This window comes from Pistacia vera, unplaced genomic scaffold, assembly GCF_008641045.1.
Source record: "Pistacia vera cultivar Batoury unplaced genomic scaffold, PisVer_v2 Contig93, whole genome shotgun sequence".
Taxonomy (NCBI): Eukaryota; Viridiplantae; Streptophyta; class Magnoliopsida; order Sapindales; family Anacardiaceae; genus Pistacia; species Pistacia vera.
Window position 1 is genome coordinate 1,729,167 of NW_022196812.1, and position 72,089 is coordinate 1,801,255.

Below are 72,089 nucleotides of genomic sequence, written 5' to 3' on the forward strand. Positions count from 1 at the left end.
TACAAGCATTTATTTCATAAATTTATAATATTTCTTTCGGTTATCTATCTTAATCACAAATAATATATGTGGTGGTTGTTGATTAATGCAAATATATATAAGACCATAGATTATTTTATAAAAAAAGTGAATCAACAATTCACCAATATTTATTAATTTAGTTTTATCTGTCCTCAAATGTTAACTACGGATAACCACTAGTCTTGTAGTCGGATGACAAGACTCTAGCTATCTGGGTTGGTTATTCACAAGTTTTGTGTTTGAGTCCCACAAAATGATCACTTACTACATTTGTGACTTACGACTTACTTAACCCATCGAGTTCGTAGGGTGTTCAATGTAATATACTTTCGTTTCATAATATTTCCTTCGATCATCTATCTTAATCACGAATATAATGAATGATTAATCAATATGGAAATAAATGTGATGTGGTAGGTAAGTACAACCGATGTAACGAAATTTTTATTGGTTAATTCTAAAACTAAACCATGCTGGTGAATCAGAATGATCATGTTCCTTCTTTTCATTTAACTAAAATTGCCACTATACGTTCGATCTCTCCATGCATGGAATATTATCAGTTAAATTACTGTTTTGGAAGCCTCTCTTAATCAATCTCTGTCAGTGCATATGAACCAATGTTGGGTTAACAACAGGGGAGGCCCTGGAAAGTTCGCCATAAATATGAATAAGATGTATACCTTCCAAGAGTTGATAAATACTTCATTTTCCCATTTCTCTCTTAACCTAATTTTTGTTTCTTCAAGAGTATAATGTCTATATAAAAATACGAATAATATTACGTCAATAATTTTTTTTCCAAATTTTTTTTCATAATCCTAACATAATAACCCATAATTAATTAGTAAAATTTATATGAAACTTGTATGAGATCCGTTATCACGTGAGTTATGAAAAGTGATTAATAATGTATAATATTATTCATAAAAATTGCCATGCAAGATTTTGAAAAGACATGGTGTTTATTATTATTTCGGTCTGATGAGTATGTATGTAATATGTAAGACAAAATATATTATGATTTGACAATGCTATGTTATAATTTTTTGACGACAGATTGTGCTGCTAATAATTCATTTCATTATTGTACTCTCTTCGTCTGCAGTAGACCGACCAACCCCCACCCCGGCCAGCTGGCAAAAAATGAATGTTCTTGAAATTAACCAGTAATTTTTTATCTTATTACTTCCACATTTATCATAAATGGTCAGTGTTTAACGTCGACTGAAGATTCTGCAAATTACGTATTGAAGGAGGCATGATTTATGCAGCTTTGGGCGGCGCAAGAAAGCGGCTGCATGGAAATTGAAACGTTTCCAACGTTGTTTTTCCGTCCTGCTTTTTTTGACTCGAAGAACAATATCGTCTCTGGTATTGACACGACAAATTCCGTGTGCGATAAGTATAGCCAGGGTTTCTAGTAACAGGGTAAGGGTGCGTTTGCTTTAATATTTTTATCCGTGTTATTAATCTTATTTTTCAAATATTGTTTGATATATTATTTAAAAAATATCACATTATTTAAGAAATATTAGTGTATTTTTTTTAATTATTTTTAGACTCTTTAAGTTTATTAATTTCATTAAATATCTTTAAAAAAAAGTTTAAAAATTAGTAAAAACACCCCCACCTACCCATATTTGTCAGATTCTAATAACTATCGTCAGTGATAGCTGGAATCTGTCACAACGGCTTACACCACGATCAGAAATCACCAGTTATTCACCGGTCTGTGTCGTAACGCAATTTACTGGCCAGATTCCGATAGTGGTGATCGAAATCTGGCACTGCGGGTGGTGGGGGTGTTTATGTCATTTTACATAATTTTTATATCTTGGGGTGCTTAATTAAATAAGCAAACCTAGGGGTTTTTTTTATAGAAATTTTTAAATTTTACATTGTAATACTCCCTTATTCAACTATCCAATATTATTCCCAAAATCCTATCCAAAATAATAAACCAAACTTACCCATAAGTTAGATAAATTTACAATAAATAATATATCGAAGTAATAAACAAAAAAGAAAAAAAAAAGGTATACTGTATATAATTTCATTTTCTAATTTCAAACCAAATATTAAATTCAACAAAAATCAAACGTTTTATCCAAAATTAACTAAACCATACTCATTCAACATACAATTATGTTAATTACATACATAAAATGATAAAAACAACCTAAGACAACATAGCTCATGATCATTTATCAATTAAGAAATATAGAAGATGAGATTTTTAAACAAAATAACAAAAAATGAACATCATCTTACCTTGTGACCTTCAAATAAGTAGTCTTTCTTGATTAATCCAATCAAAGAAAGAAGAAAGTATGATAAAAGAGGAGAAGAGCTGAGGAAGAGAGAAAAACGTGAAAAAAAAAAATATGGGTATTTTTAAATCCCAACGTCAATAAAATATGAAAATATCTAAATAGGGTCAATAAAATATGGCCAATTTTAGCGGGATCAATGTAAATTTTAGTGTGGTCAAAATTGTTAATTACTATAAAATATATTCCTATTTTTTATAATTTTAGAATTTCAGTGAGGTCAAATGACCCTATTGAGTATATTTTGGCTACGCCCCTGGATACCAGGGATGAATCCAAGACTTAACTTTAAAGAGGACCAATTTAAAATTATATAATATAAACTAGGGAAAAAAAATGAGTAGAGTTAAGCATAGAAATATCAATACAAATATAGCTTCGTAATTATGAGATATTATTATTATTATTATTTCTTTTTTTTTTTGGTATGGTAATTGGTGACCACCCCTTGCCGTTGCTGCAACTTGAACCCAAGACCTTTCGGTCTTTTAATTCCACAATCCATCATTCACTCCATCAAGCCACAAGGGGTGGTTTAATTACCGATATTTATAGGTTCGTAAGTTCGAATTTCATACTAGATAATACTTCTATTTCAACTAAACCATGATCGTAATTAGGGGGTGTTTGTCTAAGCTTATAAGCTGGTCAAACTAGCTTATAAGCTTTAAAATTAATCTGACTTGTTTGTTTATAACTTTTTTGAGTTTATAAGAAAAAAAAAAAAAAAAAAAGATTGTGGGGGGGGTACTTTTTTTTTTTTTTTTTTTTTTTACTTAAGCACTCTGCATATAAGCTAGTTTACCCAGTATATTACCACATTATTCTTGTTTAATTTTAAAATTCTATAGTATACATCTGTTTAATGTAATACAATTTTTAGTTATGTATTATAAGCCACATCTTACCAAACACGTCAACTACTTATCAGTCATTTATAAGTACCTTAACCGAACACGTAATTACTTAAAATTTTAAATGCTTATAAGCTAAAATTAGCTTTTAAACACTTATTGTTTATAAGCTAATTTTTATAAGCTCAGACAAACATCCCTTAATCTATAAAAATGGCCAAATTAATCAAAGTTAACAACTATACTCAACCGCAAGGTTGACAACTTAGAAGCTAGAACATTGATTATCATATATAATTAAATGATTTGCAATCATTTAGTTTAGACTATCATTAATTTTTAATTGGTTTAAGTATAAAGTACTTATAATAAATATGTTCACATTGATAAATTAAATTAAACATATGGTCTGAACACATTACTATTACATTAATTTATCATGTTTCTCACCAAGAATAAGATCCACATTTGTGTTACATAAGGACGAAATTAATCAATCATGCATCAAAAATCTGTTAAACCACCAACAAAAAGTTGATTTAAGAACAAAAGATCTAAATATCATCTGCCATTGTCTTCACTTACAAAGTAGATCGATCTTCATTAATTTGGGAAGAAAAAAAATAAAAATAAAAATAAAAATGGAGAGGACCAGAAAAATAATACGTGTATTCCTATATTCTTGAGACGGCCGTCGGTTTAGAAGATACATCTTTGACAACGATGCAAGTCTAGGTACAAAAAGAAGTTTTAATAAATTTGAAGGACCAGAAAATTAAATGGTTACAGCTACAGTTTTAATTTGGGTGGTCCCTATATATGAATTGCCAAAAATAGTAGATAGCATATATATGCTATCTAACCATATGCAGGAATAATATTTAATACAATTATAATTTTGTCATGTTTTTTTTCTTGGTTATTTCCACAACATATATTAAAGGTTTCTATAGCTTAAAATTAAGTATGTCTAGAAGGGTCTGTGAACAACTGTGTACATTATCCAAATATTTAGTTAATTTCATAATCACCTTTAGGTTTTTCCAAATTATCAATCAGATACCAATTTTAGGGGTATGAGTTGTTGTCTAGGTAAGCCAGAATGTTGCTATGGCGGAGGCCAGTGAACGGAGTCACCTCGAACCGTAGGCACAAGCAAGGGTGTAGCCAAAGTATACTCAGTGGCGTCACTTGACCCCACTAAAATTTGGAAACTATATATATATAGTAATTAACAATATTGACCTCATTAAAATTAGTCATATCTTATTGATCTCGAGATTAAAAAAACCATTGAGGACAATTATAGAGATTAACCATAAATTTTGGTCGGGTGGTAATCGTGTTATTCTAACAAGTGGCATCAGAGTTTGGTCACGGGTTCGTGTAGTGGTTGATGGGTTTCGAAGGAAAAGTGGAATATTTGAATAATTTTGAAATGTGCGGGAGTCTTCTGAACAATAATTTTTGAAAGAGCATAAACATGAGATTAACCATCTAAAAAGCTTGTTCATCTGGCAAGAACCTTGAACTTTGAAGAATTAACTGTGAATAACAATCTGGTTTTTGGTATTCACATTTTCCCGGGAAACAAACAATTCCAGAAACAGATATCTGATTCAATTTATTGGGATTGTTCTCTACAACAATTCTCTCAATTCCTTTTCGATATCCAATAAAGAAGCTATCTTCTTGAGCTCCAAATGTTTCAGAAAGTCCGATTTCCCCACACTTTCAAGCTGCTGATCATCATAGCCCTTGTTCTTGTCATCATCTTCATCATCGTCATTCTTTTCCAAAGAATCAAAATTCGACACGAAAATTTTGTCCTTATCGAAGACATCAATCGAAGATATCAAAGATTTATCATCTTGATCTTCATCATCATCAATCTGCATTGAAGGACTTGACCATTGCCCTGGAATCTCCTGAAGTTTCAGATTCCTCCAGGAAAAATCCTGAAGACCGTTCTTGTCTTCAGCCTGGAATTTTTTAATTGATAACCTCGAATCTGATGCAGCCCCGCCCTCAACCTGAAGCTTCTTGCACAGAATAGTGTTCCAATAGTTCTTGACTTCATTATCAGTCCTACCAGGAAGTCTTCCTGCTATTAATGCCCACCTACCATTTTTGAACAACTTCAGCTAATCAAATTTATCAAACTCAGTATCGTCGGTACATTTTACTTTATTTCGTCTGTTTCATGTATTTCATGAATTTTTCCTTTCTTAATAAATATCAATAAATTCCTCGTTCTGTCGAAATTTAAAAAGAAAGAAAAAACTTGAAAACACAGTAATGGTTTACCTGTTACCGAGAAGACGATGAAGTTTAATAATGAGTTCATCTTCATCAGGAGAGAAGTCACCTCTCTTTATACCAGGCCTCAAATAGTTCAGCCATCGAAGCCTGCAACTCTTCCCACTTCTATTCAAACCTAAACAACATAATAACCATGAACAAACAAATAAGTAAATATATTTTCCATTTTTAAGTAGCAAATATAAAAATTAATTACCTGCTTTCTGAGCAAGGCTTCTCCATTTGCCTTGCCCATGGAGTTTAACAACCTGTGTAAGAAGTTCATCTTCCTCAGAAGACCAAGCTCCTCTTTTAACTCCATCTTTGACCATTTCTTTTCTCTTCTTCTCTATAAGACAAATAACCTGGAATTCAATAATAATAATAAATGGCCATTCAGTTTGAGTACTACTACTCAAGAATAACTGGTTTGAAAAAATATTATGGAAAATGGAGATGGAGATGGAGATGGAGATGGAGATGGTGGCATTTTATATAAAGAGAAGTGAAAGATTAGTAGCTCTGAAAAGTTGAAGCCTAGTTGCTCAAAACTCGTACGAGTATCAGAATCAGTGAGTTTGGCTCCAAGCCAGCTGGGAAAATACGACGCTTTGACTAATCATTGAAGCTTTTGGACCGTTAGTTGATTGCCAGTCTTTTACTGTGATACTGTTTAGAGCAGTCAAAAAGTTTATGAACAATTTAAATTTTATCATGTTAACTTCCTTTTATAGTAGAATCAATAAAATATAGACAAAGAGTTAATTATATTAATAATGCTACAAACACTGAATTTTTGCACTAAATTTTTTTACGAACGACATAGCATCCAATCAAACATAGACACGTTGGACAAAAAACACGTCTTCTATAAAACAATCACGAATGACTGTATATATTTTATGAACGATCGTTCATCACGAATTGACGAACATCCACAAAAATATCAATGGAACCCCGTTTATATTATATGGACGGAGATTCATTTACTACAGTCGTCCATCTAAAAAATTTTAAAAATAAAATGATTAACGCCCGTCTATCTAATAGGAAATGGACTTTTGAAAGAGTTTGAAAGGATCTATTTGGAATACTATTATTTTAATACTATCTTTCATACAACTATTAATTAATAATTCTTTGAAGTATTACTTCTGTTATCTGAGACTGGAATTTCCAAATTCCAAAATCAGCTATTTGGAGGAAGTTTCACATCAACTTTAGGGGGCTTCACAAAGAGTTCGGTAAACTGAACCCCAATACCTACAGAAATTGAACTTTTGAAAGAGTTTTTTTATTAAACTCGAATAACATTGGACGGTCATCTATTGCATATGGACGGCCGTCCATTGTATATGGATGTCCGTCCATATTAGATGGATGGACGTCAATCATTTTGTTTTTAAAATTTTATAGACGGGCATCTATCTTATATGGATGTCCGTCCATAGTAAATAGACACTCGTTCATATAATATGGATGAGGGTCTATTGATATTTTTGTATACGTTCGTCCATTTGTGATGAACGGTTATTCATAAAATATGGACGATCGTCCGTGATTGTTGGACGGCTGTCCATTCATAGGAGACTTGTTTTTTGTCTAACGTGACTGCGTCTGACTGGATGACACATCATTCGGTAAAAAATTTCTTTGCAAAAATTCAGTATTCGTAGTATTATTGTAATTATATTGTATTGTCATCTTCCGAGGTTTTTGTAATTGTACGAAGCTTTGTCCCCTCTAATTTTAGTAGATTAATGTTGATACATTTAGATAGAGGTTATGTGAGTAACAATGGAAGAAGTAGAAAAAGACACTTTAAACCACCCATAGGTGGTCGGGTGGGACGATAAATGCTATTGGATGTATTATTTGACTGGTAATATTTATTTACATATATTTCAAGTATTTTTTATTAGGAAAATAAATATATTCATTTATTTTTATATAGCAAAACTAAGTATATAAGATAATTATAAATTTTATTGTTTGTGAAAAAAAAAAAAATTAATGATAATTATAAATTTGAATAATAGAAACAATCGGAGTCTTTGTAGAAATTTCGAGAAATGAAATTGTCACGCCGATGTTCAACATGAATTGATTTTTTTTTGTCACTTTATAGATAGGGGACCAATTGTCGCTTTTTTAGATTTTATTTTGTTCTTATTATTAATAATTATTTTTATTTATATATACGACGAAAAAATAGCATATTTATAAGAAAAATCTCGTGGTTTTCTTTTAGGAAAAAAATTATAACTTTTTTTTTAATTCTTCGTGTTTTTATTAATAACATTTGTTTCTTACCACCTCAAATTTTTATTATTTCTTAAGAGAATCCATTATATATTTTTTAATTATTTGCACCAAATTATCTTATAGAAAATATATATATTACCATTTTTTTTTTTAAAAACCAATAAATTTTTTGGGATTTATTTAATTAATATTTCCAAAATATTTCTAGACCTCCAATTTCACAAAAAAAAAAAAAATAAAATATTTTTTTATTTAGAAAAATAAATAACCAATCAATAAAATTAATTTTATAATATTATTTTATGTTATAATATTTGTGGTCAGATGACAAGACCTTAAGTTATTCAAGAGTCTTATATTCGAATCTTATCAAGTGGCTATTACTTAAGCTCGTAGGGTATTTAATGCTTGTAGGGTATTCCGATCATAAAAAACTTATTATAGCAAATCTATTAATTGTTTTAAAAAAACAAAAAAAACACATAAATGGACCACAGCAATAAATGGGCACATGATATGGTGGTGCAAATCCAAAATTAATAAAAAATTTGTACACATGTACAGTATAAAATATTTGTCCCTATAGGGCTTGAAATTTGACACATTTTTATTATAATTTTTAGCAATTAAAAAGGACAAAATCTTTTGTTGATTTTTAGACCCTACTCCACACAAGTTGATTATAACTTCACAATGATTTTTGGTCCTTATTTACACGGGATCATAATGGAGATGGTAATGGGGATGAGGATTGAAAACGATTATTTATTATTTATTTGTAATATTGACACGTGAAGGACCAGAGGCCGACGATTTGTCAATTTAAGCTGGTTTCGGCCTCCAAAAACATTGTCAATGATGTAACCACATGTGGTGACAACCCTAAACCTGCCTAGATCAACAGATGGTAGGATGGTGTGATTCCTCACATGTTGAAAATGATTTTGATGGTGTGATTCCAACGACTGTGACGTCGACGTGCTGGGGGTTGGCTCATGGTTGCAATGTTGGGGTAGAACAATAATTTTTTTTGTTTTTTTTTTTTTATAATTATATTATAAAATAATTAAAATTTAAATATATTACTTTAAATTACACAAATAGTAAAAAGATTTTTGTAATTTTAAAAACTTAAAAAAACAAAATATTATTCAATAAAATTTCAAGGATATTATTTTGGATATGATTTTGGATATTTTTAGAGTTTGGTGGGAATAACAAGGTAGGATTTGAAAGTTAACAAAAACATCCCTCTAGGTTTGCTAATTTACGAAACACCCCAATATGTACAAATGTTATAAAATAATAAAAACACCCCCACCCATAGTTGTCAGATTCCGACGGTGATTCCGACCACCACCGCCAGAATCTGGTGTTATGGTGCACGACCAGTCGAATCTGGCTGTTCGTGTGCTGATATGACTTTTTCTAGCCAGATCCATCACGAATCTGGCTGGAAAAGGCCAGATCTACAGCTATTTCTAGCCGAAAAATGATAGATCGGCACACTACCGACCAGATCCAGCCAGTCGTGTGCCATTATACCAGATTCCGGCCACCTTTCAGCGGTGGTGGCTGGAATCTGACAAATGTGGGTGGATGGGGGTGTTTTTGTTAATTTTTAAACTTTTTTTCCTGAGGGTGTTTAGTTAAATTAATAAACTTAAAAGATTTAAAATATAGTTGAAGAAAATATAATAGTATTTTGAGGATAATGAATCAAACAGTTATTTTGAGGATAATGAATCAAACAGTTATTTTGAGGATAAGATTGGAAATAGAATGTGGAATAATGAAACAAACGAATCCATTGTTATTAATCCTTAATTAAACCTCAAAGATTGTTGATATTAACTAGATCTGGCAAAACGGGCGGGTGGGCCAGGTACGGGTCCAAAACGAGTCGATCTAAACGGGTCCAAAATATTGGACCTGTGCCCTACCTTATGCAGGTACAGGTGGACTCGCGGGTACCCGTATTGTTTACAGAAGTTTTCAATTTTGACAGTTACACCCACAAAATTCTTACAGTTTTCATTTTTTACAATTACACCCCAATGATCAACTACTCCAAATTCAATTCAATAAACACAAATACATGACTACTAACCTAAATGAACAAAGAATACAATGAACAAACAAAACAAAACATTCGATATAATAAAGTTACTTATTAGAAAAATGAAAATCACTTTGTGGACAAAACTTATCATCAGAATCATAACCAAACTCATTAAATTTAAACCCATCATCAAAAGAATCAAACTTAAACCCACTCTTTCAAGATTTAAATAGAATAACAAAGATACAAATCTCAAATTTTGATTAAAATGGAGAAATGATGTTCTAATTCAATTGACACGACTTTTCTTCCTAGCAGTTTAAGAAGTATTTCATTCATTCTGAAATTTGATTATTTCCTTCTCAGTTCTCCCCCATCATGTCCATTAATAATCCTTGAAGATCCCCCAAACTGGATCCCTTCTAGCAAAACAAAATTCTAAAATGTCAGATACCAAATATCTGCAGCAAAGACCATGTCACATATTGTACAAAATAAATGGCAACATGGTTAGCAATATCCTTATTGTTTGCTTATGTTAATTAAATATATACCTGTGCGTTCAAACTTTCCATCATCAAAGTCATTTCTTGTATGAAATCACAAAATCCCTGTTCCATAGCATCTAATAACCATCACAATAACAATCAAAGATCAACTTAATTAATTGAAAAATGAATTATGCCATAAATGAAACTTCTTTCATCCTCATCATCAGCGAGGAGTGTAATATTCTTTCTAGCTAGTATACTTGGGAGGTATAAAATGAAAACTCACTAAATATATCATAGAAAAACATATATGGATAAATGTATAAGGTAGTGAACCCAAAAATAGCATTACTTTTATATACAAATCTCTACATCAAGTACCATAGTCACAAAAATAAACTCAAAAATATAGTTGCCTTTCTCCTCCGCTACTTGACGTCCCATCCGATTGCATCTCATCTACTACTTGCAAAAACAGTGAAATCAACGGGATGAGCACTAATTGCTTAGTTAGTACACCCACAACACTTCTCTTCTTTCTCCGTTACTCAGATTCTGAATTTGCTTTCCTTACATCAAACTTCTCTATTCTTCTCTATTTTCTACGATTCTAGTTTCTCACTTACCGATATGTAAGCACAAATAGGAAAACTAACTGGGGATAATAGAAATGGCATGATGCATATGCACAGATGCATAAACTTTTCTATGCAATGCATTTTCTTTTATGTTTATATGTTTTTCTTTCTTTTTCTGCGTTTCTTTCTTTTCTGTTTTTCTTGCTTTTCTAATATTTCTTGCTTTTTCAATTATTTTCTTTCTTGCTTTTTCTATTATTTTCTTTCTTGCTTTTCTATTCTATTCTTTTTTTACCGATCGGACTCAGTTGAGGCATGGATTTGGAACCCTCACCTTGTGAGTGTATTCTCAAATTCTTTCTTGGGTACAGTCCTCATCCACATGCACTTCTTACGGACTGTACAAATTCTTCTTTCTTATTCTGAGGCCGCTCACTAAAGGCAGCGTGCATGCGGGGCTATTCTTCTTCTCTATCACTCATGTGTTCCCCATCATAACAACCTTCTCTTCTCTCATCTTTTTATATTTCTTTAAATAAAATTTCAGATTTGAATTGTTCTTTAATTATATTTCTTAAAACAATAATTCTACATTTAATTTCTTTTCTTTCTTTCTCTTTATTCTTTAATGTTCTCATACATGTATATGTGCATGTAAATATGCTCATTCTTTGCTATTCTTTCTAAATTCAAATGCTCAAATGTATGAATGCATTATGGCATATTAAGATATCATTATGGAACTAATGTTCTCTACCAACAACATTTCCATAACAAAGTAATAATCCAACATACTCATGTATATGCACTTTCTTTGACATTTCATCAAACACCTTACATGCACATACAAACCCTAAATTGGTTACACTTCCACCCATTTCTCAAGCCACCAAAATTGGAGCAAGAAACTCCCTAAGGCCAACAATCAACCTAGCCGAATTTCATCCTCCATCTTTCCACATCCATTCTTTCATTTTTCATCCAAAATCCCATCAACTCAACACACACAAATACATCACTTCTCATCACATACTAATAAATCAATTCTCATCACATACTAGTAAGTCACTTCTCGTCACATACTAATAAATTGCTTCTCATCACATATAATAAATTACTTCTCATGGCCATGAAATTCACATATCAAACAACCTCAATTTTCAATCCATAATTCTCATCATCCAAACACACATACAACATATAAGAATTTCTAGTATTTATCCAATCAAAGCTAAAGTTGGATTTACTTACCTTGAATTTGAGCAATTCCAACACTATAATCTCTCTTTGGTAGAATTCCCCTTCCTCTTAAACCCTAAGCATATAAAACCATAAGAATTCAAAACTTTAAAATTAAATCTCACATCTTGGTACAAGAATCTTACCTTTGGATGTTTATGATTGAAAATCTATCAAAATCTAGCCAAAATCCTATGAATTTCCTTGGAATTAATGGAAGAAAAAATTGAGAGAATTTAGGGTGAAGGTGGCGTGAACTATGGGTAAAGTAGCTAGGGTTTCTTTTCTTGAACTCTTATTACATAATATATATAGTTTCCCATTTTACCCTTACACTTTCTAAAAATTCCATCTATGTCTCTTAGTCAATTACAAAAATGCCCTCATTTTTATTAACTTCTCCATGTTATTCTACTTCTTTTCACTCCCTACTTTTTCAACTAATTATGAGTGAAAAGACCATCTTACCCCTAATGAAGGTTTAAGGAATTTTCTTCACACTTGTTCAAGATAACTTTAACAAAATTCAACTAAGGGTATTAGGGCATAAATAAAGCTACATACCTTGATGTGGGCGTTACAATTCTCCCCGCTTATAAGAATTTCGTCCCCGAAATTCAAAAGAACAATTTGGGATAGCAGCTCCGCATATCTTTTTCTACTTCCCATGTAGTTTCTTCTTCTTTATGATTCCTCCATAAGACTTTTACTAATGGAATACTCTTGTTTCGGAGCTCTTTAACCTTTCTATCCAATATCTGTACTAGACTCTCATCATGAACAAGACTCTCTTCTAAGTCCACTTATTCTACGTTTAATATATGGGAGGGATCACTGACATACCTTTGAAGCATGGAGACATGGAACACATTATGCATTTTATCCATATTTGGTGGTAGCGCCAATTTGTAAGCTACCTTTCCCACTCGTTGTAACACTTCAAAGGGACCAATGTATCTCGGAGCTAGCTTTTCTTTTCCGCCGAAACGCATTACTCGCTTGTAGGGGGAAATTTTAATAAACACCTTGTAACCCACTTTAAATTCTACCTCTTTTCTCTTTAAATTCGCATAACTCTTTTGTCTGTCTTGGGCTTGTTTCATTCTATTTCTTATTAAATTGATATCTTCTATCATTTTCTGAGTGATCTCAGGCCCAAGAGCTGTTTCTAGAGCATCTTTCTCTCCTACTTCATCCCAATGCAGTGGAAACCTACATCGTCTACCATACAGAGCTTTATAAGGAGCCATCTTAATGGTGGACTAATAATTGTTATTATAAGTAACATCTCATGCCAGGCCATTTTATAATCTATACAGCATGCTCTCAACATATCCTCAAGTACTTGATTTGTTCTCTCAGTTTGGCCATCTGCCTGAGGGTGGTATGCTGTACTAAATGCTAACCTGGTACCCAAGTTTCTCTATAGACTGGTCTATAAAACTGAAACAAATCTGGAATCTCTATTTGATACTATGGTCTTGGTGTTAGTGTATATTAGTGTATGCCCTAGAAACCATTCGTGTTGTCGGTTTCAGAGCATTTTGTCTTATATCTATATATATCATAAATAATAGAAGAAAGAGTTCTTCAATTCATATATGTAAATTGCTTCCTTTATTCAGTCATGCATTTAAAATAAAGTATGTATATGAATTGTCCAGATGATTCATTTAATAGGTAAATGAATTATCGAAAAGGGTTCCCTACGGAAGCAATATAAATTTGGGCAACTATATTGTACAGTAGGCATACCGGATGCTTCCGAAAGATATCATGAGTTGATATAAGTACGGATGACGATGATAGTCATGTCACTGGGGCATTGGTATGGATTAACGGTTGGTGAACTGTTTTTCGAACGTGACCGAATAACGACAAATCACTTGGAAAAGCATGTAGTCAATGATTTATCGTTTGGTTATATCAGTGCACGATGTAGTCCTTTGACCTGAGACATTGTAGTCGGATCCGATATGGATGCGTATGGTTCATACGGTGTATAAGTACGAGACTAATCATGTTTCGTACAATAAAGCCTATTTGGTCATGCGTTGTTCATATGCGGAAACGAACGATGGTCAAGAGGGGATCCATTGACTCGGAAATATAGGATCGGGAGTACCGCTGACTCCATCCGGATTCGAGTTCCTAGACGAACATCGATAAATGTCGGAAAACTGAATCTCTGGCCAGAGTCTATTATTAGTCATACAAAAGTAAGTTTGTGATGACAAGTTCCGGACATATTGATCGACAATTCGGTAGAAGATCGAGTTTAGGATTTTGACGTTCCATGAATCCATACTCGATTAGGATATCTCAATGGAGGGACTTTACCTGCATGGTACGTATGATCTGAAATGGGTTCGATGAAGTATTTCTTCATCGTGGTTTAGGGACTATGGCACATTGCTAGATGTTTACCATAGTCGTTGGGCCTCCGGACGGGTTTCCGGATTCATCCAGAACCGGCTCACGGCTAATCCACGGTGGACCTACATGGTCACACCAATAGCCTTGAGAAGTTAGAGAATGATGAGAGAGAGAAATGATTATCCGAAGAGGGCTAGCACCTTCCGAGGGTAATAACGGGATTTCTATAGTAATAGTTACATAGAAAACAATTTGTGACATTTTAAGGGTTAAAATGGTCAAGCAATAATTAATTATATTTAATTATTATATCTTAAAGTGTTAAGATTAATGAGATGAACAAAAATAACCTTTTAATAGTTAAAGGGTAAAAAGGGTAAATTTATGGGTTGTTAATGTAAACTAGTTTAGTTTACATGGGCCCTTGAATAATATTGATTATTCAAAGGGTAGCATATTAAATTCGTGGGGTCCCTTTATAAAATAAGATTTTATTGGGCTTGGAAGTGAAAAATAAATAATTGCAATATTGCCCAAGTATATATAAGTGCAAAAGGTTGCATTTTTGTTCATTCTTGACTAGTTCACAAAAACACAAACCAAAACTCTCTCTCAAACCCAAGGCCACTCTCTAATCTCTCAAGGTGGTGTTAAAGTGTGGAGGTTTCATCCTTTTGAAGCTAATCTTCATCAATCCAAAGCAAAGGAGTAGGTATAATCTTTTTTCCAAGCTTTGTTTGTAAACCGGTTTTAGAATCCATGCTTTCATTCTCCATCTCCACCACTCTTCATGCATGCTGATTCTTTCACTTGGGCCCCCCATGGAGTCTAACTATCTCTCTGATATAAATCTGGACCAGTTGATTTGCTGTAGTACTATCCTTTACTGGAAGAAAATGCGCTGATTTGGTTAATCTGTCCACTATTACCCATATCGCATTATACCCATTTTGAACTCTTGGAAGGCCTATAATGAAGTCCATTGATATATTTTCCCATTTCCATTAAGGAATGCTGAGTGGCTGAAGCAATCCCGATGGCCTCTGGTGTTCTGCTTTAACCTGTTGACAAATTAGGCATTTAGCTACATAATCTCCGATATCTTTCTTCATACCTAGCCACCAATAACTCTTCTTTAGATCTTGATACATCTTGGTTCCTCCAGGATGAGCAATATATGGGGTGTCATGAGCCTCCTCAAAAGTCTTCTTTTCCAACTCAAAATCTTGAGGAATGCATATACGATTCCGAAAATGGAGGACACCATCTAAAAGGTGAAATTCTGATATCTCGCCTTCCAACACTTGTCGACTTATTTTTTGACACTACTCGTCGACAATTTGCTTTTCTTTAATCTCTTCCAGTAAAGTAGGCTGAATTTCTAACCTGGCAATCCTTCCTGGTATCTCCTCAATCTGTTCCCTGCACAATTCTTCCAATAATTCTTTCTGCGTTGTGAGTCGGGACAAATAGGCTTTTCTACTCAAGGCATCAACTACTACATTAGCTTTTCCAGGCTGATACTTAATCTCACAATCATAATCTTTTACTAGCTCTAACCATCTCCTTTGTCTCATATTCAACTCCCTCTGGGTGAAGAAATACTTCAAACTCTTATGATCAGTATAAATATTGCTCTTTGCTCCATACAAGTAATGCCTCCATATTTTTAATGCAAAAACTACAGCAGCCAACTCTAAATCATGCGTAGGGTATCTCGTCTCATACTCTTTCAACTGTCGAGAAGCATAAGCTATTACCCTACCTAACTACATTAACACTGCACCAAATCCTTGAAGTGAGGCATTTGTATAAATATCATAGTCTACACCCTCCTGTGGTAATACTAGGCTAGGAGCTTTGGTTAATCTTCTTTTTAACTCTTGAAAAATTTCTTCACAGGCATCCGACCATATGAAAGGAGTTTTCTGTTTAGTAAGAGCTGTAAGCGGCTTAGCCAACTGAGCAAATCCTGCTATAAACCGTCTATAATAGCTTGCTAGCCCCAAGAAACTTTCAACCTCCTTTACTGTCTTTGGCTTTTGGCACTCGAGAATTGTATTCACCTTACTAGGATCCATTGGTATACCTTCCTTTGAGACAGTATGGCACAGGAAGATAACTTGATCCAGCCAAAACTCATACTTAGAAAATTTTGTAAACAGTTTCGTATCTCTTAATCGTTGTAGCACAAATCTTAGGTATTCTTCATGCTCCTCTTTTGTCTTAGAATAAACCAAGATGTCATCAATAAACACCACTATAAATCAATCAAGGCAATCGTGAAACACTCGGTTCATTAAATCCATAAAGACTGTTGGGACATTGGTTAACCTAAAGAGCATCACCACAAACTCATAATGCCCATATCTAGTCTGAAATGCAGTCTTGGCAATATCTTGCTCTGCCACTCTTACTTGATGATAACCCGACCTCAAATCAATATTTGAAAACACTGTTGCTCCTTTCAATTGATCAAATAGTCATCTATGCGAGGTAACGAGTACTTGTTCTTCATTGTCACTTTATTCAACTCTCTGTAATCTATACACATCCGTAGGGATCCATCTTTCTTTTTCACAAATAGGATTGGAGTACCCTAAGGAGAGTGGCTGGGTCGAATAAAGCCCTTATCTAAAAGTTCTTGAAGCTGCTTCTTTAATTCCTTAAGCTCGGTTAGGGTCATTCGATAAGGGGCTTTAGAAATTGGTGCTGTCCGTGGTGCCAACTCAATACTAAATTCCACTTCTCTTTCCAGAGGTAAACCCGAAAAATCTTCCAGAAATACATCTAGAAACTCTCGGACTACTGGCACCTTCTGAATCTCTGGTTGTGGGACATCACTGCTTTGCACTATATGAGCAATGTACCTAGAATACCCTTTTTTTAGCATCTTTCTAGCCTTTACGCTGCTAATTAACATACTAAGCTGGTGGCCCTCACCAAAACTAAACTTAACTTATCACCATCATTAAGATTAAATCTTGCTTTTTTCTTTCGGCAATCAATCTGTACTCCATATCTCTCTAGAAAATTCATATCTAAAATAACATCAAAATCGGGCATATCAAACACAATCAAATCTACCAGCAACTCCCTTCCATGGATCACTACGAACTCCCCTGGAAGCATTTCGTGGGTTACCACACTAACATCGTTTGACAATTCTATCTTAATGGGTTGTCCCACTATAACAGGTTTCAAACCTAATCTCTCTAAGATCCCATGTGTAATAAATGAATGTGTGGCTCTAGAATCAATTAATGCATAAAGAGAAACTGAATGAAATAATAACTTACCAAAAACTGCAGATGGGCTAGACTCGGCTTCACTCTGTGTTACTATAAACACCCGAGCATTGGTACCTCTGGATGTCTATGCTGCGGGTGTAAGAGGGGCTTTGCAGTCTTTCATCATGTGTCTCGGTTGTCGACACTTGTAACATACATTCCGGCCCAACTCTCTTAGGCACTCTCCCGGATGATTTCTCCCACACTTCTAACATGGGGGAAAATTAGTAATCCTCGGCCACTTATTCTGTCAATCCCTTCTATTCTGCTTCGGCTAAAATCTTTTCTTATTTCTGCATTCTCTATTTCTGGGGACATCAGTTTTATCTCTCCATGAAGCAGGAGGTGGATCACTAGGTGCTGCTACTGATGGAATTGTTGGGGTCAACTTATTCACAAATATTTCAGCCCATAAGGCTCGTTTCAAAGCCTCACTATAGGTCTGAGGGGGCTGGGCACCTGCCATTACATCTCGAGCTATTTCTGGTTTCAGCCCATGCACAAACTTATCCCTCCTCAATTATGGTGTGCTTACTATACCGAGTGCGAACCTCTCCAAGGAATTAAACCTCACTGAATATTCCTTCACCGAACTGGACCCCTGCTGCAAGCTAATAAATTCTTGGGTCTTCTCATGAACCCGTTCAATCGTTTGGTATTCTGCCTCAAACAGTCGTCTAAAATCTCCCCAAGTCATAATGGCTGTCTCATGCACATACTCCATCAACTCTAGGGCTGCAAACGAACCGAACAGTTTGCGAACGTTCGTTGTTCGTTCGATTACTGTTCGATAATGTTCGCGAACATTTGTTCGCGAACAGTTCGATAATTGTTCGATAATATGTTCGATCGAGTTCGAACAGGGGTTGTTCGTTCGATTATGTTCGCGAACACTATACGTTCGACTAATTCATCCGTTCGCGAACAATAGTTCGATTGTTCGTTCGTTTATGTTCGAAAAACATGTTATGCATTATTATAATTAAAAAAAAAAATTCCATTTTTATATTATGTTTGATTGAGTTTGGATGAATTTTTTTTAATGGTAATCAATAATAAAATATTATGATACTTTTGTTTTTCTTATATATATAATATGTTTGGATTTTTTTTTTCCAAATGTCATCAATAATTAAATATATAAGTATATAGCATTTTAATTAAAAAGTAATAAATTACTATGATACATAGCATGACAAATTTAATAACATAATAAATTGTATAATCAAGTGATAAATAATATAGTAAATCCAATAACATAATAGCTTCATATTTTTCTAAATGTAATCAATAATTAAATATTATAAGATAACATTTCAATTAATAAATAATAAATATAGTATGGTAAATTGATAAACATAACATATTGTATAATCAAGTGATGTATAGCATACCAAATTTAATAATATAATAGTTTAATTAAACCTAAATTAATCACACATTTGTATTGATCACATATTACAATAAACTCTCATATCACTATGAATTTATAGGTGTTGGTACAAAATAAATATGTAGACAGTAATGATAATATATATATATATATATAATATTAATCACACATATGTATTGATCATATATTACAATAGATTTTCATTTTACTCTAAATTTATGGGTGTTGATACAAAATATATATGTAAACATTTAAAATATTTATGATAATTTATGTAATGATAATAAATATATGATAACCTATAATTTTGGTAATTTCATAACATATTTAACCTATGATTAATATATGTATGATAATAATTTTGTATATACACAATTACACATTATATATAACAAATTAATCACACATATGTATTGATCATATATTATAATAGGCCATCATTTCACTATGAATTTATGGGTGTTGATACAATATATATATATGTATGTATGTATAACAAATTAATCACACGTATGTATTGATCATATATTACAATAGACTTTCATTCCACTATAAATTTATGGGTGTTGATACAAAATATATATGTAAACATTTAAAATATTTAGGTATTTACAAATTATCGAACGAGTTAGTCGAACAAGTATTTACAAATTATCGAATGAGTTAGTCGAACGAACAAGTTAGTCGAACATGTTAGTCGAACGAACACGAACACGAACACGAACAATCGAACACGAACAATCGAACATGCTTATCGAACAATTTTCGAACGGGCCCGTTCGTTCATGTTCGGTTCGATTGCAGGCCTAATCAACTCCCACCAAATCCGGGCATCACCCTGAAATAGAAAACTAGCATACTGGATCTTCTCCTGGTCTCTCATGGGAAACAGTATCATCGTACGTTCCACGGACCTAATCCACTCTTCTACTACTATTGGGTCCGTTGTACCTTCGAATTCTGACGGCTGATGTTGACTGGGTAACCCATATATAGGCTCAAGACGGCTTTGTCCTACAGGGGGTATCGACCTCTCCCTCTCCTCTCTGGTGGTCGATACAATGACTGGTGTTTCAACTCTCTTTGATATCGGTCTCCCTTGACTCTCTACCATAACCTGCTGTACAATACTACGAATCCTTTTTTCATCGAGGACAGGGGGAGTAGGTCCTGACGGGTTGGACGGTTCACCCGCACTTACTGCATTCTTTTTACCTAATCGAGTCATACGTCTCATCTAAATCACATAGCACCAACACTATTAGTCAACTAAGTTAACTCATCTACGATAACTATGGAAAGAAACAACTTACAACGGTCGGCTACGGTACGTCAGTGCGGCGGGAGAGGCACATTGTCACATCCCAAAACCATGCTTTGATACAAAAAATATAATATTCTTTCTAGCTAGTATACTTGAGAGATATAAAATGAAAACTCACTAAATATATCATATAAAAACATATATGGACCCAAAAATAGCATTACTTTTATATACAAATCTCTACATCAAGTACCATAGTCACAAAGATAAACTCAAAATTATAGTCCGATAGTGTTGCCTTTCTCCTCCACTACTTGACATCCCATCCAACCGCATCTCATCTACTACCTGCAAAAACAGTGAAATCAACGGAGTGAGCACTAATTGCTCAGTAAGTAAACCCACAACACTTCTCTTCTTTCTCCGTTACTCAGATTCTGAATTTCTTTCCTTACACCAAGCTTCTTTATTCTTCTCTGTTTTCTACGATTCTAGTTTCTTACTTACCGATATGTAAGCACAAATAGGAAAACTAACTCGGAATAATAGAAATGACATGATGCATAAACTTTTCTATGAATGCATTTTCTTTTATGTTTTTCTATTTTCTTATTCTATTTTTCTTTATTTTTCTACGTTTCTTTCTTTTTCTGTTTCTATTATTTTCTTTCTTGCTTTTTCTATTATTTTCTTTCTTTCTTTCTTTTCTATTATTTTCTTTCTTTTCTTTTCTTTCTTTGCCGATCGGGCTCGGTGGAGGCATGGATTCAGAACCCTAGCCGTGTGAGTGTATTCTCAAATTCTTTCTTGGGTACAGTCCTCATTCACATGCACTTTTTACGGACAGTCCACATCCACATGCACTTCTTACGGACTGTACAAATTCTTCTTTCTTATTTTGAGGCTGCTCACTAAAGGCGGCGTGCATGCGCGGCTATTGTTCTTCTCTGTCACTCACGGGTTCCCCATCGCAACAACCTTCTGTTCTCTTATCTTTTTATATTTCTTGAAACAAAATTTCAGATTTGAATTGTTCTTTAATTATATTTCTTAAAACAATAATTCTACATTTAATTTCTTTTCTTTCTTTCTCTTTATTCTTTAATGTTCTCATACATGTATATGTGCATGTAAATATGCTCATTCTTTGCTATTCTTTCTAAATACAAATGCTCAAATGTATGAATGCATTATGGCATATTAAGATATCATTATGGAACTAATGTTCTCTACCAACAACATTTCCATAACAAAGTAATAATCCAACATACTCATGTATATGCACTTTCTTTGACATTTCATCAAACACCTTACATGCACATACAAACCCTAAATTGGTTACACTTCCACCTATTTCTCAAGCCACCAAAATTGGAGCAAAAAACTCCCTAAAGCCAACAATCAACCTAGCCGAATTTCATCCTCCATCTTTCCACATCCATTCTTTCATTTTTCATCCAAAATCCCATCAACTCAACACACACAAATACATCACTTCTCATCACATACTAATAAATCAATTCTCATCACATACTAGTAAGTCACTTCTCGTCACATACTAATAAATTGCTTCTCATCACATATAATAAATTACTTCTCATGGCCATGAAATTCACATATCAAACAACCTCAATTTTCAATCCATAATTCTCATCATCCAAACACACATACAACATATAAGAATTTCTAGTATTTATCCAATCAAAGCTAAAGTTGGATTTACTTACCTTGAATTTGAGCAATTCCAACACTATAATCTCTCTTTGGTAGAATTCCCCTTCCTCTTAAACCCTAAGCATATAAAACCATAAGAATTCAAAACTTTAAAATTAAATCTCACATTTTGGTGCAAGAATCTTACCTTTAGATGATTAGGATTGAAAATCTATCAAAATATAGCCAAAATCCTATGAATTTCCTTGGAATTAGTGGAAGAACAAATTGAGAAAATTTAGGTTGAAGGTGGCGTGAACTATGGGTAGAGTGGCTAGGGTTTCTCTTCTTGAACTCTTATATATATATGTAGTTTCCCATTTTATCCTTACACTTTTTAAAAATTTCATCTATGTCCTTTAGTCAATTACAAAAATGCCCTCATTTTTAGTAACTTCTCCATGTTATTTTACTTCTTTTCACTCCCCACTTTTTCAACTAATTGTGAGTGAAAAGACCATTTTACCCCTAATGAAGGTTTAAGGAATTTTCTTCACACTTGTTCAAGATAACTTTAACAAAATTCAACTAAGGTTATTAGGGCATAAATAAAGTTACATACCTTGATGGGGGTGTTACAAGGAGACTCAATAATCCAACGAGGAGACTCATCATCATATCCTCTTTCCCTTATCTGATAAAACTAAATGATACGCAACACACATAACCATCATCTACAATCTCTCAAGCTCAAATCTAAACAAATTTTATCTTCGATCAAATAAAAAAACCTGGATTTCGGATTATTGAGGATGTGTTGCATAGAACGAGATTTGAGATTGAGAATGGGGACTTTGGTTTTATTGAACTGGGTGTAAACCATTATGGCCGAATCACATCAATTTTTGTGTGCTCTCAATCTACTCAAGGCAAACTAATGAACACACAACAATCCATATTTAGCTTGACAGATTCTTACCTAAGCAACGACAGTTGACGGCGACAAAGAATGAGGAAGGGTCGATCGAAGAGAGAAGAGAGAAGAGATTATCTATTGTAAATGGAGAGAGATATGAGATGGTATTGGTAGGAAAGTGTCAAACGTCGCAGTCGATGGTCGAGAGAGAAGAGGTGTTTAGATTGAATTAAACTTTACCTCAATAAAGAAAGAACAAACGCAGCAAGAAGACACCAACTTCCAGCTGAACTGAGGAACGACAGCAAAATTGGGGAACGACAGCGGAACTGAAGAAAAATGGTCAACGTGGTGTGGGCACTGTTTTAAAACCGGACCGGACCGGTTGGACCGGGAACCAGTCAAGTGTCCGGTTCGAGTCAACCTTAAAACCGTCATTATGCATTAAGTCGCTTTAACCCGGTCAAAACTCGGATAAAGTAAATGAACCTCCGGTCCAACCGGACCGGCGGATAAACCGGTATGATTTCAAAAACCCCTAATCGCAGCCCATTCCATCGATTTCCTTTCTCTGTTTCTCAGCTTCTTCCCTTTCTCAGTTTCTCTCAGATTTATCAGCTTCTCTTCGAAAATTTCTCTCTAAAATCCCACTCAAATCGCAATCAACCCACTCCCTAAGTCTGAAATCGCAACCATTCGGAATTCACCAAGTCGCAACTGAACTCCCTCGCCAGAAATCGACGACAACAGCTCCGTTCCTCGCTGGAAATCGACGGCAACAGCTCCATTCGTTGACGACAACTCCATTCCTCGATCCAGGTAAGGCTCTTGCAGTTTTGATCCTTGAAATCACGTACCCTTTTTTTAGTTTTCTTGTGTTTTTCTTGATGGGTTCTCACTCTTTTACCTTGTGATCTTGCTTTATGTATCTGGGTTTACGTTGTTGGTCAGGTTAGAAAGCTGTAATTTTTGTGATCAAGATCTGGTTTTTGTGTTCATTCGAGCCTTGATCAGGTTCATATCGTTTGTTTTGATGATTTATGGTTTCCAGATTAAGTAGCTGAGGTTTGTGTATTGTAGTTCTTGGCTGCATGCTTCGTGGTGTCGATTCCGATGGACTCTTTGCCAGAATCAGCTAAAGCCTCATACGCGTCCTTCCGAGGTTCAATGGGTGCTTCAAGCAGACCCTATGGAGCAATGGATTCTACCAGTAGAAATTACACAACCAATATGATCCCCTAGTTTTTCTCGGCAAAGGTGCAGATAAAATTTAGTGTGTAAACTGTAAACCAACAATTTTTGTCAACATGATTTTCCCAATCTCGTGTGTATGCTGAAGTGTTGTATTTTAATTTTTCATACGTTTCATTGAATGAAATAATTATTCTTTCTATTGTAAATCCCACCTTACGAGTATATTTGATTTTGGAATATTGTCCTTGCCATATTTTGGTTATATTCTCTGACCTTGATTCAGAAATTTCATCATCAAACTATAATTTGATTACCTTTATGTTCAGTGGCATCTAATATGAGAATTATATTCTTACTTATTATGTATTTTATCATTTAATATGTAAATACAACATTATGTTTAGATTTGGATTTTGGATTGTTGTTAAATACTTAAATTATGTTGAGATTATTGTTGAATTAGAACTTTGAATCATGTTGGACAGTAATTAAGTTGTTATTGTCTTATTAAAAAATAGAAATCTAAAAAATAAAAGTTTTTTAAAAATATGCTAACATAATTATAATGTGTGATGATGTCACCAATCCAACCGACGGTCCAACTGATTAGACCGATTGAATCATGACCCAAGTAACAGAACGGGTTGCCCTTCGATCTGGCTTTTAAAACAATGGGTGTGGGTTAGTTTGTTGAACAGAGAAGGCGAGATTTGAGGAAAATTTATTGGTGTTTTGTTATATATATATATATATTTGACAAAATGGGCTGGGCGAGTACAAGTGCAATTTTCACGGGTTCACAAGACTTGACCTGTACCCTATATTATTTACCCGGGTATGGACCGACCCATGAGTCCAAACCCGTTTTGTCATGTCTAATATTAACCCTTACTATTATTACTCAACAATCGGGCTTGGGCATATGCACAAAGCCTCCTTCGGCCTTCAATGAGCCTGAAAATTTTCATTGAACTTCGATGATCGCCACATCATAAAGTCTTAAATGAAACAAATATATCATTTTAAATGAAACCAATATATCATTTTAAATGAAACCGACATATGGCATTCATCTGTTTAATAGATAAAAAAAGAGTGCAAATTAAGAATCTGGTTTTCTGGGCAAAGCTAACAAATCCTGCACTATTAATTTGTAAACTAATATACAAAAGTATAAAAGTCTAAATCATGAAAAAAAAAAAAAAAAAAAAAGACAAATAAGATGTGTGAAGAGCCACCAGAACTTAATCTATAAACATAACAAGAGCGACCAGAACCAAAGCTTCATTTATGCTGGTTAAACTTAAATGAGCTTTGATGAACTGGGATGCAAACTCACCTTAACTTTGTGCCTATGACTATGAATAGAGAACTATATTTTGATTCACCAAAGCAAATAGACATAAATCAACAGCGTAAAATGAAAAATTAGAGGTCAACTTTCTGGGAATTTGTTCTTTCATACTACTACTTGCCGAGTTATTACAGCCCGTGCTTCAGCGATCCGACTATAGCTTTTGCTTTTGTTAATCTTGATTCAATCTGCAAAACGAAGTTAAAAAGAAAGTGTCTTTAGCATTAAGAAATCATGAATGTAAAATCAACATTTGCAAAATATAGACCGTAAACGAGGCATAATGTTCGCAAGAAGTCTACGATGAATGTAAATTAAACAACAGGGCTCTTATGATCAAACTAATAACCAGTCTCCCTCCCTCTTATTTTTAAGTTTCAAGACAATGGTGAATGCAATTGAACGATCCAAGATTCTTAATGTTTCATGTGCAGCCAGAATTTTATTTAAATGTCTCATCTATGGCACTTCTTTCTTTAATAATATAAATCTCATCTATGAGACTGGCTACATCATCCGTCGAAAGAAACAATATATTATCAGTTACAAGTGGCAGCACAGCAGCAAAAAGTTTACTTGCAAGCTTACGATGCTTACCAATGAGGTCCATGTGGCCATCACCATTCAGCCTGAAGACCAAATTACAATCGGGAACAAATATCCATCAATACCGTGTTATTTGCTGCAGCATTTGAGAACCAGCTGCTTGTGAAACAAACTGCTCAGAACTTGGTGAAGCTCTTATAAAGTTATTGACACCAACTTGGTTGCTGAAGCCTGGTCTCATCATCTCTCTAGTATTATTCACGTTGGTTTCAGGCTGCGAGGATTCCATCAATGTACGAATCTGACAGAATACAATTTGTAAAGGGAACATTTTCAGTGCCCCATAAGGTAAGGATATAGATTAAACAAATGAATTAATTCAACTTACCATATCAAGACGCTTTTTGTGGAGATCACTTGACAACTGCACCATTTAGAAAAAATCATAAAAAATTTATCAACCGGAATTATTGTTTATTTTAAACTAGGCAAGAACTTTTCTACCATGAGTAATGCTACAGTTACCGACGGGTGTGCACCGAATTTGTGCACCGACTGACGTGACAAAATCCTGACCGTTGATTTATTATCAGTTAATATTAATCAACGGTCAGGATTTTGCCACGTCATTCGATGTAAACTTTTCAGTAACTCTATCATTTTCCTTCTACCATTAAGTCCTTTATACCATGGAACCAATGTGATTACGAATCAAGGCAAGTAGAAGAGTGAGAAATAGAAAGAGAGAAAGAAATACTGAATCATCATGTTGCATATCAAGGTCTTCAATAAAGAAATAAAATGCTTACCGGTTTCCTCTGGTGTTTCTGCCCTTCACTTGAGAATCCAGGAACTGTCAAATCCCAATTCTTCTCTGCACATACATTCAGCGTAACAGATTCATTGAGAAATGAGTAAAACATTACACTTGCTGGCTGAATTTAGATTTCACCAAAACAATCTTCATTGAAACATCTTTGTTTCACTGCTTTATCATATCATAAACAATATAATCTATCCTAGATATCAACCAAACTGCTAACCAGTAAACCAGTGATCAAACATAAGAAACAAATAGCAATATGCATAATCAAACATCAGAAATCTTCTGGGGGAACAAATAATAGAGAAAGCACAAACCTAAATGTAGTAATACATCTTTGGACTCCAAAGTTGATGATTTCCGGTGCTTTGCCAGACTACAAGCAAATGAAGTAACCTGCAAAAAGTACATGAAAATAAGTTTCTTTCCTGAAGACAATACAACAATTCTGCTTTAGTGGTCTTTTTATTTTTTTATTTTTTATAATTAATTAATTTTTAGAAAGAAGTTGATAGCCAGTGAAGATTATCATGACGTAATATGGTACACAGTGTAGACTATTATGGCAACATGGTAACTTCATAACAGTTACTAGCAGAAATTTCAAGATCTAATAAACCAATGTCAGCAGGTTCCATTGAGGAAATCCAACCACACCATGCAATCTTCTAACACTGTAAGTGCCATTTAGATATGTTATTCTTGAAGCAGAAGAAGGGAATTTCAGCCGAAACTTTAAAGGACCTTTTAGGGCAGCTCAGATAATCATAGCTACCAAAACGGTGGTTTTTGGAAAATAATGAGATGTGGGACTAAAAATTATACATGTAGGCTGCATTATGGCATCACTAATTTTGCTGACAGGGGATCAAAGTACAAAGCAAATTTTCTGACCAATGAAAAACAAAGTGTTTTTTTTTTGTGGGGGGGTGGGGTGTGTTGGTTGGGAAGATAGCACGCCACACGCACAGAAAGAGGAGCAAATAAACATAATAAAAGAGTTAGCTAGCTTAGCAGGCTCACAGAGTCAATAAAGTCATCTGCAATCTCCAAAAGAAGATCTTCGACATCTGGATCCAGTTTTCCCCGTGAATCAACCTGAGCAGCCAAAATTTGAAAAGATTTAATATATTTTACAAAAAAATTAAACAAAATTTCAAAATAAAACACTTATATAAACAGAACACTAAGTGAAAACGGAAAAAACCTGCGAAACAAGATCCTGTATCTTTCTCTTTCCAAGGAGCTGATTAGTTGCTTCTGTTCCATGGCTTGAACTCCCCCCAGGTGTAGTTGTACCAGAGGCAGTTGCATCTGGTTGTGATCCTGTCAAGCTAAGAGATTTCTGGACTGCATGACCTGGAAGCCTTGGAGAATGCTGCTGCTGTTGGTGTTGCTGTTGATGCAAGGTTGGCTGCTGTTGTAGTTGTTGGTGTGTTTGTTGTAGTTGTTGCTGCTGCTGCTGCAACTGTGACTGCGGCTGTGTATGTGTCTGCTGTTGAGCTTGATGCATCTGTGGATGCCCCATTTGTGGCTGCTGCTGCTGAACCAGCTGGGATAATTGCTGTGGGTTCAAGGCCAAAGAATTCTGGTGTAACTGCGAAGACGAAGCCAGTTGCTGCTGTAAGAGGACTTGTGGCTGCCTCTGATGTAGTTGGAGACGGAATGAAGGTGAGGCAGGGTTAGACATTGTCGGCATTTGCTTCAACCACTGTTGCGGCGACAAAGAGCTCTGCATCATACCCGGCTGTCCATTCTGAGCCAGGCCAGATAACTGAGGGTTCATAAATGCCAGAGATGAAGTCCTGGGTAAGTTTTGGACCTGAAGATTTTGAAAATAAATTGGACGTCAAATTCATGCACACAAATTACAAAGGGAAAATGAATTAAAAACCCACATAAAAACATTGCATAAGATTTCACTCCAGGAAAAATCTTCACGAAATGTGCCACTACTATTAAGGAACACCCAATGTGAAAATCTCAGAGGCAAAATACTGTCATATAGCTTATTTTATCTATAAAAAAGGAGGAACAAAATGCTCATGTCCCTGGGTAAGTTTTGTATCAGGTGGATAAATACACTTGTTTCCAAACCAACTAAAAGGAAAAAACATAGCAAAGTCAATGGTTATTTTATTTCTCAATCTCTCACATAGGCCATGAATAATTACTAATCTTTCAATAGTTATCCGTCCACTTGAAGGAGAAATGTTATATAAGCGTAACACAATATCAATAAGCTACTATGGTGCACAACACCATCTATCAACATGGAACCAATACATTTACCAATTAGGAAATATACTTATTAATTTGCATCCTTCCAGAAAACTAGAAAAAGACCACAAGGGAAGGAATTGAGTGATAGTGATAAGACAATAATTAAACAGAAAAAGGAAACAGAAAACGTAATCGTTTACCAAAATAACAGAAGGAAAACAGAGCACAGAAGCATTAGAAGGAAATTATACCTGAGGGGAGTTAAGAGCATTCTGTTGTGACAGTTGCTGCCGCATCTGCCCCTGATTCATTCGCTGTTGTGCATAAGCAAGGGCCCCACCAGCCCTCAATTGTGAGCCCAAATTAAGTGGCCCCATCATCCCCATTGCTTGCATTCCTTGCAAAGGCTGCCCAGGCGAATTACCAGGATGGAATTGGGATCCTTGCACTAATCCAGTTTTCTGCCTCGGCTACATCCAAAACCTCAATTTTTTCAGGAAAGGACAAGGAAGCCAGAATTTATAGATATTGGTCCAGCATAATATCTACCAATGAAAATTTCTCACTCTCCTATGCAAAATCAATCATGCAAATTATGAAGTTATCAACAAAAAGGTTACTACCATTATGGAAATTACTAACGTAGAAAAAGTCTTAGATTCCCTAAAATTTAATTGCTAACGCAATCAGGTATATGATAGTTATCTTATCGTTCTGAACAAGGCAGTTCATTACAATATTCTAATTGTTACAGAAGATATGGCTGCAGATAGTCCATAATTAAGCAAAAGGGTGCACATATTAACCACCACATAAAATAACTTTAAATGCTCCTGTAACTTTTAAGTAAATTCAACTTTCATACGAAAGCGTAAACTTCATGATGATAAACACCACAAACAAAGCTTCAATATTTCAACCCCTTTTCAGCATGTTCAAATTATACTTCACGAAATAATGTTACAATATATGGTTCCATCTCACCCAAGAAAGATCTTAACTTCTAAACCAACTGGGACCACTGAAAAAAAAAAGTTCATAAAGTGCAGCATTGAAAAAAATAATATGTTCTCTACACCACTTCTTCACAGCTTCTAAGAAAAACCTAATCTCACTTGCAAAAGCAAACTAATTCTTCTAAAAAACATTGATATTATGGTCATTAGAGTGCAGAGCAATAACAAATCAAGCACTACATAAAAGGTGACCCAAATAGCCCATTTAACTAAAACTACAGTCTCCCTATCACTCACAAAACACCAAACTAATGCAAATATCATTTCCAAAAGCAACAAAACTACTTCATTGAAACCAATGCAACAATCACTGATATCAAAGATAAAGCAAATAACCCTCACATATCCAATCATATATGATCATAACCACAACATAAACCAGGTTTCAAACATACAATCTAACATTAGCCACATAGTACAACTACACTCAGAACTACCTAGACATATCTCTTCATACAAACTTATCTGACACTACTGTATTACAGTGACATCGCATGTTCTAATTTGCTTAATAAGTATATACCATTTGAATTGCGACCGGAACCCACCAAAAAAGGGATAATCCATAACATCATTCTAATAACATACAACGCGTACCAGTTTTACAGAAAGTTCCTACTTTGCAAATATAGCATCCCAAATTCAAGTTAAAATAAAACACAAAATTCCATAATTTGTAAGTATAGCACACCAAATTCAAGTTAAAATAAAATACAAAATTTCATAAAATCAATACCGAAGCGAGCAATTGAGACTGTAAATTGAACTGGGCAGCGGATGCCCCAGTCAGCATGGGCAGGTGCCCCGTCTGCCCAATAAGGCCTGAGCGTGACAAATTAGAAGAACCTAGTTGAGGGTTTTGCTGGGTTTGCTGCTGATTCTGTTGATTGAAATTCACTTGACCGTACAAAGCTTGTTGCCTCAAGACGGTGTATGCAGAATGTTGTTGTTGCTGCTGCTGCTGTTGAATTTGATTCAGCCGTGAGATTGAGGAGGATCGATTCAAGGTTTGTGGGATTTGGTAATTCGACATGGCTGCAACGTTAACGTTCTGAACCATTTGTTGTTGTTGTTGGAGAATTTGTGGGTCAAGAGAAGGAGAGGAAGATTGGTTCTGTTGTTGTTGAGGTGTCGACGGGGTGGCGACGGGCTGAGAAGGAGGGCGGTGGAGAAAGGGCGCTGACGTGGCGGGGGTGGAGGGGGTTAAGGAGGAGGGAGTGGGGTCCAGCATAGGGTTTGGCGGGGATTGGAGGGGTTTGGGGGGAGAAGTTTGCATTGACGGGGTTGCTGGTGTTGGTGCTTGTGACGGTAAATTGTCTGCCATGGAGACCGTGGAGACGGTTGCGGTGGCAGTGACGGTGGCGGTAACGGTGGCGGTGGTGATGGGGGTTAGTTCATGACTTCATGGTGAAAGTTATTGGGTTTGTTTGCAGAGGATGAGGGAGTTTTGAAGAAGGTTGAAGAGAGAAGGGAGAAGACTGACAAGAGAAGATCTGGCGCGTACACGTGTAATCTAAGACTATAGCTGAGAAAGTCAAGTCATACTACGGCTCTTATTATACTTTCCTTTTCTTTTAGAATTCTTATTTGTTTTCGGAAGTGTTTTTGGAAAACACTTCTATTTTGTTCATAAATACTCAATAATATTTAAGATATTACTATAAATCTATAAATTTATCTTATATAGATAAGTAATATTGTTTTATTTGTTTTAACCAAGTTNGTTTTGCTGGGTTTGCTGCTGATTCTGTTGATTGAAATTCACTTGACCGTACAAAGCTTGTTGCCTCAAGACGGTGTATGCAGAATGTTGTTGTTGCTGCTGCTGCTGTTGAATTTGATTCAGCCGTGAGATTGAGGAGGATCGATTCAAGGTTTGTGGGATTTGGTAATTCGACATGGCTGCAACGTTAACGTTCTGAACCATTTGTTGTTGTTGTTGGAGAATTTGCGGGTCAAGAGAAGGAGAGGAAGATTGGTTCTGTTGTTGTTGAGGTGTCGACGGGGTGGCGACGGGCTGAGAAGGAGGGCGGTGGAGCAAGGGCGCTGACGTGGCGGGGGTGGAGGGGGTTAAGGAGGAGGGAGTGGGGTCCAGCATAGGGTTTGGCGGGGATTGGAGGGGTTTGGGGGGAGAAGTTTGCATTGACGGGGTTGCTGGTGTTGGTGCTTGTGACGGTAAATTGTCTGCCATGGAGACCGTGGAGACGGTTGCGGTGGCAGTGACGGTGGCGGTAACGGTGGCGGTGGTGATGGGGGTTAGTTCATGACTTCATGGTGAAAGTTATTGGGTTTGTTTGCAGAGGATGAGGGAGTTTTGAAGAAGGTTGAAGAGAGAAGGGAGAAGACTGACAAGAGAAGATCTGGCGCGTACACGTGTAATCTAAGACTATAGCTGAGAAGTCAGTCATACTATGGCTCTTATTATACTTTTCTTTATTTTTAGAGTTCTTATTTGTTTTCGGAAGTGTTTTTGGAAAACACTTCTATTTTGTTAATAAATACTCAATAATATTTAAGATATTACTATAAATCTATAAATTTATCTTATATAGATAAGTAATATTGTTTTATTTGTTTTAACCAAGTTGTCCCAGTTAGAACTAATCCTTGATAAAGACTACCGAGACAACCTACCATTACAATCTCTTACTTAAATCTTAAGAGTAGAGAATACGGACATAAGACCGTACACCTTAATCATACATCGTACACTTTAATCATACATCTTAACGCTCATCCAAATAATATTATTTTGTACCTTAAAAGTACACTTAATTAAATAATAAATAGATAATTATAACTTACAATAAAAAGTTTACACCAACAATCAAAAGAGTATGATACATGATACATCTTCAACATTGCAAAATTTGATCATTAAAATGTACATTCTATATGATCTGCTGGACTGCTATGCGACTTACCGACTGGGAATGGTATTTTGCTGCTCATAGGAGACACCGAAACTATGAAACTTATTTACAGTAAGGATGTGCTCATGGGATTTGGTGCCATCTTTGAGTTTCTGAAGCAGCATCCGAGGAGGGTCTCGAGAATAACACGAGTTTACAGTAAAGATGTGCTCATGGGATTGGCAAAGAAATGCTCACGGTATAACATTGTCGAACTTCTGAAACTGCGTCCGAGGAGGGTCCCCAGAAGAGGAGGGGGGCCGGTGTGTGTAGTTTGATGCATCTTCCTCACGACGAGGTGTTTATCCAAAACCATCAGCTCCAGCAATTTTTTACAGCTCTGCATAAAAATGGAGATCTATAAATCAACACTTTGTTCAAAATTGCAGGTGGGAAGTGATTAAATCAACAAAACCCCAAATTTCTTGACTTGTTCTAGTTCTATTTTTTCTGTTTTCGTTCTTTAACCAAATTGCTTGTTCCACCATATCTACCAGATCGCATGTATTGCAGAGAAATACTACAATCTACAGGAATAGAAGGGTTTATATAATAAGTTAATTGGTAACTCCTGTTCAGTGAGGAAAATGGTTTCCTCAGACCCAGCTGTGCGCCAAAATGTTTTTATCGGATAGTAAGTATTAACATTTGTATAAGCAACAGGGCTGCTGATGTGAAAAACTCCGGCCTAACATGATTTCAGGATAAATGCATATTTCGATATTCAATTCTATAATTAAGATTACACAATATGTACCTGGGGGTTTAATACATCCATCCCGCGGATAATTTCATCCTGTAAAAAGAATGAGAAAACAAAAATGTAAGATATATTTCGTAACTCCCAATGAACAGACAAAATAGACGTCCACAAAGCTTCTGGCTCACAAAAAACTTGGATGCCTGCATATGACGCTCATCACCAGATTATATTCTTTTTAAGAAACAATGCAGCAACACGGATGATGCCAATTCCTCAATAAAAAAGGAAAAAAGGCCTAAACAGATATTCATAAACGGAAAACCAAACGGTGATAAAGAGTTTCAGAGGATAAGTTTAAAAAACCTAGAATGGGGAAGTAAATGAAAAGACACAGAAATGCTGGTACCTCTAATATCCCAGGATTTTGCATAACCATGCCCAGAACACGATGTAGAAGTCCATTGTAAACAATACTGTTGACAGTTCCATCTCCATTTACCCAGGGCAATATCGGCATACAAAATTCAGCAGAAGTGTATTTGTAGCTTTCACTCTGAATATACTCCCTAGACAAACCATCAACTTGAATACAGACTTCATGCACATTGTTAGTTTGAGTTTCATTTACGTGTTCAGCAAAATCTTCAGGAAGATTAAGAATGGTGACTTTGTGCATATCACCAACATTCATCTCCATTTTCCGCTGTGAATTAGCACCATCACTATCATGGTTTTCTGGCTGGACTAATTGGCTATTATTGGTCCTACTTGAGAACTTTGTCAATGATGGTGTGTTGAGATCTTGATGGAAACCAGCCATAGAGATCAAGAAATACTTGGAACGATATAATGCATCAACAACACGAACAGTGTCATAGCCATTGACCTGTAGAAAAATCATTAGTACATTAGAAGAAACTGTACAAACAGCCCCAACCCCAATCTTTCCCTAAGCATCTGTGTCAGCCTGCCAGTACACTGCTCAAGAAATGACAAATTGCACTTATAGTCTAAAATTGCTGATCCTTAGTGAACCTACCTTATATGCTCGTCCAAATGCTTGAAGCACATTGATGATACATTCAGGGATTTTTTCTCCTGGGAAGGACAATAAAGAGACAAAATTAATACAGTCGAACTTGTGCATAAATATCATCCTTCCTGAAATCTTAAAGCAAATGGCACATTTATGAACATCCCCATAAAAGAAAATTATGGTGCATGTACCTGGCATATCTATAACGTGGGAAACTTCCTTGATGCTCAACCCTTGGTCACCAGCCTTTTGAATAGCAGCATAAACAGTCTTAAAGACCTTAGGACTGAAGAAACTAACCAGTGTTTGGTCAGTTCTCGATAAATACTCAGCATAGGTTGCCATAGAGTCCCAAGGTGACTCACTAGAACCTCCTGCTATGGTAACAGCACTGCCAAAGTTGAGCATCTGCTTCACATGGTCAGACTGACAAGGACTACCAATATTTTTTTGATCCAAAAGATTGTTAAATTCAGCATTATCATGAAGTTCACTGCTGCAAGTTTCCACACCTTCAGACAACTCTACAGCATCGGCCATTAATATTCTTGTACGATGCACGGATACCATGATACCAGGAAAACCCTTTTCTCGGCGAGAAACAAGTTCACTTTCTGCGACAAATTTTAATTTCTTAGCCTTATCACCATCACAAAATTCATTTTCCTCATTCTTACGTTTCAAACATCTCAAGTCTTCTCCCTCTCCAATGCCTTCATCTGGCAACAAAGGAGAAATTGACAGTTCGCCAGAAGAAACTAAAGAAAGCAAATGAAAAATATCCCCACACTGTAAGTCTGCATTAAGATTAATCCCCCCTTCCATAAGATCCTTTCCTCTTTCATAAAGCCAACTAGAAAATTCTGTAGCTCTCTTTCCAGTATTAATTGGGAAGGGTGATTTAGAAAGATTTTGCAAGAACAGCTGAGAAAGTACAAAAGGACTGCCATTACCCCCAATCTATCATAAAGTGAAGAAAGCTCTGTGTTAGAAATTACTTTCATATCAATAAAATAGAAAATAGGGGACAGAAAGGCAGTTTAATAATTGGTCAAATGAACATACAGGAAGTGAGAAATAAGAGTCAAACAATAAGTATTATTGCTTAAGTGAGAAATAAGAGTCACACAATAAGTATTATTGCTTAAGTGTGAAATTTACAGATTATTATTGCTTCCTCATATTTTCGCAAAAGCCACAAGACTGACATAAATTATCATATCTGAAACTGAGTATACTACATAATCCATCAATAAAAACTCATTTACCATAAATTTCTTCTCCTTGAGGTAGCTAAAGGCTGCAAAAAGATCATGTTCTGAATAACGCCGTAGAGTTTCTGCCAGCAAATTTGGCAGTTCTGGTGCTGCTGAGGTGCTCAAGAAGACGAGCTTAAACAATTCTATGGCATTAGAAACAGCCAAAGATTCAACTTCTCTACTGATACTTATCCCTTCGGTCAAAAGCTTGAGAAACTTTTGATGAAGGAGATGACATTTGGTTCTTCGAGCAGCATCCTTATGTGGTCCCATACCAAGGTTCTGATCACTATAAGTGGCTGAAGAAACCAATCCAGATTCCTCAAGATTCTGCAAGTTAAATATTTACTATCAGCTTCTACAAGGAAGGTAACTGCAAGAATAGGAAACTTTTCTTTTGCAGATACAGTAATAATATACAAGCATGTCAAAAACCATTTCTTGTAAACCATATTTAACAAAGAAGTAGAAAAGAACATGGGCAAAAGGGAGAGAGTGTGTGACTTTTCCAACATAAAGATGAGAGCTCCTCTAGATCAATCCCTTGGTCAAAATTTTGACCATTGAACTCCAGATGCATCAATGATACAATACCAAAATGTGATTAATCTTACATTTAGATATTCCTCAGAAGCTGACCCAATTCTTTTAGATGTCTCCAACTTCGCTATCCGTTTCAATCGAAGGACATCACCAAGAGCTGCCTGAATATTCTTGTCATTAAAATCATCCCACTGTTTTTCCTCCAAAATAGTATCTTCAGTGTCTTCAACACCATCAGAGACATTCAGTTTATGACCTTTCCTGGACAAAACCTGCACAGGCACTCTGCTATCATTAATGTTTAGTTTCATATTTTGAGTTTTCTCCAGGTGCTTCACATATCGTTCACTAAGCAAATTACAGAGCTTCATGATAGCTTTTCTAAATTTTCCATTTCTTCTTAGAGAAGACATTCGTTTCTCACAGGCACCAGGAGACGCTGGAAGATTAGGAAGAGAAGCCCAATCCACACGGTGAACTTTTGACCCAAGAGTTGCACGACGTCTAACATATTGAATCACCAATTGCCTGATAGGAGAAACAATAAATTATGTGAAACAAAATAACTACAGAAAAATTTCATAAGGAAGAAACAAAAGATTACTTCTTTCCGTATCTTAAAAGAATGGCCTATGTATCCTCATCTAGACCGATAGACAATACGCCTAATGCAAAACGAAGGTAAACATACAAAAAGTCTCCAGTCAGGTCGCTTTGCTAAATCATTTTATCACCACATTCATACACCTTCTCAACAGTGTTAAGAAGTCGTACTGCTAGACCAACATTTTCTAGCAAATAACCAAAATGCGTCCTACCTTATGGTCCCAGTTTCCCAAGCCCTTTCTATGTGATTCACTTACTGCTGGAAAGATAATTATTTTCCTTTACCTATCTGCTTCATCTGTCCATGAGAACCTTTTTTGATGTGATGGCTTCATCTCCGAAGACGTGTGCTGACTGTAAGATAAATGACTCTCTCCATCTTCATCTGGTCCTGGATCTTGTACATTTATCAAATGATCACCTTCTTCATGTCCTGGAAAATGATGGTCATGGTCTTCCACAAATTTGTTTGTAGTATCAAGTAATGTAGCAACCCCCTGGCTAGCCAACTGTCCAGTTGCAGCACCAACTCTTGTCCGCTTTAATGATCTTTCGTCTAAAGATCTCTTTCTTTTTTGTGATGATGAACATTTATTCTTTAGTGGCTGACACTCCTTCCCATTGGCACCAAAAGCACCCTGAAATCTGCTAAGACGTTGCTGTCGCTTATCAGAATGAACGCGCAGCACCTGCAAGTGGCATTCAAAGAGTCAAAATGTATCAGTTCAACCACAAAGAAAGAAAGAACACACCAAAAACATGGGAGATAATATTAAGGTAATTGAGATATATATATATATATATAAAGATAAGAAAATTTAAAATCAATCTAACCTGCTCTAAAGTCAGATTAAGATCCTTGGCAATCTTCTCACACTCTTTGTATGAGATCTTTTCATTTACGTTGTCCCTCACCATACACTTAAGGAGCTCAGCACGCTGATCAGCTGTCATAACCCGAACTGAGGCCCATGACCGGTAATGAAAAACCTGTATTGGATCAAAACTTACTATAGCAAAGAGAAGAGCACAAATGAAAATATAATTAACACATTTTATGCCCATCAACCTCAGATCTTAAGATCTAGATAATAGCTGCATATAACCAATCACATCTACATTAACAAAATCTTAAGCTTGTATGTTATAGGGAAAATTACAAAATTAAACAAAACAAACTATCCGGTGTAGTTACCCAAAATTCAGCAAGGTACTTTTTGAAAATTATGTGTGTAGAATCATATATATAGCCAACATATTTTGTTCCCTCGTAAAAGTTGACAGAGGATTTCATAACTTGAACTGAAGTCCTAGAATAGGATTTCAGAGATAAGCTCTGCATAATTGAGGAGATCTAGACAACCCTTTCTAGTATATTTCTAAACCATCTCATCGTACAATATAATGATTACTCTTGTTTACAACAAGGCCAAGTGCATACCTCGTGAACAGCAGATCCAGGAAATGCATGTCTGGCAGCTCTTGGATCAGCAGCAGCATAACAATACTCTAAAGTTTGCCAATACTCATTAACAGCTTCTTTGGTTGACAGGAAAAAGTCATGTCGGATTCGTGGGCGAAGATCAAGAAGCATAACATTGGATGTTGCAGCTATTGATGGTGGTTCCTCTATATAAGGTTTAAGTTCCATTGAATGTGTCAAATTGGCATGCAAGAACTTGATTCCATCATCTGAATGACCATTATTTACCAGCCGAATCAACTATGTCATACAATCAGTTCAGTTGTTAGGCACAATAACATTGATCTATAACACAAGATAATATAAAAATTAATCGAAAATGATTATTAAGTCAATTGCCATCCTAGTTTTCAAAGATGAGATATTTGATTTCTACTTAATCCGATAGTAGAACATGTTCCAATATTTGATTTTATGTAAAGGTTTCTTCTTGCACTTGCTATCAAATATAATGTAAAAGCCCTAATATATTGTATGAGTTACATTATTTGTCTGAAAAATCTACACTGGCGCTCAAAATTCAGTGCAGTTTCTATGCCAAAAATTAGTCATTTGGATGAAAAGAAAAAAATGACGCTACTTTCATCTTACAGTAAATAAACTGTCTAACAAAGAAAACCTGGGTGAAACAGTTTAAATGGAAAAAATGCAGCATACCATTTGAAATGATAACTACACTAGAATAACAATTTATACATGACCAAGTAATAATACCTTCAACCTGCGCAGAATGTCAATGATCAATGATAGTCTCCCAGTTGCCCTAGTATCCATCAGACCCCTATACTCTTTGATAGAAAGATCAGAAAGGCACAAACCCTTCTTGCACTTCTCAATCAGATCATCAAATTTCTGAGTAGATCCTGCAACTTGTAAAAAAAGTTCAATTGGAATGTTCTTAATGGCTGCTTCTAGGGAAAACAAATTGCAAGAGCTGTGAGGAAGTTTTAAGTCAGTCACATGTTTCCCAGATGATAAAGTATCATCCCAACCAGGTTGTTTACTGAGAAAACTCCATAAATAGCTATGAAGAAGCTTCGCACGAACCATTTTTGCCAGTACGAACCCATTAGCACGCATAGCTTCATATTTAACTGCTTTGTCATCTGAATATATACGGCCGTGAGTTCTCTGGACGCCATCCAATACAGGAACTAATTCATTATTTTTTATCTTAGATAAGCCCCGACCACGAATTTGCATTTCAAAAGATCTCAGTCTATCATGGATTTCACTGAGTAGATCAGGAGCCAAACTTTGAACAGATGGGTGCAGAACCACCCGAGTGGTGCGGGTACGACCACAGTTTGTGACAGCAGGGACACTAATGTCTAAGCATTTGCAGTGTCCTTGCCGCTGAAGATTTAATAATATTCGTTCAATAGTCTTCCTATCAATTGTTGGGCCCTTGTCCTCGAGATTCATGAGCCACCTGTGCAGCTCGACTCTCAAAATAAACTTTTCGTCCTGAAAATGAACAATGGAGCAATGGTTGAGTATTAAAAGTATTAAGCAGGAGAAAGAAGAAACAAGTCTTTTTCCTGGTGTATGTGTTCAGTGTGGGGGGGATTATGTCGAATACCTGTAAGCGTTCAAGTATCCACTTCTCCCTTCGTAAACTATTAGGAGTCAAAGACGGTGATGGATTTGTAAGTGCTTTCCGCAAAGCAGGATGTTTTGTTTCTGATGGAGAAACATTAGTTTCTATTTCTGAACGCACTAAAACTAGTTCTCCCCCTGAAGCCGTGTCACTTGGGTCATGAACCAACTCTTGCTCAGGACAAGGAAGAATATGGTTAGTTTTATCATCTCAGAAGGAGCCAGAAGGAATTTCAGTATTGGTTTCAATGTCTTTTTCTTCTCCAGGATTAGCTAAATCACCTTTAGAAGTTGAATGGTTATACTCAAGAAATGTTTGATCTGGTCCATGAGAAGCATCATCTGGATGGCTAATATCAACATGAGAAACTTCATTTTCGCTATTATTTTTTTTCAATTTACTGTGAAATGCATTAAATGAGTTAGAATTAGAATTTCCAGGTGCCCAAACTCGATATGCTAAAGTTCTTTTATGGTTCTCTGGCTGCAAAGGCATTCCAAATCTTGAAAACATGCTACGAAGCCGAGCATAGTTCTTCTTCTTATCAAGTCCAAGCCTGTCACACACCTGCTCAAGCAATTACAAATATGCAAAAAAATATTTAAAATTAGGAAGCAGTACTAAAAACCAGGCATTTGCAAAAATACGTCAGACAACTTAATGCAAGAAAAATTATCCAACTCAAACGATACTACTGATGACTTGCTTCCTGATTTATGTTCAAACTAAAAGTCCTCATTGTTTGAAATTAAGAAATGAGAGCAATTTCACATTTTCTCTATTTTGGTGCAACTTTTTAAGGAAATTTCTAGAGATGAATCTGTAATATAAGCATACAACCTAAGAAGCAAGAACAGCATTAAGCAATGACAAGAATTAGGAAACACACCTCCATAACAGTCAATCCGTTAGATCCTTCAGCATCCACCATATCATAAATTTGTTGCTCAATGGGAAGCTCTACGAGTTGCTCATTGTTGGGAAATCTCCTTCCAAATTTCACTTCTTCTTTCTCAAAATTATCTCCACATCCAAGGTTGTTTGGCTCGAATTTTTTTGAGGAGAACTTTTTCAACAATCGTAGACAACGCACAACCTACCAAATCAGAGATATCACAAATAACAAACTAAAGACAAAGATATTGTCCACAAGCAGAAAAAGAACTTTTCTTTTTTCTTTTTCTTTATTTCTTTATTTATATATTTATTTTTATAAAAAACAAGAGAAATTGGATTAAATATGATTCTAAGGAGAAATATGGACTAGCAGACCACAATAAAAAAAAGAATCTTAAGGAGGACATCCCCCCATAGAGAGACAGCCCAAAAGAAAGCACTAAGACACATTATATAAGATGAAAACAAAGTATGCTAGACACAAGACTCTGCATTTCAACTAGCAACATGTGTATAAGAATATGACAACACGAAGGCGATAACCAAAAACATGAGAAAACTATCTACCTTACAGACAAAAAGCTGATAATACAAGATAATTTTGCTCAATCATAAACCAAAGGACATCATACCATCAGCAAAGCAAAGTGTTAGGAACCCCAAAACTCAACCAAAATTCCCCAATACACAAAAGAGCAAACACAACAAATCAAGCACAAAATCTGAATATACTCTGTAATTTGTATTACTAATCTGCATTATTAGAACAGCAAGATACCAAGAACATTAGGAACAGAATTGAAAGAAAAGCAGTAAAATAACGCTAGCTATTTGAGGTGCTAGGTCCCTCCCTACTAATTCCTTTACTAAAATATTCTCTACCCTTTACAAGTCATATACCTAGATATATATACCCAATTAACACCCTACCTCATTGCTACCACCACGTGGCTATGTGCTAACAAACTTCCCACAAACCTTACTAACTAATTACCCCCCTGTTTTCCTCTCCTGTAAACATGCGTGATGGGTGTTGGTGGTGTCCTACCACAAAGGAAGTGTGAGATATCTTCTAACCTCTTCCAAATGTAGTAGATAAAGTGTTACTCTCTCATGTGATTTTCACTAGTATCCAATAGTGCTTCTTAAAAGAAAAAGGAAATTTTGGGATATTTTGGATAACCAAAAATCATTGCTGCTCTTTGCTTGTTTGCAGTTATTGGCAAAGGACAGATGACCCCTTATAGAAAAAAAAGAGTGGTAAACTTTGAAATCAAAAAATTAGTCCCCAAGAACTAGAAACATCATTGGAAAGGATAAATGAACTAATTTTAAAGGCTAAAAAGTAAATACTAACTACAATTAAAATTTGTACTCAAGGAAAGAAAAAATTGCAACATTAATGAAAGCAAAAACATTGATAATCAATTAGATTTATTGCTCACCTTCTCATTCACTTTTGCATCAAACTCCTTAACAATGCCAGCATCGGTCAACCGCCTACATATCTGAGAGCACATTCCTCATTAAATATGACAATAAAATAATGAATTAAGTTCATCAAAACTCCACACATGAACATGACAAACGAAAAAAAAAAAAAAAAAAAAAAAACTTCTACTTATGTATTTTCCTCCAAAAAGAAACAAAAGGAAAGAAAGAAAGAACCTTACAGTTCTCCATGCCTTGTGTTTCGAAGGTCCAAAATAACCTAGGCCTTGTTTAATATCTGAGACAACAAGAACCTTCAATAAAAGAAATATCAGCATAAAGACACCAAAGAGAATAAAAAACCTAAATATCTTTCATACATAACTAACCTTGCCATTAGCTTCTTCAAGCTTATCACAGATATCTTTCATTGCAGGTACAAAATCCTTTATGTGCACATCCTCTTTAACACTTTCTCCAGGGAAACCATCTTTACCCACAGCATTTTCATTTCCATTCCCAAAATTATCCACAATTGGTCCTTCCTTGCTAATCTCAAATCTTTGTTGAGAACCCAATTGTTTTGCATACCGATACAAGTACATTAAATTGGTGGTCACGCATGAACTGTTTTTTGGCTCCCCTTCACTGCCAGGTTCCCTTGTCCTCACAACTGCTGGTTGCCTCACAATCAAGCCATTGCATTCAAGGTTCCTCACTATATAAAACAAGTTATTCCCTTCAATGCCAAATTCCTTGGCGAGTTGATTTTGTGTTAGTCCATTTGATCTGCAATTAATTTTAGGCGCCATCACAATCTGCATTTGCTAGTTTTGCTATCAGTTTACAGTTCTAATTTCAGTACCTTGATCAAACTTAATTAGCTCACCAAACATATTTTCTCATTCCAGTATAACAAATCCTACTTTTATTAATACAAAAAAGCACAGAGAATATAAGAACCAAAAATTCAAGAACCACCAGTTTTGAACCCAATAATTCTATCAACTTTCTTCTCACATTAATAAAAAGGTAACCAAAATGTTCATCTCCTGCTAATAAACTCATAATCAAATGAAACCATTAAAAATATTCAATTCAACAAACAAAAACCGATCAGTCAAACAACTACTTTTCCTCATCCAGTATGCAAATTCTTGTTAATTTCAATATTCCCAGATCCTATCACATTATTAGGCCGGGAAAAATATATGTATTTGATAATCATTAAAATTCATTTTTACAAAATTCTATATCAAATTAACAACAGCATATCGTTATCTAATACCATACAAAAATATTCCATAAATCAGATTTTCTAACATTCAACATCAAATTAACGGCAGAAACATAAATTGTAATTCAATTTTTCCGTACTAACAGGTAACTAGTAAACGGTAACATATTCTAATAATTTTAAATAAAATACAAATTCTAATTCATAACACAAGGGACCTAACCTGGCAACAGCTAGACGTTCAAGAGTGCGACGTTGAGGAGCGGAGAGGTTAGAATTAGCAGCCGACGTGTCATACAGTCCAACGAAATTGTCTCTAAGCTGCAAACTGGCAACGATCTTCACGCCTAGCTTCTCGGCGTCCTCGAGGAGCTGAATCGCGGCGTCATTCGGATCAAACGCGTCGTTTTGAGAGGAGAGGAACTGGAGTGAAGGGATTTTCAAGAGGTTGGAGTAAATGGAAGCTTTGAAAGAGGGAGTGAGAGAATTGTCATTGAGATTGCCGAGTTCGGTCCACAGCGAGGCCAACGAGAGGCCGGTTTGGCCTTGCACACAGATGGCTTCGAGAGCGGAGGAGATTATGGCGTCCATTGGAGAGAATTGGGGGACGAAACGGCGGCGTTTGCAAGCTGTCGACGTTCAGTTTTGAACTTTTTGATTTTGTTCAGTAAAGCATTAATAATGGAGCATTATTTCTTGGACAACTTGTGCAATCACTCGAAGGAGATGCCTTTGTATGGTATAGCAAGCTGCCTCCTGTGTGAATCTCTGATTGGGATAGTCTTGTGGCTCGGTTTCACAAACACTTCTACAGTACTCACAGGAGTGTAGGCGTGACAGAATTGACGGAAGCCAAGCAGCGTGAACACCAGTCTGTTGATGGCTCAAACACTTCTACAGTACTCACAGGAGTGTAGGCGTGACAGAATTGACGGAAGCCAAGCAGCGTGAACACCAGTCTGTTGATGGCTTTTTGCTACATGGATAAATCTGAAACCTTAAATTATTCAGAATTAGAAAGAAGGGTTTAAATATGATTCGTAGAAGAACAGGTGGAAGTCTCGGAAAACATTGGGTTTGGTTTTGGTCTGGTGTTTATGGGCCTATTTATGAATAAAACCGGCCCATAATGGAATATCAGAGCCCGTTTGATATAGGATTTTAATTTTTTTTTTTTTTTTTAAATGACGAATACAAAAGAAACAGTTAAGGGTCCGTTTGTTTTATGATTTTGGATAGGATTTTGGAAATAATATTTGGTAGTTGAATAGGGAAGTATTACGAGATAAAATTTAAAAATTAACAAAAAACCCCCTAAGTTTGTTAATTTAATTAAACACCCTAATATATAAAAATTTTGTAAAATGATAAAAACACCTCCACCACCCATAGTGCCAAATTCCGGCCACCATATGCCCGGAAAATACCATTATGACGCAAACTGGTCGGATTTGGCAGGTAAGGTGTCGATATGGCCTTTTCCGGTCAGATCCACCATGGATCTAGCCGGAAAAGGCTAGATCTACATCCAGATCTGGCCGTCGACGGTTGGAAAATTCCAGATCTGGCCGTCAGCTATGGAAAAGATATGACAGTCATTGTCAGTCAACGATGGCCAAATCTTGGCCATCGTTGACTGCCAGATCCACTGTGGATCTGACCGAAAAATGTCAGATTGGTAAATTACTGGCAAGTTCCAGTCGTTTGTAGGTCGTTATGACAGATTCCTACTACCACCGACGGTGGTTGCCGGAATCTGGCAAGTATGGGTGGGTGGGGGTGTTTTTGTTAATTTTTAAACTTTTTTCTAGGGGTATTTAATGAAATTAATAAACTTAAAGAGTCTAAAACTAATAAAAAAAATATACTAATATTTCTCAAATAACAAAACAAACAATATTTGGGGAATATGATTGGGAATATGAGTAAAAATAATGTGTCAAACGCACCCTAAAATATTTCCGAAAACGGTTTTATGTGCAATCCTAGAAATAAGTGTAGGATCATAAAGGTTTAAACGATTAAACGTATTTTTAATAGCTTTCTATAATTTTTAATTTGAAAAAGGTTTTTTAAATATCATATCCAACCTACATTCAAATATTAAAAATATTAAGATATGACTAAAAAAATTGTATAGCATTTTAGTTTATAAAAATTACTTTGGATTATAAATCAAAAGGCCCCTAAATGTTTCTACTTTTTATAAGGTTAACATAATAAAAAAAAAAATTAGAGAAATATAAGAAGAAATAAACCTTCAATTTGTGGGAATTTAGAAAAATTACGTCCCCGTCTTAATTTTTTCAACTTGATTATCCTTAAACCTTTAAATATCTCATGTCATGTATATATCTTAATCGCATGAAAGAAAAATTAGAGAATCATTTGTCACATCCCACATCATTAGCAAATGATTTTGAGATTCAATTTATAAAACTTGAGTTATCTTAACTAAGTAGACCTGTTTTAGAAGAAAAAAAGGTTGACGCTTTCTTGAAGCTTAAAAGCAAATTCATGTAGATCTAAACTGAAAATGAAAGTATTTACTACATACAATGTCTTGTAACAAAATGCGAAATCTATTGTTATACCTAGGGTGTGACATTTTGGCGGTCACGATTTCTTAAGTTTGGTAGGCACATACTCATCTCAAGCTAACTGGCCGCTACTCCTTCAAAAACCGAGAATCCACAAGGAAGGATAAGACGTAAAATAAAATAAGGACCTAAACTAAAGTTGTTCATCGGATGAGACCGGGAATTGAAAAATGTTTATCGAAGAGCGAGAGGAACCGACTAGACTGCTATCAACCAGCTTTGAAGATGATGAGTGGTTAAAAGCTATATATATTTCGTGATTTTTATGGGTAGATTATAAGGAATTCATGACTTTAATGGATTATTTTTACCAATGATTTAAAACCCGGCCCGACCGGTTTAACTAGTTCAACCGGGACTCGGAAGCTTCAACGGGTTGGGTTTATTTTTTTCCTATTCACCCAAAACCCTAGGATTTGGGAGGATGATTGGTGGATAATTGACGGCTAGGATGTTAGGGCTTTTGAAGAGAAAGTGACGGTGAATGCAATGGTGGTGATGGAGTTGATTTCTGGTGAGTAAATCGACCAGAAATCGAACAAAACTGGCAACGACAACAACTGGCTTTTGTTGGCAATTGGCAAAGCTAACAGGGGTGGGGTAGGGTGAGGTCAGTTTTGGTCAGGAGGAAGAGGGGAGTAATTTCTAGGTGATAGGAAGGGTTCTCGACACTGGCGTTGATGAGATCTGGCCTGGAATGCCAACACCGGTGTTGGTGAGATCTAGCCGAAATCAAACCTATTTCGGCCAGATCTCTTTCGGCCAGATCTTGGGTATATTTTTAGGGGAATTGGCTTAAGGAATGATTGGGGTTGCATCTGGGATGTCACCACCGCCAACTAGTCACTGGCCGATTTGTATTTGGGGTGTTTTTGCTAAATTTTAAACTTATAGGGACTTCCTTATAATTTTTAGGGGTGTATTTGCTAAATTTTAGAAGTTTTTTTTAACCAGTTTGACCGCCGGTCAAGTCGGGACCCGGCAAACTTTGTTGGGTTTCACCCCAGGTTGGGTTTTAAAACATTGATTTTTACACAAGTTTCTTTATATATTTCTATTGTCAAGAATCACAAGTACGTGTATGAGTTTTAGGTTTTTAGGTGGAAAAACGGATTTTCAAGAGGTTGGAATAAATCGAAGCTTTGAAAGAGGGAGTGAGAGAATTGTCATTGAGATTGTCCGGTTCGTCCACAATGAGGCTAACCAGAGGCCAATTTGGCGTTACACACATATGGCTTCGAGAGCGAAGGAGATTATGGCGTCCATTGGAGAGCATTGGGGGAGGAAATGGCGACGTGTGCAAGCTGTCCAAGTTTAGTTTTGAAATTTAATGGATTATTTTTATAAGAGTTTCTTTATATATTTCTATTGTCAAGAATCACGGGTATGTGTATGAGTTTCAAAGTTTTTAGGTGGAAAAAGGGCTCTTCAAGAGGTTGGAATAAATCATGCTTTGAAAGAGGGGGTGAGAGAATTGTCATTAAGATTGCTGAGTTTGGTCCACAACAAGGCCAATGAGAGGTCGGTTTGGCCTTGCAGACAGATGACTTCGAGAGCGGAGGAGATTATGGCGTCCACTGGTAATTTGAAAAAACCTTGAGACTGTAACTTCAATGAGGAAAGCTTAAAAAACTCTTGGCAGAGGTTTCATTTTATTTGCCAAAAGAAGACGATGAACTCAAACGGCACCGTTTTAGTTTGCTCTTCCAACTAAAAGTGCACCGTTTTACCCTGGACTAGTAACCATGGACCCACCCAATCACAAAAGTATTTCATGGTCAAGACTCTGCCATGTCATTATATCCACTTTATCTGTTGTAGAATCAAAAGCATCAAATCACAACAAAGCCCTGTTTATATTCAAATTAGAAAGGTATAATAGTAATTAAACATCCAATATACAATCTTCTCTTCAAACTCTTCTTCCTCATTGTTTTCACTTTTTCTTTTCTTCCTTCTGTGATGAGAAAAACTAAAAAATCTATAAATTAAAATCCAATCCAAACACGCCCTAGGGTTTCTTTATAGAACACAAAACCCTAAGCACAGAAAAAAACGTAATACACATTATAAAAGATCTCTCTATTTCATCTGATCACAAATTTAAGTAACCCAGGATCTAGCCGGAAAAGGCACAATCAGTGCACTATCGGCCAAATCCAGCTGATAGTGCATCATTATGACAGATTCTGGCCACTAAAGGTGGGCAGGGACTGGTCCCATGCGGGCCCAGGCCTGGGCCCATTTGGGACTGATCCCTTGGGACTGGTCCCAAATGGGACCAGTCACTCATGGGCCTGGGACCCATGAGAAAAACCAGGACCAGGACCAGGCCCAGGACCGGTCCTATGGGCTTGGATAATGTTTTTCCCCCCTCAATTTTTTTTTATATTTTAGGGGCAAAACGAAAATTTATTGGGGGTTTTTAGTATTTTTTAGGGGTTGATTAGTAAGTTTCTAAAAATTTAATTAATTTGAAAAAATAATAAATTAATAGTTAATTTTAATTTTAATTTTTAACATAAATGTAATATTCACATTGCACACATTCATGCTTCACAAATAAACAATTAAATAATTTTTTTTATTAAATTATTCATCTTCAATTTCATCGTCAACACTAGTTACATTATTCAAATCTATAATACTAAAGAGTTAAAGTAGTTAGGGATCTTCAGGGTACTGTTGAAGTCTTCTTTCTGAATAAGTCCAATCACGTAAACACGTTATCACTTCAATCATCTCATCGGTTAAAGAACATCTTCTGTCTTCAACAATCCGACCACTCGTTGAAAATGTTGACTCGGATACAATTGTAGAAACCGGCACAAATAAAATGTCACGTGCCATTTGGGATATAATGGGGAATCGACTTTCATGTTGGTTCCACCATTGAAGAATATCCATGTCAAGTTGCTTCTTCATCGTCATAAAGGTCAGGTCCACCTATAGGTAGCGAGTCAGCTCATTTGGTCCATGTATGTACGAGCTGGAGCTTCCGCCACGTTCCACATATACCCACTTGCTCGATCCTTGAGGGGGGGCTGCATCAAGGTCCTAATCGCCTCTCTTAGACGTTCCACTTCCACTTCCACTTTCACTTCCATTGTACTTGTTCTCATATAAAGAAAAAAGCCTATCCAATTTGTCTTTAAAGTCAATCAAATAAGACGTATAATCATATCCTAAATGATGGCCTAACTCAGTAATTACACCGTTAACTGCGGATAATTTAAACCTAAGATCTAGAAAAAGGCCTAATCCATATAAGAATGGAATATCTAACCAATATCTCTTATATTTTTCTTCCATACTTAAAACAATTTCACTTAAAATTTTATTATATCTATATTGAGCAAAAGTTTTAGCAATTTGAACTAAAATATCTAACACTAAATTAGTAGTTGGATAATAAATACCACTTAATGTATTAGTAGCATCATAAAAAATTTTAAGAAATGAATAAAAAAGTTCACAAACCGCCCAATCATCATAGCTGATAACTTCCTCTGAATTCTTCCGGTTGAAGAAATCTGTAATTTGTTTCGCGGTTGGCAAAGCTTTTTCCAACATCAAGTAGGTAGAGTTCCAACGGATAGGCATGTCTGTACATAACTTCAAAGGTCGAACCGATGGCTCCTCTTGTTGACAATATTTGACGAACTCCTGCCATTTTTTATTGCTACCGCCGACGATAAATCCGATAGCTCTGCGCACCTCTCCATCTTTGAATGTATAGCGTCTAAACCTGCTTTAACTATCAAATTGATGATGTGATAAGCACATCTCTGGTGAAAAAATTTGCCTTCACCAAGCAGATCCAGTCTTTTTTCAAATAAAGAGATTGTCGCAGTGTTAGCAGCTGCATTATCAAGCGTTAGCACTACAAATCTATCAGTTAATAAATATTCTTGCAAAACTTCAAGAATTGTAAAATAAATAGTTTCGGCACTATGTTTTTTCATATAATGATTTAAAACCTATCAATTTTTGTTGTAAACCCCAATTATGATCTAAGAAATGTACTGTGACAGTTAAAAAATCAGTTTTTAATCTACAAGCCCATATGTCTGATGTAAGTGCAATATATATATTCCTAAAATTTTGAAATTCGTTTTTAAGTTTATTATTTATTTTGTTATAAAGTTTTAGTATATCTCTTCTACTTGTACTTCTACTAATAGGGGTATATGCTGGACAAAATGTAGTTTTAACCATATTAACAAAAAAAGGATTTTCAGATAAACAAATAGGAGAGTCCGTAGCAACTATATATCTTGCTATTTCCTCTCGTGCAACATGTGTATTGTATTGCTATGTTGAGAGAGTTGAGGATTAAAATTAAGTTGAGTTTGAATTTGTCTACCTGATGGTCCTGATCCGCTTGAAGATGCATCTATTTGGGGATGCTTCTTCTCTACGTGTCGTCGCATCGTCGAAGTCCCCTTTTCAGCGCCAATAATGGTTCCACAAAAGTTACATATCCCACACGATTCTTCCCCCTCCCCATTTGTCTTTGACCGTTTTGATTTGGTAAAGTATCACCATACATTAGACACGACCCTCTTTAACGGTCGGGGGGGTTGGGCTATGCCCATGCCCGTTGACTCATATCTCGCATGTGTTTGGCTACACCTCGTCCCGACCGAATGTGGTTGTGGAATTGCAACTGCTTCCTCTGGAAGAAATGGTGAAAATGGATTGAAGCCTTCCATTTCTTCGGTGGATGGAACGTAAAACTCATTTGGGGAAGCTATTATAAATTTATGATAAAATAATAAATAATTAAAATAAAAAGAAATTAAATAATAATATGAAATTATGATGATATTGAAAAATAGAAAAAAATTGAATAATATAAATAAATAATATGAATAAATTATAAATATAAATTGAATGAGAAATTGACTGGAGATTTGGAGTAGAGAGATTGAGAGAATGAAAGAATGAGAGATTGATTGGTGTGAAAAAAATGAAAGATTTTAGGGTTATTTATAGTGTAGTTTGGGGGGGGGGGGGGGGGGAATGAAAAAAAAAACTTATAATTAATATAATTATATAACCGTTGGCTGCTGTGACCGTTGGCAGCCAACAGTTATAAAAAGTTAAAAAACTTTTTTTTTTTTTAAATTTTGTAAAATTTTATTTTAACCCTTGTAATTTATATTTATTTAAAATTAATAAGAGGTTTAATGTAATTTTCCAGGGGACTAAAAGGATAAAATACAAAAAAATATGGGCCCAGGCCCAGGCCCGAGCCTTGGAGGAGGGCCCGAGCCCTCCTCCTTAGGTCTGGTCCCGTTTTGGGACCAGGCCTCCTAGGACCAGGTTTTGGGGTTGGGCTTTTAGGCCCGGTCCCAAATATCCAGCTCTATTGGCCACCTTCCAGCGGTGGTGGCCAGAATCTGGCAAATGTGGATGAATGAGAGTGTTTTTGTTAATTTATAAACTTTTATTATTGGGGGTGTTTATCAAATTAACAAACCTAAGGGTTAAAAATAATCTAAATATTTTCAGAAAATGCTATTAAAAAATTTACAAAAAACTTCTCAGAATACTACTCAACTCAACTTTTTCTAAAAAACTATTCTAAAACCTACCAAAATAGTAAACCAAACAGACCCATAAGATTTTAATTAAATTTTGAACCCAATAATTCTATTAACTTTCTTCTCACTATAATAAATAAGTATCCAACATGTTCATCTCCTGATAATGGACTCATAATCAAATGAAACCATTAAAAATATTCAATTCAACAATCAAAAACCGATCAGTCAACCAACTACTTTCCCTCATCCAGTATGCAAATTCTTGTTAATTCCAATCATAACAACTAGTTATTTTAACGGATTATATTGTTGTGTAACCTAAGAAAAATGTTCCAAGAGTCTAAAAAGACAGAATTCTCATTCAATCAAAGCCTTAAAATATGCATTGATAAATCTTTCTAGATCCTAACACTCTCCCTACATAAAGAGGATCCTATTTAATTCGTAAACATACTTACACAATTTCAAGAAACTATAACTATCTTTCACATGACTAATTAACCAAAAACACTATCCAACAATACATTCTCAAATTGTATTTGAACATGTCTCTCATTGTTACAATCGAATCAACAAAGTCCAATGCTGTGTCGTGAAGAATTGTGCGCCGCGGCGTGACAAGGTTTTTATCGAGTGGGGGATCGCGGGAGAATTCGGCGCCGCGGCTCCGTAAAAGCTCGGATGGCGAAGAGAGGAAAAATCTTACCTTTTTCAACTCCAACTTGGACTCATATTTTCCTAAATACACCCTTAGTAATCAAAAACTATAAACAAGGCATTGTAAATTATTTTTAAAAAGTTTTTTAGCAAGAAAGAGAAGGGAGATTCTTCCTAAGGTTCTGATCATTCATACTTTTAAGGGAATTAAAGTTTGCTTTCTTAATATTGATGTCTAACTAAATTCTATTATAGGGATCCAATGTAGCCTAATTGGAATGCTTTGTGTGTAAACGTCAAAATTATTGTTATCAATTCAATTGAGTTCTTGATTCATCATAGTACTTATTCAATCTTTAATTTTTATTGTTGTGTGACGACCCTTAATGTGAATTATTACGTTGTATGTGTTAAGATTAGACATATATCATGTGTTAGTCTTAGATAGCTCATGTGAATAAATGATTAGTATTTTGTGTATACACCCTGATAGAATATTAGTTGGTTCATGATTTCTCGAATGATTAAGTATTTGTGCATGCACCCTAATAGATGCACCTTTATTCATGATTTTGAATAATCCTATGTTTAATGGGTCTTTAATACATAGGCTAGACTATATGCCCTAACTAGTCTTGTGTTAAGGATATTAGGTTAATCCCGAACGCCTTACGGTAATATCTTGGTTTAGAGAGTGCGAACCCTAGAGAATGAATTGAGATATGATAGTTAGATGGTTAACATAAAGCTTGATAATTATGGTGAAACTGGAACCCTAGGTTTTGGTTAATTGGTTTTTAACTCATTTGAATATTGGTTTTCTTCTAGTTGATAGTTTTAGTCATTTTACTTTAATTTGGAATTTCATCCATCTTTTCACTTAATTTTAGTTTGTTATTTAAATTAAGGCATCGTTAGTAGGATTATTGGTTAGCTTACAAATCTCTATGGGATCGACCTTTGCTTTTGCACACTAGACCGCGATAACGATTCGTGCACTTGCGAGGTAGTAAATTTGTTCATCAAAAGGTTGCGAAGCCTTTGGAGTGCCCCTGATCCAAAGATAGAGATAACGCTATCCTAGCTACAGGGGAAAGGGAAAGAAAAACAGAGATAACCATCAAACTATAGAACCTCACCTCAAAAGGGTGTGACATTCTTGTCCAACATAATTAGGCTATTATGTCCATCACAAATTCAATGATTTTATACAAGAAATGTATACATTATAATTTGTATCATAATTTTCATATCACTGTTTATATAACATCAAAATAACATTATCATATAAACAACGATAGTCTCGTATCCTTGTCACATTAGTTTTTATGCATGAAATCAATTATACACTTAGATACATAATATTATCATACAAACAACAATAATCCATTCGTCAAATAGCCCAGTGGTTATGGTGAATTGGGGGTAGAGTGGATAGGCACACGGTCTCAAGTTTGATTCTCAATTTAAGCATCCATGATTTAAATGAGAGATGTTTTATATGTGCCAACTTTTTTTTTTTTTTTTTTTTTTGGTAACTGGTGTGTCTGAGCCAACTTACGCGCATCTTAACCTAATCCTTGGGGTTTATTGAATATCTTACAAGTTCAAAGAACTAGGTAAGCCAAAATGTTATTGTGGTAGGTGACCCCAAAGTTTGAACATAGAAACTCAAGAAATGAAGCAAACTTCATTGACCATCAAGCCAACCCCTTAGGGTTTATATGTGCTTACTTGTTAAGCATAAACACAAACAGTCATGCCTAACGTCAACAAAGTAGTGGTTTTTTATTCTTGCTTGAAGAATTAATTAGATAAAATAATAAATAATTAAAATGAAAAGAAATTAAATAATAATATGAAATTATGATGATATTGAAAAATAGAAAAAAAAATTGAATAATATAAATAAATTATAAATATAAATTGAATGAGAAATTGATTGGAGATTTGGAGTAGAGAGAATGAAAGAATGAAAGAATGAGAGATTGACAGATTGGTGTGAAAAAAATTAAAGGTTTTAGGGTTATTGATAGTATAGTTGTGGGGGGGGGGAAATGAAAAAAAAAACTTATATTATATAAATAATAAATGTAACCGTTGGCACTTGGCAGTTACCGTTGGCTACAACGGTTATAAATTAAATTTTAATTTTTAACCGTTGCAGCCAACGGTTATTTTATTATTTTTTTTTTAATAAATTTTATAAAATTTCATTTTAGTCTTTGAATTTATACTTATTTTAGGAGGTTTAATGTAATTTTACAAAGGATTAAATTGATAAAAGACAAAAAACTTTTGGGCCCAGGCCCGGGCCTTGGAAGAGGGCCCGATGGAGGGCCCGGGCCCTCCTCCTTAGGCCTGGTCCCGTTTTGGGACCAGGCCTCCTAGGACCGGTTTTTGGAGCCGGGCCCCGGTCCCAAATGCCCAGCTCTATCCTGAAAGAAAATCATTCCTTATTTACTGGCCGGTTTGAAATGATTAATAATTTAATATAACTTCAAAAAGATGGGCCTTTCTGAACCCCTTTGCTATGGTATCTGCTAAAACTCGTTAGTTCAGATTGTTAGGTGCAGCGATTCTTACCATGTATTAGTAGAGCCACAAAGAAACCCAAAATATAAAACAAAAGAAATCATCGGGGTTTCCATCTTTTTTCATTTATTTGATGTTATCAATGTTCCACTTTGTTTGGTTTCATCTTCACTCTTACATTAAATTTTCTCCTTTTAAAGGTTTTCCATGTTTAGATCTCATCTTGTGAAAAAAAAAAGTATTGGAGAAGAATCATCAGACTAAGAAAAAATAGACCAACAAGCATGATAGAGTATCTTCCTCACGAGGTTGCCCTCTGCATACTATCAAGGCTCCCCGTAACATCTTTACTGCAGTGCAAGCTAGTATGTCGAGCCTGGTACAATTTAACTCAAAATCCTGATCTTGTTACCGTGCATTTTTCGAGATCGGGTGAGAATGATCCATGCCTCATCTTACATTGTGACTATCCCATCCGAAACCAGCTTTATTCTTTAGAGCTCTCCACTGGTAATGAAGAAAATCAGAGGGTGAATGCAATCGTGTGCATATGTTGCTGAGTTTAATGTGGTAGGATCATCTAAGGGCTTGCTAGCTTACGTGATTCGTTGACAAAAGATTCACTCAATATATAATCCTTTTACTGGGGGCTACGTAAAGCTGCGAAACCCATGAGGCTTTCAAACAAGATGCGGATTCGGATTTGGTTTCCGTCCAGAAACAAAGGAGTACAAGATGGTCATGATCTGCTGCTATCAGATTCCAAGTGGATTTCACTTCTCCAGCGAAATTTTCCTCCAAAATCACAAGTTCATATATTCACTCTTGGCTGCCTTTCCTGGAGGCATGTGGGAAATATACCTGTTATCCTTTGCAAAGACCAGGGCAGGTCTTGATCAATGGAAGAATTCACTGGCGTACCCAGCTCAGAAACGTCGTTCACCTCGCCTCCTCATCTCTTGATCTAGCGGCGAGCAATTTCGAGTTGTTCCAAAACCTGGTGATTAGATAGGTATAAGCTTTCTCTGGTGGTTTTAGGAGGTTTCTTTCAGCAGCTGTCCATCGCAACCATAGGCAATGTGATATTTGGGTAATGAAGGCATTGACGTGAAGGAGTTTGGACAAAGCAATTCAGTATGGATCCAGTGCCAAGAGGATTGGAACAAGATGTAGCTCAATCCTTTAGGGCTTCAAAATTCTATCGTAACAGGTCATCGTTTCAGGTCTTATGCCTTCTGAAAAATGGTGACTTATTATGGAGTATAAATGCAGAGCTCTTGTTTCTTACAACCCAAGAAATGACACATTTAAGGATCTTCATTCCACGGATACCAAACTGGTTTGAACCTTTTGTTCATAGAGGTTATCTCACTCTCATTAATATGTAGAAAGCAAAAATTTCTTGCTTTTAGTGATAATTTTGGTTCTATGTTCCATTGTATTTACTTTTCGTAGTTGCACTTATTTTATCACTGATTCCTACTTGAAATTGAAAGTGTAAATGAGGATTTATGAACACTCATTTGTTTTGGATTCGCAAAAAATATAAAGTCAGTTAACTTCTAACTGAGATGTCCTGTGTGTTAGGTTCAGAGACTTATCAAGGCCTAAATAGGATGTTACACAAAGTTTTGTTAGACCCTCACTTAAAATTTTTTTCCAAGGGTCTCGTCTGGACCTCCTGAATTGTTAATTGTTAGTGAGATGGGAATAATTGCCTTGTTCTACCCATTATAGTTCTTCAGGTAGCTAGAAATATTGAGAACACAGAATAGCAGGATTGTAGTGAATTTGAACTGCATATTTCCGAATAGATCAGTAAATAGTTCCAGTTAAGTTGTGAGCTTCTTTCCACCATTCTTTGTTTAGCTTAAGAGCAGAGCAGTATCTGTTTTCAAAGGGTGACATTCACAACGTAACTAAACCTTACTGATATTGAAAAGGAGAAGCCTCAACAATTCATGCCTACATTTGTATGATTTATCTGGATCAGGGTGACTTCTATCGAGGGAAAATGGAAAGATACACTTGGTTGATTATAAAATAGAGCATCGATGGCTACAAGCTTATTAAATAAAAAAGGGGCACAGAAATCGTTTGTCTCCTGCATGATAATGGCTCCAATCTTGTCTGTATTCATCTTAAAATTGTCGTTGAAAATGAAATAAATATTAAAGCAGTAATGAATAATTTGTTATTAGTTTGATAGCGGGAAGCAATTTGTATAAACTCTTGTAAAATGAAAATTGATGTGATACATCACATGATTGTCACGTGGTTAATAATATTGATGTGATATTAAATTATGTGAAGTTAAGTATGTCATGTATTTTTTTTTTTTTAAAAAAGGGATAAAAGATTGAGGTAAAGGATGAAGAGAAAGAAAATATTAAAGAGAGGATAGGTGATGTGAAAACTGGTGATGAGGCAACGGATGGGGTTGCCACATCAATTTGTACAAAGTGATGGGCATTTCTCATGACGAAATATAACTTCAACATGATGGGCATTTCGGGAATTTCACCGTCTCCAAAGGAAACCTAAAAATATAATTCCATTGGGGTTTCCGTCTCTTTCATGTTTGAATTTGATGGTATCAAAGTTCCACTTTGTTTGTTTCCTCCTAAGTCTTAACTCTTAGTTTAAGTGTTCTTGCCAAAGATATACCGAGTAAGATCTAAAATTTTTTTTTGTGGAAAATGTTGCAGAAGAACCAGTACTAGCCTCAAAAGGGGGAGTTTATTAAAAGACATTTGAAGTTTACATTTAATTTAAAGGCTATCAAGTTTTAAAGTGTTAACTAAATAGCCATATTATTGATTAGGGTAATTAGTGGTAATTAAGATTAATTAATTAAGATTAATGAAGTATTATGTAATCTTTTCAAAATTATACATATTCCCACAAACCCGAAATTGTTGCAAACAAACCCAAACACTTTCTTCTCTCCCGCCATTAACGCATCTCTACCTCTGCATCTTCTTCTTTCTTCTAGCTTCGTCTACATCTTCTTCTTCATCTGCATCTTCTTCTTCTTCTCCTTCCTGTACATTCTTCTTCCTCATTCCTTAATCTTCTGTTCCTCCGCCATTAACACTTTTTCTTCTCCACCATAACATCTTCTGGCAAAGATCCCCTCCTCCTCCTCCTGACATTCGTCTAAGTATGTGTATCTCCTTTTTACATTTTATATTAGATTTACAAAGATTTAATAATGGATGGGGTTTGGGTTATGATTTTGATTTAGTGTGTTAGGTTGTTGGGTTGTGTTTGATGTAATGCAAGTTGAAAGGAGTGAAATTTGTTGAAAATTTGTTTGGGTAGATGGATCGATTGTAGGTGGAGATGACTAAAAAGTGTTCGGGTACGATGGATCGCTTAAGCGATTGGTGTATCGCTTAAGCGATCTGGTAGGTCTCTAGTATAAATAACCATGATCGCTTAAGCGATACATCCGACCAAATATGTGAATGTGCAGATTCTTTTAAAATATTTGAACCTTAGTACAGCATTTAAGAATTTGTTTTTCTTGCATTACATGTAATTATATACATGGGACAAGTGTTTTGGGTGTGAATATTTGGTGAGTGGGTGGAGGAGAAAGTAGGTGGAAGTGGATGGGAAGAGCAAGAAGTTATACCAATTGCTGTGAGCACAGAGGTTAGTTTTGATGAGTTGATTGATGAAATAATTAGAAGAGGTAATTTGAGTGCTCGTAGTGATATAGTTGTGAAGTATGTTTTAAGCAGAGCTCTTGAACATTATAAGATACCTCCTGCATATTAAAGTCGGATGAAAGTGTGAAGTTATATATGATGATATGGCAGATAATGGTTCGAGGCCGATTTTAAGGGTTTCTTATGTAGAAAAACGTTGGAAGTTGGTTCCAAGGAAGGGGATAACAAGGATGTAGGCGGAGATTTGCCTGGTTTTAATTTGAACTACGAGGCCATTAATTTGTTAGCTGAAAAATCAAGAGTAGACGGTGAATTGGGTGGTGAGGAGGACACTGTAGAAGAGGTTGGTGAGGGGGGCAGAATGAAAAGTGAGGAGGAGGACCCCGTAGATGTTCCCACAAATGTAGAGATTCCTTTAAATATAGATTATGCAGAAGGCGGAGATTGTGAGGAAAAGAACACTATGGTCGTTTATGTAGGTTCAGAGGAGGCAATTGGAGGTAGTAGTGAATCGCTCATGTCTTACGGATGGATCGGAGTTGCGCATAGGGTATTTATTGACAACAAAGAGGAAGTGGTGAGGAAGCTAAAACTGTTGCTGTGAAAGGTAATTTTGAGTTCATCACCAAAAAGTCAAATTCATTGGCTGTGACGATTGCATGTCGTGACCGAAAGTGCAAGTAGCGGGTTTATTGTAGAAGGTTGGCGGAGTCGGAAAAGTTTATTCTAGCACATATACCCGTGAGCACACATGTGGTTTGGGATATTTTCAGGTGAGCATCGACAAGCGTCTGCTGATGTTATTGGAAATTTGTCAAAAGTCGGTTTGTCGAAGGGAAAGGTCCATCTCCTAAAGACATTTAGAGACTTGTGCGCACAGAGTGGGATGTGCTGTTAGTTACTGGAAATGCTAGAAAGGGAGACAACATGCACAAGATTTTGTGAGGAGCACGCCGGAGCACGGGTACGTAGTATTAGAAGCGTACCGTTATATGTTTGAGTTGACAAATCAAGGTAGCAAGACGGCTTTGAAGTGGGACAGGAAATAGATGTTTAAATATTTTTTTGTTGCTTATGGTTCTACTATAAGGGGTTTTGTAAACATGAGAAAGGTGTTGGTGTTGATGGTGCTTTCTGACGGGAAAGTATGGAGGTACATTGTTGGTGGCCACTACACAGGACAGCGAGAATCACACAATCCTGTTGCATGGGTGTGGTTGACTCTGAGAATGACGAGTCGTGGACTTTGTTTTTTCAGCAGTTACGTATGATAGTCCCTGACAGTGACGAGTTGTGCATATATCCGATAGGCCACTCTCTAAAAGAAAGGGATTGCCACTATTTACCGTCAAGCACATCACGGATTCTGATGAGGCACCTTGGTGAGAACATAAAACAAAAGTTTAGTGTGTGGCCTCCTTCAGACCTACTACATGGCAGCAAAAGCTTATCGGGTTGATGAGTTCGAGGAGCACTTCCAGCAAATCCGAATCAAGGATGTTAGAGTTGCTAAGTATCTTGAGCATGATGTTGGTTCGAGAGACGGAGTAGAGCTTACTTTCCTGGAAGAAGATTTGATGTCATGACTATGAACATAGTGGAGTCCATAAATTCGAAGTTGTTATAGAAAGAGAGTTTCCAATAGTTGCACTTTTTGATGCAATCCAGAGGACATTGTCGCGGTGGTTCCATGAGCGTCGTACGCAGTCAGATAATTTTACTACAACCCTTGTTCTGTCAGCTGAAAAATTATTGCGAGAACATATGAAATTGTCAAATGCACTGTTTGTCTATCCTCTTAATGCTCAGAGTTATGTTGCGCGGCTATGGTCCAGATGCCTAGTTAACCTTGTTACAAAAACTTGCAGTTGTAAAGTGCTTGACATTCAACGTTTATCTTGTCCTCATGCACTAGCAGCACTGAAACACCAACGGAAGCGGATTTTGGTTCAAGAATTTACATGGAACTTTGCTCCCCTTTCTATATGACAGATCACTACATGCTAGCATATTCAGAAATGATATATTCGGTGTCAGAAGAGCAGTGGATAGTGCCGCCAGAGGTGGCTGACATTATCCTCCAGCCGCCATTCAAGAGACACCAAAGGGGAGAAAAAGGGTTTAAGCGTATTCCATCAGCCTTTGAGGTTCCCGGAAGATGAATAAGTGCTCAATTTGCAAGCAACCTGGCCACAAGAGAAGCAGTTGCCAGAAGTAATTAGGTTCGAAGAAGGATGAAATTCAGGGAGTTGCGAAGGGCAACCGTTGAGAGTTATTGTTTTCAATTATTGATGTTTTAAATTTTATTATTACCTTTAATAAATTATCCTTTATATGGTGGATTCTTATTACATGGTCTAAATATTGTTGGTGATTTAGTTTGGAATTAGGTTGTCAAATTGAGGAAAAAGTATGGAATTAATACGTGTTGATAATTTTAGTTTGTCAAAATCAGGAGAAATGTGCAAAAGTATATATTGCCCACGATCGTAAGCGACTAAGTGTATTGCTTAAGCGACAAAGTGTTTTCATAACAAGATCGCTTAAACGATACACAGATCGCTTAAGCGATGTGCACCTAGACTGATGTGTCTGCCAGTGCATGATCGCTTAAGTGATCCACGATCGCTTAATCGACCATGGGAAAAAGACAAGATTCGCTTAAGCGATATCACAGGATTGCTTAAGCGATCATGCACCTGGCAGATTTGTTCTGCCAATCACATGATCGCTTAAGCGATCCATTGTATCGCTTAAGCGATTCTTGTGCAAATAATTTTAAAATTTAACAGATACACCCCCACTACCCACGGTGCCAGATTCTGGCCACGAGTCAGAATTACCGGGAAAGGCTTACAATGCACAGTGGTCGGATCTGGCCGATAGGGCCTCTATATGGTTTTTCGGCCAGATCGACCACGGATGTGGCCAGAAAAGGCCAGACGATCCGCTAGAACTGGCCGTAGACGAACAGAAAAGTTCAGATCTTGCCGTCTGCGACAGCCAAATATATGGCGTCATTGTCGGTCAACGATGGCCAACATTTGGCCGTCGTTGACGTCAAAGGCGGACATTTCATTGAAAGTCCATGACGACAAGATGTGGCCTTTTCCGGCCACATCCACAGTGGTATGGCCAGAAAAGTTAACAACTGGCCATTTCTGGGCGTTTGTTGCTGTCGGCGGTAGCCAGAATCTGGGAAGTTGGGTGGGTGGGGTGTTTTTGTAATTTTAAACTTTTTCTTCGGTATTAATGAAATTAATTCACTTAATGGGTCGAAAATTAATAAAAATATAATAATATTTCCTAAATAATTAAGCAAACAAAAAATAAAAATATACTGATGAATCGTAAACCCCATGTTTAGCATAGCCGTAAACAAGTGCACTGAACGAATCGTAAACCCTATAGGTTTCATACTGACGTGTAAAGAACTATGAATATAAATGTAATAACGGAACAGGTGCACTAAACGAATCGCTAAGCGATCTTTTCTGAGGCAGAATGACAACTGCCCAGACTATGACGCTAAGCGACCCATTTATATTGCTTAAGCGATTCTTCCTAAAAGACACATGGTCGCTTAAGCGATTTATGTTCGCTTAAGCGATCTTTTCCGAGGCAGATGTCTATGATCGCTTAAGCGACCTATTTATATCGCTTAAGCGATTCTTCCTAAAAGACATATAGTCGCTTAAGCGATTATGATCACTTAAGCGATCTTTTCCGAGGCAGAATGACATCTGCCCAGCTATGATCGCTTAAGCGACCTTACGTATCACTTACGGATTCTTTCAAAATGACATCTGCCCAGACTTTGGCGCTTAAGCGATTTAAGCACTTAAGCGATTGTCTGGAAAAGTCTTGGTCGTTTAGAGAGTATGTGGACAAACAAAATATCTTATATGGACACACCATACATAGTAAATGAAACTGCTGATGAATTATCTTATATGGACAAACAAAAATATATCCCAAATATCAGATCCAATTCTTTACATGATCACACCATACATAGTAAATTATTACAATTTCATACACTGCCTTTAATTTAGTTGTTGATGCCAAAGAGGTAGAATCCACAGCGAATGGTATCAGGGCAGTCCATGCTTGAAAAGATGCCCCGACATCATTCTTCCTGATGCTTTCTGGCTCTGCACTAGCATCCAACAAATTCAAGATGATATCTACAAGGGCGGTTAATATGGTGTCTCGTTGACTTCTGTGGAGATTGACCATTCCATCTTAGTGACCTGCAGTGGTAAAACACCATAATATGAGAAGGCATGAATTAGAAAATAGCCAAGCCTATGAGACAAATTAAATAAGCAGTTCTGACACAAAGTACACATCAAAACACCATTGAAAATGAATATGTATATACACCCTTATTGATAATTAAACAGGTATCATAAGTTAATTGAGAATAAAAAGGAAAATAATACGAAGGGTGGGAAAAGAACAAGAACACAAGTCAAAAATCAGTGTCAGCAGCGAATTATATGGTTTAGATAAATACAATCAACTCAAAAAACCCAAGTATGAACTCAACATCACATAATTACAAAATCAGCGTCCAACTTTCATACCCTTTGATGGGTCTGGTCACTCAAAACGGATCCATCTGCCCATGGAAGCAGTCGACAGCCCAGCATTCCCGACAGTCTCTCATTGTTTCGTCATTCAAGCTGTCCATCGGGCTGTTGGCCATGTCGAACTAAATAAATTTCAGGGCTATGCCCCACATTCAGCGCTACATGGAAGAAGACATTAGCACTATAATAAACTATTAGAAAAATTGTATTATGTAAGTTAGTTTTAAACAAAATTACCTTGACTCATTTATTGGGCAGGTAGAGCGCTGAATTGGCCACTTTCCGGTTAGTACCGATCACTCAAGTGCCCAAACATCCCGCTGTCACGCAAATAGCCGCGCGAACAATAGACAGTGGCTCCAACTCGACCTCAACTGCTTGTCTCAACAAATGGTTGGGTTGCAATCAAGGATCTTCAGAAACCCCTCCTCTAGATGCACAACGACTGCTATCCAGTGCATCTGTTTGACGAGGATGATGCAGTACACTCTTTTAACAAAGGCCCAACTGTGGCCATATTTGGGCCAATCCCCCTTACGTACTGCATAATCCTGTCATCAAACCGGAAATCATTAGGGATGCAGTCCAACTGTTGTACGGCCAATCTTTTTCGCTTTGGTCCTTTTGCTACACCACTAGAACGGCATTTTAATTAAGTGCGATATGCCGAAACAAGCATTGCCCAAACGCTACATCGGTGATAGCACAGTCGGGATACAACGATCACCATCACTAGTCTGTCGTAGCTCATCAGTGCCATATCTCATCGATGTACTGCATCAAATAAAAACAACAAGATAAGTATGGAAACACAGGCAAAAATAAAGAAAATTAAGTGAAAATAACTCACTGAGTCCTCAAGCCACGTCCCCATCGTCAACAACTTCTGAAACCATTCCCGGGATAATCCCATGTCTTACACTTTATATGGCCATCACTTCCTGATCCATTGGATAGGCATAAAAGAGTTTTTTCTTTTCCTCTATTGGCCTATACAAATCGACATTTGAGTCCAATTTCCTTTCCCCACTTCCTCCCCCTTCTCCATTTTTTACATCCTCGCTTCCTTCGCCTCCCACCTCCCTCCTCCATTATCACGGCCCCACTTCCACCACCAACCTCCTCAACCTCCTCCATTTCTGGTTGTTCCTCCATTTGTTTCTTCATTTTTTTTCTTCTTTACCTGTGTCACTACCATGTAAGACGATTTCACAAACTGCTTTTTCGGCTCTCTCTTTTCAAGCCAGTTTGCACTTCAACACGCCTTTAATTCTCCACCACTTCCTCCTCCATTATACCAACTTCGCCTCCATTGTACCTACTTTCTCTCCCAGCTTATCCACTTTCTTCTCCCCTTTCATTGTTTCTTCCATCTGTCAAACCTTGCATAAATGGCTGTTGTAACAATCTCAAACAGGCCATTTGAGGTCAAACCTCATTCTCCCCACACCGATGTCTCGGCAAAGCGGTACTTGTTGTACCGGTTGGCTGAGGCATACGAACCTCTTCCTCCTCTTCTCGTCCTCATCCTCGGCCCCCGAGCTTCATTATCCTCAGCATCAACAACATTGTCAAGCAATGACCCTGCAACTGCCATCACATGCGTGACCCCTTTTAGGTCCCGCATCAGGCAGTCTATCTGTTCACTCTTCATCCTCCATTGCTCTGAAAGATGTGACATAGTCCTCTTCCGCTTCATCCCCAATAGTGGTCAGAAAGGGACGGACGAACCCTGCATAAGAAAATAAAAATCAATCAGATTGAAGCAAAAGAAAAAGCAACTGCATATTCAAAAGCTTAATCCTTCAATCTTACCCATCTGCTTGAATCTCAATCTCTAATTGGCCAATCCCAATGGTTACAGCTCCCGACAGCCACCGCAACATCCTAGGAAATGCTGTTGCACATCCAATTGTTGCTCCTCCCCCCACCTTAGCGAAGACAGGGATGGTCTCGTACATCCAAGCCTACATTGTAAAAAAATAGTCCATGTCATATCAAACACACATATTATAAAAAAAACATAAAGAGACTATTAATATTACCTACATTGCCATGGGAAGCCAACAAATTACGTGCTTGGTTTAGCCTTCCCGCCCCATTCGGCCTGCTTTAACCCATGTCCGGTTTTTTCAGGCTCTTGATGGTTCACTCAAATGATATCCGTCCCCACGGATAAGAATTAAGAACTCCAAGTCGTACAAACAACAAACCAATCTTTCTCAACAGCTTTGTTGAGTCACCAGCAATAAGATAGAATGTAAAAACATATCAAGCACACTTTTATCTTCTTTGCATCACTAAACTGAACTGTATTCTAGCCTCTTCTCTAAAACTTGTCTGATAGACTTTGCCCTTTCAAAACCTTATTACAAAACCTTATGGCTCCCACACTCGTCCTTATTGCCCGATCCTAGTCCGTCACCCAACGCATACTCCATCATACCAACAGTAGTGGCTTTCCCTCCACCACGAACCACATTTCATTTTTTTGTTGCATTTTACTGAGTGCATCAACATGTAATGCACTCCTTGCCCCCAAAATGACTTTTTCCATTTGTTCCGATTCTTAAAAACTGACCGAAACAAGTGCGACCAAAATCTCTTTCACCATGCTCATTCCAGCTAAAATGGCCCTTATTCTGTCAAAACCTCTCCGCCGGACCTCACCATCACCCTTGCAGGGAAGTAGGATACCTTCTCACTTATAGGCTCCAACTCGTATCTCTACAGTTTACGGTCCGCACAATCTGCACAATCGATATAAATAAAATGTCAGCAACAAAATAAACAAAACCACTGTAGTCACTTAAGCGATCTCGGATCGCTTAAGAGATCTTTACTCTGCCTCATGCAAGATCGCTTAAGCGATTTAAAATCGCTTAAGCGACCAAGACTTAACTGAGAATCTCTTAAGCGATACAAAAGATCCCTTATTATATCTGGGATTCTGCCAGACCTAAGATCGCTTAAGCGACCAAGAGTAAACTCATGATCGCTTAAGAGATCATTTTTATGCTTAAGCGATCATGACTGCGATCCCGAGTAAAATAGAATAATCGCTTAAGCGATACAAATGATCGCTTAAGCGAAAGTACAAGCAATATTCCCAAACTACGTACCCATCTCTTCGCCGGCCTCCTCCTCGTCGCCTGGATCCCCGACGACTCCTCCTGGCCTGAATTCTCGCCGGAATCCTCCTCCTGGCCTGAATTCTCGCCTGACTCCTCGTCTTCAGACCCGTTTGCTGGTTCTTCCCTCTGTTCTTGTGCCGCCAGCATCTCCTCTGCGTGTGACCACCTTCACTGGTCGATGATCCACGGAGCAGCCATTGAATGCTTGCGCCACCAGAATTAGATTCGAATGGCGTTGGGCTTCCCTCCTCATTGTCAGTGTCAGTCATGGTTTTGGTTGAATTGGTGCAAAGTTTGCAGTTTCGATCGAAAATGTGGATTGTATCGCCGGAAATGGCACAGATTTCGTTTAGGGTTAAGGAAATACAGATTTTAGGGTTACAAATCGATCTGAATCAGACTTATCATCGAAAATCTGCGACAGTATCTCGGTTAGATTCAAACACTTGATTAGGTGCAAATTTGCGGTGTTCTGATTGGAAAATTCTCGCCGTGTCAAAAATAACTTTTGTTCTAATGAAATTCGCATAAGCAGGGATTGGAGTGCCTGCGAACTAGTTTGTGGGGATAATGTTCCTAATTTTAAGACTTTCATTCTTTGTTTGTGCCCCCACCCATGTTTTAACGTTTCATTTTAACTCTTGATCGTGTTTAATTATTATCCTAATTATGTCACGTCACTTTCTCTAATATTAAAAAACACATGTGAACAGTACTTTCAAAGCCCAATGTTCTTAAATTGAAACTGGGATACCGGCAGCTAAATTCTCTCCTCCAAGAATTATAGACTCTAGCGAGCGTGGACGTAGAGCATCTCCTTTCTGCGAGGTGTCGTGTTTCAAAATTAGTGCAACTATAACGTGTTTGGTTATTATCTTATTTATTAGTTTTTGTTACCAAGTCAATATATCACGTCAGAAGCTGTTCACGTTGTTTGCGAAGTGCTGGTATGTTTTATTTGTGTTAATAGATGAGATTAGTATGTGTAGCTAGTGAGATTAATAGTGATAGGGAGATGGTTGGAGAGATTTGTGTGGATAGTGTTGCTGTAGTTGTGAACAGGTCTTTAATTGCTGATGTGATTTAGTTGAACTACGCACTTCTTTCTACAAGTTTTCTATTGTTTGATTGTATTTCTCATTTTAAATAAAGCTTCATTAACTTTCACTCTGCGTCTTCTCTCTTACTTTATACTTTTTATTATTATGGTATCAGATGGTCACTGCGGAAGGCCATTCTTTTGTCTTATCCATAGCTCTGTCTTGTTGCAGGAGTTTGAAAGTTGCGAGAAGAAAGTTTGTTTGTTTGCAGTCAATTGGAGAAGTAGTCAGAACGAGGCGGAACATACTCAGATACGGGATGGAGAAGCTGTAGGCATATAACATACAGTACGGAGAATGTAGTGGTAGGGCGTATACTCTCACGTGTCAGATTGTGGCTGGGATTAGTATCCTGGGTTGCGATGGCATTTCTGACTATGCCGATCTACTCGCATAATCTGAGCATGCGAGTCAGAAGGCAATATGGAAGATCAAGTGTGGCTAAACCTTTGTGCTTTCTGAGGACATCTTATCAGCAAAGAGTTTATTGATCATGTTCGTGATGTTAGCTCATCCATGGTCTGGGACACGCTTGAGAAGCTGTGTACTAAGAAGAGACAGCTACAGAGTTGTCAGCTATTGGAGATATGTGGAAGTATGATAGACTTAAGGAATGACGGGCAAGTTCTATACTAATTCGCTTTACGAGGTAAAAGTATCTGTGCTGAAATTTCAGAGATAGATGCGGTAGACAAAATTAGGAAGGCCGTCTACGTCGGTATCCTTGTCGTGGGGTGAGAAAGGAGTATGGGCCTTTCGTCACCTCTATTCACGGAGGGAGTCACAGCAGCCTTCTAGGATAGAGGAGTTAGAAACTGCTCTCTAAATAAGTAGAGCTGCTAAACAAATGGCAAAAAATTTGAATCTGACGCTGTCTCTTCTCAAAGGGAAGCCACAATAAGAAGAATACATCAGCCTGGAAAAGACTAAAGAAGAAGATTCAAGTGCAGAGAAAGGTGGCAATTCACAAAGTAAGAAATCTATCACATGCTTCAGATGCGGGGAAAACAGGGCATATTAAGAGAAATTGTCGTGTGAAGATTTCCAAAGCCAATGTTGCATGTGCAAGTGAAGGAGATGATCAACTCAAATGGGAGCAATGTTTTATGTTGAAGAAGTTGAAGAAAAGTCAGTCCAAACTCTTGTTAATTATGTCAAAAACGACAAAGAGGAGTGGATCATTGATTCAGGTTGTTCACACCATGTAACCGGAAATGACACATTGTTCTCAGAAATGCGTCAACATCATGGAGAGCGGGTTATGTTACTGCAGATAACCACCTATCCGGTAGTAAAAGAAGGTGTTGTGACAATCGATGTTGCTGATGATACAAGAACTAGTAGTGTCAGTTGAATGAGTTATCATGTTCCAGGTTTGAAGAAAAATTTAGTTTCAGTTTCTCAAATTACTGATTCTGGCAAATATGTTTTGTTTGGTCCAAATGATGTGAAGGTGCTTGATAATGTGAAAGATATATCTGCTGATGTTATTCTTACTGGAGAGAAGAAAGCTTTTGTTGTTTTGTCAGCAGGTGAACGCTATGTAAAGAAAACGAGCCAAATCAATAGCGCTGCAATTTGGCATGCTCGGTTGGGTCATGTAGGCTACCAAATGTTGCAGCAAATTTCCTCTAAAAATTGATTGATGGCATACCAACTTTGAAGGATGTACATGAGAATGTGATTTGTCAAGGTTGCCAATATGGCAAATCACATCGTCTTCCTTTTAACAATTCATCAAATCGCAGATCCACCTCATTTGAATTGGTTCATACAGACTTGATGGGACCAACAAGAACACCAAGCTATAGCAAACATGTTATGTTATGGTATTGGTGGATGATCACTCACGGTTCACTTGGGTGTGAAATTTTTGAAAGAGAAGAGTGAAGCATTATCCAAGTTTATGGAATTCCAGGATGCTGTTGAAAAGAATTTCAGGAAGAAAATAAAATGTCTGCGGAGTGATAATGGTGGGGAATATATGTCAACGATTTCTTCAAATTTTGTGATGACAATGGTATTCTTCGTCAAATGACATGTCCAGATACCCTCAGCAGAATGGAGTTGCAGAAAGGAAACTTGGTCATCTTGCTTCAGTTTGTCTTTCATGGTGCATGATAAGAATCTTCCTCGGGAGCTTTGGGCAGAAGCTATTCAGTGTGCATGTCATGTGATAAACAGGTTACCTCCATGGCCAGGTACACAAAAATCTCCTTTGAGATTTATATGGTGAAAAGCCAAATGTTAATTACTTTCGGGTATTTGGTTCTATTTGTTATGTTCATGTTCCTAAATCTAACGATCCAACTGACTCGAAAGCAAAGAAATGTGATTTGTTGGCTATGACTCTTATAGGAAGGGTTGGAGGTGTATGGATCCAGGAACAAATAAATTTGTTACTTCCAGAGATGTGGTGTTTGATGAAGTATCATCTCTATGTTTTGCTCAAAAGCCCGTGGTAAAAAATATTGCTCTTGATGATGATCAAGACAACTTTGAGCCTCTAATTTCTGAAATTAATCTGCCAGCACCTAGCAATGATGAAACAGAAAATGAATCTCCAAGGCAGAATATTCAAAGACCAGAAGATGGTGAGCAACAAGCAGTGAGAAGATCAACAAGGGAGACAAGGCAGCCAGATCATCTCAAAGATTATGAGGACAACTTAATCATTGCACAGTGACCTCATGTTTCTTTACTGGATTTAAGTGCAGAAGAACCAGAAAGCTATGAAGAAGCCAAAGACTGTCTAAAATGGGGAAGAGCAATGCAAGAAGAAATTGAAGCATTAGACAAAAATGAGAAGTGGGAGTTAGTACCCAAACCAGAAATTGTAAGCCAGTCACTTGCAGATGGGTTTATCGGTTGAAGAAAAAATCAGATGGGACGATTGATAGGTTCAAAGCTCGTTTAGTTGCCCGTGGTTTTTTCAAAGCTATGGATTAGACTATGAGGAGACGTTTAGTCCAGTAGCAAAGATGGTGACGGTGAGATCAATTTTTTCACTTGCGCTTTTAAAGATTGGAAGTTGTGCAACTTGATGTAAAGAATGCATTTCTTTATGGAGAGTTGGATCGTGAAGTATTATGGAGCAACGCCAAGGTTTTGTCTCTAAGCAATTTCCACATCATGTATGCCGATTAAAGAAAGCACTCTACGGTCTAAAACAAGCACCGCGTGCTTGGTATGGTAAAGTTGCTCAATATCTCTCTTTTGTGGTTTTAAAGTTTCTGATTCAGATTCTAGTTTGTTCATAAAATTAGAATCAAAAATGCATCTGCTGGTATTATATATGTTGATGATATGATAATAACAGGAGATAATGAATCAGAAATTTCTCATTAAGGAATGATTATCTGTGCGTTTGAGATGAAAAATCTGGGAGAAATGGGTGTTTCCTTGGTCTAGAAGTGGAAAAAATCAGATCAAGGTTATTTTATTCTCAAAAAGGATATGCAAAAGGTCTCTTGGAGCGTTTTGGCATGGGGGAGTCAAAAGAAATGGCTACTCCTATGGAGTCATATCTCAAGTTGAAGAAAGATGAAGGGAAGCTTTTGAAGGATGCTAAAAGGTTCCGACAACTTGTGGGAGCTTAATATATTTAACATCACAAGGCCAGAAATTCATATTCTGTTGGTGTTGTTTCACAGTTTATGCAAGATCCAAGAACTCCTCATTAGATGCGGCAAAAAGAATTTTACGTTATATCAAAGGATCTCTCACATGGCCTTTTTTATTAAGAGATGTAATAATTTTTGTTAAGTGGATTCACTGATGCAGATTGGGCTGGAGATAGAAATGATCGTCGCTCAACTTCAGGATATTGTTTAACACTGGTTCAGCTGTGATTTCCTGGTGTAGCAAGAAGCAAGTGTTGTTGCTTTGTCTAGCACTGAAGCTGAATATTGGCAGCAACCATGGGTGCACAAGAATGCATTTGGTTAAAGGGGTTGATCGGACATGCTGTGTGCAAAGTTAACTATGCTGTGCAGATCAAATGTGACAATGAAAGTGCTATCAAACTTGCATCAAATCCAGTTTTTCATGCGCGAACAAAGCATATTGAGGTTCGGCATCATTATGTTCGTGAAAAAGTGCTTAATCAAGAGATTGAGTTGAAAGGCATTCACACCAGTGAACAAGTGGCTGATATATTTACTAAGGCTTTGGCAAGGCCTAAGTTTGACGTTTTTCGAGATGCTCTGGGTGTTGTTGCTTGTAAGCTTGCACTAAGGGGGAGTGTCAAAAATTAGTGCAACTTAACGTGTTGTGGTTTATTTACTTATTTTATTAGTTTGTTTACCAAGTCAAATATCTATCACGTGAGGCTTGTTCAC

At 36.4% G+C, this 72,089-nt stretch overlaps 5 protein-coding genes across 5 annotated transcripts; all 5 read right to left on the reverse strand.

Moving 5' to 3' along the window:
* Positions 1 to 4,748: 4,748 nt before the first annotated feature.
* LOC116120383 (myb-related protein Hv1-like) lies at positions 4,749 to 5,944 on the reverse strand. The gene is made up of 4 exons (XM_031406334.1): positions 5,727 to 5,944; positions 5,516 to 5,645; positions 4,993 to 5,329; positions 4,749 to 4,959 (listed from the first exon to the last, which is right to left on the reverse strand). Exons 1-4 carry the CDS (start codon positions 5,839 to 5,841, stop codon positions 4,849 to 4,851), a joined length of 693 nt encoding a protein of 230 aa, XP_031262194.1. The 5' UTR covers positions 5,842 to 5,944; the 3' UTR covers positions 4,749 to 4,848.
* A 10,345-nt stretch (positions 5,945 to 16,289) lies between these two features.
* LOC116120359 (uncharacterized mitochondrial protein AtMg00860-like) lies at positions 16,290 to 16,601 on the reverse strand. Its single transcript, XM_031406310.1, has one exon. It carries the CDS (start codon positions 16,599 to 16,601, stop codon positions 16,290 to 16,292), a length of 312 nt encoding a protein of 103 aa, XP_031262170.1.
* An 8,732-nt stretch (positions 16,602 to 25,333) lies between these two features.
* LOC116120301 (transcription initiation factor TFIID subunit 12b-like) lies at positions 25,334 to 31,622 on the reverse strand. The gene is made up of 9 exons (XM_031406262.1): positions 30,929 to 31,622; positions 29,428 to 29,646; positions 28,161 to 28,775; positions 27,977 to 28,051; positions 27,271 to 27,349; positions 26,940 to 27,004; positions 26,519 to 26,554; positions 26,182 to 26,431; positions 25,334 to 25,772 (listed from the first exon to the last, which is right to left on the reverse strand). Exons 1-8 carry the CDS (start codon positions 31,514 to 31,516, stop codon positions 26,249 to 26,251), a joined length of 1,860 nt encoding a protein of 619 aa, XP_031262122.1. The 5' UTR covers positions 31,517 to 31,622; the 3' UTR covers positions 25,334 to 25,772; positions 26,182 to 26,248.
* A 281-nt stretch (positions 31,623 to 31,903) lies between these two features.
* Positions 31,904 to 32,383, reverse strand: LOC116120360 (transcription initiation factor TFIID subunit 12b-like). The gene has a single exon (XM_031406311.1). It carries the CDS (start codon positions 32,381 to 32,383, stop codon positions 31,904 to 31,906), a length of 480 nt encoding a protein of 159 aa, XP_031262171.1.
* An 875-nt stretch (positions 32,384 to 33,258) lies between these two features.
* LOC116120361 lies at positions 33,259 to 44,771 on the reverse strand. Its single transcript, XM_031406312.1, is given in 17 exon segments — positions 33,259 to 33,444; positions 33,862 to 33,900; positions 34,214 to 34,693; positions 34,847 to 34,905; positions 35,035 to 35,803; positions 36,112 to 36,432; positions 36,717 to 37,173; positions 37,537 to 37,940; positions 38,086 to 38,241; positions 38,693 to 38,974; positions 39,449 to 40,201; positions 40,317 to 40,901; positions 41,224 to 41,430; positions 42,677 to 42,739; positions 42,905 to 42,976; positions 43,052 to 43,451; positions 44,123 to 44,771. Coding segments are annotated over 17 exon segments (5,601 nt in total). The 5' UTR covers positions 44,491 to 44,771.
* Between the last annotated feature and the right edge of the window lie 27,318 nt (positions 44,772 to 72,089).

Bases quoted from the DNA above. Each gene is read 5' to 3' on its own strand.
- LOC116120383 (XM_031406334.1), bottom strand. From the start codon at position 5,841: ATGGTCAAAGATGGAGTTAAAAGAGGAGCTTGGTCTTCTGAGGAAGAT. The intron at 5,646-5,726 runs GTAATTAATTTT...TATGTTGTTTAG, and splicing joins AAGCCTTGCTCAGAAAGCAG to GTTTGAATAGAAGTGGGAAG. The intron at 4,960-4,992 runs GATGATGAAGAT...AACAAGGGCTAT, and splicing joins ATTCTTTGGAAAAGAATGAC to GATGATCAGCAGCTTGAAAG.
- LOC116120359 (XM_031406310.1), bottom strand. From the start codon at position 16,601: ATGGATCCTAGTAAGGTGAATACAATTCTCGAGTGCCAAAAGCCAAAG.
- LOC116120301 (XM_031406262.1), bottom strand. From the start codon at position 31,516: ATGGCAGACAATTTACCGTCACAAGCACCAACACCAGCAACCCCGTCA. The intron at 28,052-28,160 runs GTTTTTTCCGTT...TTGGCTGCTCAG, and splicing joins TACAGGATCTTGTTTCGCAG to GTTGATTCACGGGGAAAACT. The intron at 27,005-27,270 runs GTTTGTGCTTTC...ATGTATGTGCAG, and splicing joins AGATGTATTACTACATTTAG to AGAAGAATTGGGATTTGACA.